The sequence below is a fragment of the Amborella trichopoda genome, chromosome 6 (genome assembly GCF_054954075.1).
Source record: "Amborella trichopoda isolate Santa Cruz 75 chromosome 6, AtrichopodaSantaCruz75HAP2 v2.0, whole genome shotgun sequence".
In the NCBI taxonomy this organism is placed as follows: domain Eukaryota; kingdom Viridiplantae; phylum Streptophyta; class Magnoliopsida; order Amborellales; family Amborellaceae; genus Amborella; species Amborella trichopoda.
Window position 1 is genome coordinate 15,666,453 of NC_142341.1, and position 72,089 is coordinate 15,738,541.

Here is a 72,089-nt window from a genome sequence, read left to right on the forward strand (position 1 = left end):
AAGCATTCGGAGAAAAATGAAAAAGATTGTCTTCGCCAACAACTCATCAAGCTTATACTAGAGTAATACTACAACTCAAGCTTGTTGGTATTGGAGGGTTTGCTTGAACCCAAATTTGCTAACAACTGCACTGAAAGCAATACAAAAGAGAACTAAGAGGATTTACTCTGTTCCACAAACTAATTCACCCCTAATAGAGAAAATATGCCTTCCATTTCATAGAACTTAAGTCATTAAGAACTCAAAATCTTCAATTATTCAAAAATAAAAAATAAAAAAAATCATTTGTTAAATCATAGATAAAAGCCTAAATGATGATGATGAAATCAAAGATATCGGGCAAAGATATGGTAGCATAAGCCCGTTGATGCATAAATATTTTCCAAAGTATTGTCCATATTATCATCACCATCATAGCCTTTTCTGAATTAATCAGGGTCCTTGATTATGGGGTCTTTGATTATATCTAGTATATAGTCCATAATTATCTAGCCCATACAGTACATGTACAAATGGCCATATATTATGGTATAAACTTAATAATTAGTATCCACAGGATGCATGAACACTAAACTAATACATCAATTAATGCCAAAAGGGCTTCATGACACTAAGCTAATCAGGTCTTTAGAAATATACACTCAAGCAACTGTAATGCAGGATAAGCTAAAACAAACAAGCCAACATAGATAAACAAATCCACATCGCACAACCCAATATGCTCTCTCTTGTCCGAAGTCACAATGATCTTCCCAGTAGCATGCCTATCCATCATCTTCACCCACTCCTCCTCTGCCTTAGCCAGTGGAGACTTAGAATCAATCACAGCCTTTATCTTCCCATCTCTCACCGAGCCCAACATACACTCCAAGTCCTCACCCTTGGGCAACACCAACAAAGGCACAAGCCTCTTCTTGGAAAACGTAAGTTTCTTCATAAAATAATTCAAGAAAGCCCGCAGACAAGATGTTTATATCGATCACCTTCCCATGCTCACTCAAGTTTGGCTCAAAAGTAGACCATGGGATATTAGTCGCACAGTGAATAACATCATACTTTCAGCCTGATGGGCTTTTCAGGGTAGCACCTTCAGGGGTCTTATAATCAATCACCTCATCAGCCCCCAAGCTCTTAACCAACTCTATGTTGCGAGCACCACATGAGGCGGTTACATGAATGTTGCCGACCTTTGCTTATTGAATAGCAAAGTGCCCAACCCCACCTGAAGCAGCAGTTATCAACACATTTGTCTCTTTATTGGTGCTATTCTTTTCAAGCTTAAGACCAACAGCCTTAGTAAGTGCTTGTAGCGTTGTACCCAACCATGGGTAGGGTGGCGCCCTTTAAGGCTGAAACCTCTGGTGGCCTCTCCACCATCAAGGTCTTACTCGCCACTGCACATTCAGCAAGCCCACCTCCTTTCTGCCTCTCAGAATCCCATACAACTCAGGAATCAGATTTGATAAACAATGGGATGAGAGAATATACTACAATCCAATTTTATCCCTGCTTTTATCCAAATGGGATTATGGGAAAACAACAGTTAATTAAGTGTGAATGATGGAAAGTATGGCGAGGGTGGGTTCATCCTTTAATCCACTTGTGACAGTGCTTTGATCTGCTTGACTATAGAAACGTTTTCGTCATAAATGTCATCAATGTCCAATCAAAAAGTGAAGGCAATGGATAGTGAGTGGGACCCACACTCTTCATCACTGTCAACCCATTGGTTGGATGGTGATGACTTATGACTTGTGTACTTTCTTTGTTTAATTGGCATTGATGATCCAATTAATTGCAGGTTTTCCATAGTCCATTGGATTATTGTAAAATATTCCACAAACATAGGAAAGGCACAATAGATGTAGTATTTTTCAACCAAAAATTAACAGAAAATGATATACTAGGATTACAGTGACATAATCTCAATCCTATACTTTAAACAAATTTTCCCTAGGATAACCAAATATATTCAGAGTAATAGGAAAGGCACAATAGAATATTTTTAATTAAAACATTAACCGAAAATAGTGTACTAGGCTTACAATGTCATAATCTCAATGCTGTACTTTAAATAGATTTTCTTAAGGATAACGAAATATATTCAATAATTAGCAAAGCCAGCAATCCAATATGTTTGTACAACGCCTATATCTTAAATAGGGCACAATATATGCATACCGGGTATCTAGCATATGTTCTCCAATTGGAAGTAGAAAGAACTGTAGTTTTGCATAAGTATCCAACATTGGAATTATGGTTCATCACATGGTCAGTTTTGATAACTGATGGTGGATGCTATGGATGCATATTACACATCACACTACAGGATGTGCATGGTGATATTTTCCTCAGTAATTGATGATAAGAAAAATAACAAATAAATAAAATTGAAATCGACAAACAATTTACTCAGATCTGTCCTTAAATCACACGAGGAACCTAAGGTTCCATACCAAATCCTATAAACTAAGCCATCCGGTGACAAATGACCTTGAGAGCCTTCTTTGGTGAATCTCATTCACCTCTTTTCTATCCTTCTCTCTGTCTTTTCTAGAGGGGTCAACCTCCTTTTATAGAGAACATATTTATTTAGTAACTCTCATATTCATGGTCTATAGGAGTTGAGATCCAAGTGTAACTCTTGCCTTAATTCCCTTAAGTGCAGCTAATTAGGATTACCAAGTTGTCACCAAACTGTTAATCCTATGTAATGAGCTAAACCTATAATTAGTCCACTAATGACTCATATAATAGGATGTCATCCAAACATTTCAACAATTTACAAGAAAATCCAAACACACCACTGGGTTTTCCCTCCAGTGATACTGGGTTTTTTATCCAGTGATACATCCTATTAAAGCTAAAAAATGGATCATTGTATATGGCATCGCCTCATGTTAACTACATGGGATTTCACATATACTTCAATATGGCTTTTGTACCATTATTGAAAAAATGAATTTTCGGGATAAAAAGGGCCTGATAGGCTACATTCCAACAACTCCCACTTGGCCTGAAGGCCCTTTAACATCTTGTACATGATATTGCCTCATGCTTTACACATGGGATTTTCATATACTCAGCCAGTGTAGTCACACATCACTTTTAGATTTCCTGGCCTCTACTGCCTTATATATGACATAGCCTCATGCTACTTATATGGGATTTCATATATACCTTACTAATGTGGTCATTCATCACACTCAAATTTCTTGGCCTCAACAACCTTGTACATGGCATTTCCTCATGCTTCCCATATGGGAATCCACATATACCTTACAAATGCGGTCAAACACCACACTTGGATTTCTTGACCTCAATGGTTTTATATATGGCATTGCCTCATGCTACCTGCATGGGATTTCTCATATACCTTACCAGAGTAGTCATACACCACACTTAGATTTTTTGGCCTCATTAACCTTGTATATGACATTGCCTCATGCTACTTGCATGAGATTTCACATATACCCTGCCAATATGGTCAAATACCAAACTTGGATTTTTTGGCCTCAATGGTTTTGTATATGGCATTGCTTCATGCTAATCGCATGAGATTTTTCATATATCTTACCAATGTGGTCATACACCGCACTTAGATTTCCTGACTTCAATAACCTTGTATATGGCATTGCCTCATGCTATTGACATGGTATTTCACATATACCCTGCCAATGTGGTCAAACACTACACTTGGATTTCTTGACCTCGATGGTTTTGTATATGGCATTACCTCATACTACTTGCATGGGATTTCTCATATACCTTACCACTTATTCACCAACACGTTGAATTTTATTTACATCTATCTTTTAGCCAGGAGAAAAAGCCTGTTGCTTTCGCTTGTTTCTTAAACATGTCGTCCAAAACTGGTTTTTAAGTTCAAAGCTCAGATTCGAATCATAAGTCAAAATAATAAAAAACAATAATAATTTGACAAAGTTGTAGGTATTGTTATATACATAAAGAAATCTTTAAGTGGTCTCAACTTTAACAATAATAAAAGAAAGAAATATAATATCATTTCTTTTTGACATGTTCAATAAGTTTCAAATCGATGATGTTATCAAACTATTCAATAATAGCTCCGACTATTCTCAATATGTGGTTGTCATCATAATAACAAAAATTAGTCCAATATAGTCTAGCATGCTAGATCAGTAATTGCTCTCACTTTCTTAATGTGCATGGATAATTATAGAGCTAACAAATTCACTTCTAATTTGGTAAATGATGATATACTCCCACTATCTAATGAACAATTATCACCAATATGATAATTCAATCTAACAAGATACATCATTAAATATTTTAATGTCATTTGGACATACACAAAACATGATAAGATGTCAATGATAATTACATCTCATTGAAAAATAATAGCTCAGCATCACATCCGATTGGTACAAATTTAGTTTTCGAAATAAACGAAAGAATACTAAGGAAAAAAAATACCGAAAAGTAAGTCACAACTTGGTTAAAAATAATAAACAACATTATCATTCTAAACAAAATATTCTTAATGTTTGTAGAAAGCAAAATTTTTTTTTAACACAAATATACATATATTATTGAACATGAAATATTTATAATCATTATCAACATGAAAATTTGCAAATCAAGTATCTCTTTAAATAAAATTGATAACCAATATATGTCTCATCATAATGTGTATAATTGCTAGAGACCCATGTTGGAAATAACTATGAATATCTTCCAACCTTTTTCTATAATTTAATTATTATTTAACTAATGAAGAGTGAGACATAGAACCTTGCGTATCTTTGGGAGAGAGAGAGAGAGAGAGAGAGAGAGAGAGAGAGAGAGAGAGAGTAACTTAAATTTCAAAATAGGACTGCACATTGATTTGCATTTATTTCATGTTATTAAGATAAAATAGAATGTCAACAAATTTCTAATTTAAGGCAATAAAAAAATTACCACAAAAACTTTGTAATTGAAACCTGCCAAATTCTAATTTAAGGCAATAAAGAACTTACCACAAATGATTTATAATTGAATCCTGCCAAATTCTAATTTAAGGCAATAAAGAATTTACCACAAATGCTTTATAATTAAACCTGCCAAATTCTAATTTAAGGCAATAAAGTACTTACCACAAAAGCCTTGTAATTGAAACCTGTCAAATTCTAATTTAAGGCAATAAAGAACTAACCACAAAAGCTTTATAATTGAAACCTGCCAAATTCTAATTTAAAGCAATAAAGAACTTACCACAAAAGCTTTCTCATTGAAACCTACCAAATTCTAATTTAAGGCAATAAAGAACTTTTCACAAAAACTTTATAATTGAAACCTACCAAATTCTAATTTAAGATAATAAAGAACTTACCACAAATGCTTTACAATTGAAACTTGCTAAATTCTAATTTAAGACAATAAAGAGCTTACCACAAATGCTTTGTAATAGAATTTGGGTAAATTAATCATCATAATATTCTTCAAAAATCCAAGTCATAAAATACTCTGAAGGCATGTAAAGATGATAGGCTAGAAAGATTGTTGTGCCTAACACTTGCTTTATATTATCAGCATCCTTCAGTACTCATACATGAGTGGAATAACCAAAGGACCCTATAGAAGAAATAATGTATTCCTTTTTTTTTTTCTAATCGGTAAGAGAGAAGGATTTGTCAATGTGAGTTGCACGCTTTATATATATATATATATATATGAACAATTGGATAACACTGAAGGTAAGAAATACAAGGTTTTAAAACTTGAATTACCAGGGCATATGGTCCTAAAAAATGTATTGACTGCAAGCATTGTTCCCTAGCATATATAACTACCTCTGTTTTATGGAAATGATCTTAAGATTGGTAGTTCAAAGTCCCACATAGCTATTAAACAGTCTGCATAATCATAAGTTCACACATAAGTCTATTTCTAATTTATACAAGAGTAAATATTGTATGATATCTCTAACAGTCCTTCAAATCATGGTTTTGTTAAGGTAAGTCAAAATAACATGAAAAACTACAGAAAATGCATTAGATAAGAATGCATCCAGTGGCTCGTATCCATGAAACATAATCTAACTGTTGTTAGGACACACCCCACATTATTGATGTAGACCTGTTTTCTACAAGGATATCCTCTTTTACAAACATAAATTTGCAAACCTTGCTCTTATACCATTGTTAGTCCCAATAAAAATAATAACAAATAAATAAAATTGAAATTGATAAACAACTTACTTGGATCTGTACTTAAATCACACGAGGGACCTAAGGTTCCATACCAAATCCTATAGACCAAGTCATTCGGTGACAAACGACCTTGAGAGCCCTCTTTGGTAAATCTCATTCACCTCTTTTCTATCGTTCTCTTTGTTTTTTCTAGAGAGGTTAACCTCCTTTTATAGAGAACACATTTATCTAGTAACTCTCACATTCATGGTTTATAGGAGTTGAGATCCAAGTGTAACTCCTGCCTTAAATCGCTTAAGTGCAGCTAATGAAGATTAACAAGTTGTCACCAAACTTTTAATCCTATACAATGAGCTAAACCTGTCATTAGTCCACTAATGACTCCTATAATAGGATGTCATCCAAGCATTCCCACAAATTACAAGGACATCCAAACACACCACTGGGTTTTCCCATACTGGGTTTTTCCCTTCAATAATATATCCTATTAAAGCTAAAAAATGGATCAATGTATATGACATTGCCACATGTTAACCATATGGGATTTCACATATACTTCGATATGGCTGTTGTACCATTATTGAAAAAATGAATTTCCAGGAGAAAAAGGGCCTGATAGGCCACATTTCCAACTTCATAATGGATTAAGGTTAATAGACTACTACTATGTATTAAAGCATGGCCATGCATTGTAGGTCATGTTCACTCATCATGAAGTTTAGCATGGTCACTACTTTGTCACCTACTTTGAAATTCTGGACTCCAGAACCAACTTCAACAACCTCACCAGCAACATCTGTAATAGTGGAGTATAAAAAGGAGGCATCAGATAGTTGTCTCAAACATTTAATACTAGTACTCTTTGAGATTTAAATATGTCAAATTATGAAATAGTCTACAGGGAGAAAATACATCTAAGAAGCTGTAATAATCATGAGAAAATGAAAAGAAGAGAAAACATTATATTAGATTGAAAAGCAGCGAGTACCTTCAACTGCATGCTAAAAGAAATATTGGTTTTAATCCAAGGCACTAGAAAGAGCCAAGTAATTCTACTTGGATGCTGGAATGTGCAACCAGTGCAGAGGATATACATGTGAGGATGACAAAGATAATAATTTGTGTTATTGTTGAACATACAACTAATTAAGCATCTAAAATATGACCATTAACTTTTGGGGCCTGTTTGATAACTAGAAGCACGTTCATTTGTAAATTGGAAGTTCTTAAGTTCTGTAAACTTCAAAAGTTCATGGTTTCTGTGTTTGATAACCTCTCTAAGAAGTTAAGAAGTTCATGTTTTCTGTGTTTGATAACCTCATGGGAAGTTAAGAAGTTTCTGGTTTATGTGTTTGATAACCTCCTGGGAAGTTAAAGAAGTACTCGGTATTTGTATTGGATTAGAGAAAAAACTAGTTTTCATCCCATTGGCAAGAGTTACATTTGTCATATAACGCCACATGATAAAAATGCATTTTGGTTTCCAAACCGGCTTATAGTTCTTACCAAAAGAAACATCATGGGGGTAGATATCATCTTGAACTGGGTATCTGCATTAGACTAGAGAAAAGACTGATTTTCATCCCATTAGCATGAGTTACATTTTTCATATGTCCACCACTAACACCACATGATAAAAATGCATTTTGGTTTCCAAACCGGCCTATTGTCCTTATCAAAAGAAACATAATGGGGGCATATATCGTCTTGAAGTTTCCCAAAATCAGTGGCAGTCATGTAATTTTTATAAAGTGTATATCTTGAAGTATCCTAAATCAATGGCAGTTATGTAAATTATATAGAATAAGTTTTGTTTTCTGTTTCTTTATTTGAAAAGAACAGGTGCACATAATTTCCATCTATAGACTTCAACAGCAATAACATATCATGCAACCAAAATTAAAGCAGTCTATAGACCATGTTCCATGATAAACTTCAACGCAAATGTTCCATTCTAAAGCATTCTATAGACAATGTCAAGCAGTAAGAAATCAGCCCATTCAACAATAACTTGAGCACTACTTATATTCAACACCGACACATCTGTATCAAGCAACATTCACAATTCATGCATCCATAAAGAAAACCATGTACAAAACCAGCCCATTCAATAATAACCTGTAATAGTTTAAACATACATAATTTAAAATGCAATAGAATGAATACAACATAAAAAGTTCATATGCAATGCAGAACAATGTTTAATTACAAGTGCTAGCGACTTAAATAGGCCTCCCACAACTGCGTCGCTATGACATCCATAGATTGACACCAACGTCATGATCAACGTGCCCTTGAGTCAATTGCAAAAAACCATCATCTCTGTCAACTACGAGTTACCCCTAAACCCTCCTTCGAAAACGCAGCTCTCTTCTGCTATCGGGTCCTCGAGTCATCATGATGTAGTTGTGCAATATTACACATGCAATAACTACATCAACCTGTGTTCGTAAAGGATACTGCATTTGATTCCTGAGTACAAGAAATCTAGCTTTTCAAAGTCCAAATGTCCTCTCCACCACATTTCTAAGTGTGGAGTGCCCACTTGTTGAATAACTCCTTGTGATTCTGAGGAGCTTGTGGGCCTGAAGTAAATTCGTTTAGATGGTAACAGACTCTTCGATATGGTCATATGAAACCACGTATAGTAGGATACTCACCATCTACAAGGTAATATTTTGCTGTACCATATTTGTGCAATGAGTATATTGTAAGGCCAAATACTGCACTAGAAATATTATACAAACTGAAGCAACAAAACATAGGAAGGAACAAAGTTACCCTCAGGCACTACAAGCCTATTGCCTTTATTACTAATTGCGTCATATAGGACTTTAGAAACTGATGCGGATCCTTCCCAACCTACAAGTACATAATGGAAGCACATATCAAAACCAATCGTAGCCATAACATTCTGGCTTAGAAAACATTTTATGTTTCGGAAACGATTATGCAACTGACTACAAACTCGAGCAGGTACATGAGTCCCATCAATAGCTCCGACACAATCCTATTAAGAGAAAAAAATAATAATATTATATTATATTCTCAATGGATGTGAGAACAACAATGTGAATTACTTGACACTTGCATGCTTTGAAATATAGGTAAAATCGTAGTGTATCACTAGCAATGTCGATCGGTGTTTCAATGCTTGCTGGTTGCAGGAACAAGGGTTCCAATGGACGATGGCTTGTAAAACTATATGGAAGTAGTAACTTATGGTCTGCCCTCAATGTTGGAACTGTTCCTGGACCACCCTATTCCGTTGATCATGTGACGGTGCTTAAAAATATGGCTACTTGTTCATCAACTGCCAAATATCTTGTATCTGTAACATTTGTCCTCTCCTTTAACAAATTACATAGACTGATAAAAGCACAACTTTCCATTCGTAATTAGTCGAAGCACTTACGAGGGTGCCCTGACAGCAAGTATTAGACATAATTAGCCCCAGTAAAAATTGAAATATGAACACGCTTTCTCTTCTTTTACATAGTGATATACCAACATACAATGCACCACATTATATATGCAACATATATTATTACCACCAACCGACGCTATTGGGGATCCATAATTAGAAAAAGAAGAAGGCACCCACAATAAATTAAAGTAATAATTTTAATCAAACCATAATATGAAAGAAGCCATCCACATCCATAAAGAAACCCATGAAGCAACATTTGACATTAAATTAAAAGAAACCATCCACATACAAATGAAAGAATTTATCTAATACATATTTATAAAATGCAAACCATAAAGTAATCTCTATCAAACCATAATATGAAAGAAGCCATCCACATCCATAATGAAAACCATGAAGCAATCTTTGATATTAAAATGAAAAAAGATATCGAATTACAAATGAAAGTGGTCATCCACAAACATATTTATAATATGGAAACCATAAAGTAAACATAGTCAATTTAGAGGTTTTTCATCTCAGCATCCAAGTAAGCCTTTCGTATCCTTTGATCCGGCATGTTTAATAACATCTCTGCCTTTGTAGAAATCTTGGAACATCCGGCAAGACATTATCACCAACTTCACCTACTCTCCACATGTCTTCAACAATCTTTAAGGCGTCTCTCTTAACCTTAGATGGACCATCTACCACAGGGGTACTGCTATTACCTGCGGTTTCACGTGTTAGCATCTTAATGCTCTCGGGAGTCATTGAATGTGGGTTGCTTTGATCAGCGTTGTGTTCCTATCGGAGTATGAGACCGTCGTCTTTTTGATCCAAATGATACAGGGTCATCAGATGAGGATGAACTAGATTGAACTTGTACTTCTACAGGGGGTCATTAGATAATGCAGTTTCAGGCCTTTTTGGCTCAATTGTAATACCACCCCCAGTCGATTTGTATGTCCCATCTGCTGTGCTGCCCTCATAAATCTTACTTAGCGGCGAATATTCGAGCAAAGTCTTATAATGATATTGATTTGCCCTTTCATTCTCCGGCATATAAAAGATCATACATTATTTTTAGCGTATTTAAACATATTCAAAAAATTTTAAGCCTATGCAAATGAGTAATTACATACTGCTAAGAAGTCAATCCAAACAGCACTCTCGGCGGTTACTATCCTCCTCCTTTCATCTCATCCAAACCAAGATACATTCATAAGTTTTTTTATATCACTGTACATGTTTTTGAAAAACTTATACTTGCTATTTAACCTACTTTTCGTGTTTATTGGCCCAAATTTAATTGTCATTGCATCTACCATCCGTTTCCAGAAACCTTTTTTAAAGCCCCCTCCCCCTTCCTTGCCTTGGATACAGCCCTACTCTCCTTTTCCATAAGTTCAATGAAATGATCCTCTTTTGCCTGTGTCCATTGCAAGTTCTTTTTGGATCCTATATTCTCATTCGCTATGCTTGATGACATGTTTGGATCCATCCTAAAATAGGGAGACAACAAATCTATTATATTATATATAATCATTGAACCCCACACATCCACTGCACACATCATTATGGACTATGAGCCAACATACATTATGCAATTATCGAATTTTATCATTCCTTACATCACCACTCATCTATCTCAAAAGAGAATTGTGAGAGAGAGTCATGAATTATGAGGACTTAGGGGTTTTACACTATCAATTTTGCACAAGAGAATGATTCTCATAATAATTTATACATTGTTTCTACTTTCATTTTTTATGAATTGGCTTTCTATGAATGGACTTGACTCACTTAGGAGCTTGTTTAAATAAACAAGTCAAGCCAACACAAGCTCAATTATCACCTTCCCTTAATCAATTGAAGCTCAAGTTGGGTGATTCAAGCTTGAATTAAGCCATGCCTAAGCCAGTCATCCAACCGTACGATAATATGCATAAACTCTGTTATAAAAACACCTGTCTCTACTATTTGAGCTTGTCTCTTCTCCTAGAGTCAAAGGGCTATTATGAAGAACGAACTCGGAATTCTACACAAGTTCAAACTCTTGAATATATCATTAGAAAAATCTAAAGTAATCGAATTTCTCAAACAATTCTCATAATGTCCCCTAAATAGTTTACATGGCATGATAAAATGTATAAATTCAGCAAATGCCTATTTTGTTGCATTCCTTTGATGCAAAAACAACATGTATCTATGTGTGGTGTTAATCTATTACATACAACATGTGATTATCTCTAAATTGATAAATTTGGTCAAGATATGATTCAATTACATCAAGAGAGATGATGATCAATTAAACTTAAGATGAACACCTCAAAATCAAATAAAAAAACTAAGAAAAAGTCCTTCATTGAATTAAACGATACTTTTCTTTTCAAATGTGCCTAAGAAGATATTATTTATGGTTAGTTCAGGCATTACAAATGACTTTAACTGTAAAAGAAATTGCTATATCATTTTGAGAAATGGAAAGGGAATCAAAATGAATCCCAAGTAAGAATAAAAGCTGGATTGGGAACTGGTTTTGCATTAAAATCTATCCAATAGAATAAAAAATCTAAGATGGGGAAGTGTCAGCGAAAGCTCTTGCGACGGATGCCTTTATCGCAAAAACTCGAGCATGTAGTTGAAAGAAAGGTAAAATTCAAAACCTTATATGCTTTCCAAATTAGACATGAAGTTTGTACCAAATTCTGATCCCAAAATCTCATCTACACTTGAAGATAGATCAAATAGCTTATGGAAATTAAAACAAAAAGCAAGTACAATCACTTTACTACATTTGCATGGACAGTTTCACAAAGGCCATACTGGAGTTTCCGTATTGATAGATTCATAGAACATTAAACATTCATAATTTACCAAGGATAATTCACATCCAATACACAGAAGCTGCAATGTTTAATTACAAGTGTTAGCGACTTAGGTAGGCCTCCCACAACTGCATCGCTATGGCATTATTATGAACTATGAGCCAATATACATCCATTGCACACATCATTATGGACTATGAACCAATACACATTATACAATTATCGAATTTTATAGTTCCTTACATCACCACTCATCTATCTCAAGTGAGAATTGTGAGAGAGAATCATGAATTATGAGGACTTAGGGGTTTTGCACTATCAATTTCGCACAAGAGAATGATTCCTATAATAATTTATACATGATCTGCATAAGAGACATAAAGAAATTGCACATATGTTGTGTGCTCTCTCTCTCTCTCTCTCTCGGCAAGATTATAATGGCACACAACATTTGAACATACATAGAATAACCTGTAATAGTTTAAACATACATAATTAAAAATGCAAGAGCTAATAAATCAGCCAATTCAAACACACATGCACAATGCAAGCAGTAAGAAATCAGCTCATTCAACAATAACCTATAATAACTTGAGCGCTACATATATTCAGCACCGATGCATCTGTATCAAGCAACATTCACAATTCATGCACCCATAAAGAAAACCATGTACAAAACCAACCCATTCAACAATAACCTGTAATAGTTTAAACATACATAATTAAAAATGTAAGATCTAATAAATCAGCCCATTCAAACACACATGCACAATGCAAGCAGTAAGAAATCAGTCCATTCAACAATAACCTGTAATAACTTGAGCACTAGTTCTGGGAACCGAATTGAACACCAATAACATGTACATAGTTATGATATCATTGCCCAATTATCATACAATCTCAGAGTAAATAAAAAACAATTACTATATACATCATCTAATATCTTCAGCATATTTGTACAGGCCAGTTGAAAAGGTCTAACATCGATTTTCCCCCCTCCCATTTAGGAGAAAAAAATAGTGGAGCATTGCCCACTACTATTCATGGCGAGCCTATTATGCAGCTCCACTTTTTCCAAAATGGGCCCCAACAGTGGAAAAAAAGACTTCTTTCCAGATCCCTTTAAATGGCCCCAACAGTAGGAAAAAATACTTCTTTCTAGATCTCTTTTAAACTACCTTTCTTACTGGAGTTGTTTGGCCATCCGAATGGGGCCTTGTTTTATTAAAGAACCAAGCTGATTGAACTCCAAAAAAGGTAATGAAATGAATCAATTCAACAAGGAATATGTAGTCACAAATTTGCTTGCTCAATCCCGTTATTCTTCTTCTTCTTCCCTTTTTTCTTTTTGTTTCGCAACTTTGTTTTTTCCCTATTTTGTTTGAGTTCAATCTAAAACTCATTTTAACACATTATAAAATAGAAGAAAAGGATAAATTAATCCATGGAATTGTGAATTATATTCCACTGGCAAATTTTGCCATAATCCAAACAGTAACACAAATCATATGCAGTTACATAAGATAGAGCAATTATCATGATATGAGACATAAATTAAATGAGAAATTATAATGCAATAATGAAGAGTCAGTGTAAAACCACTAGATTCATGGATTAAACATGAGTACAAGATACTAAGAACTAATATCACAACAAGGAGGGCTATTCCACCACAAAAATAGGGGAAAAAAAAAAAAAAAACCCAGAAATATAGCATAAGTTGAGAAACAAGCTTAAATTTCGCGTAATGACTCGAACAAACCCATAAAACCCTTGAGATTTCCAATATTTAAGCTCAAATAAAAACTTAAAAATCAATTAATTGATCAGAGAGAATCTTAGAAAGCTCAAGAAATGGTTAAGGAGAAGCCTTAGAAATAGTTTTTGTTTTTATGTTCAAATCTAAGAGATCCGAGCTCTTGTAAACTTGGGTCAAAGCTCAATGAAGTTTTTAATATATTCGTACTCTGATCAGAGCTTAATGAAGTTTTTAATGTATTCGTACTCTGATCAGAGCTCAAAGATCAAGCAACCCTAAACTCAAAGAAGAGATAGAGAGAAAAAGATTACAAAGAAAGATTATTGCGAAAATCAGAGTCAATATCATACCTCAAGATCAGCGAGTAAACTCGAAGAACAGAGGGTGCGAAGAGAGGGGTGCTCAGCAGCGAAGGGGTGCTCAGCGGCGTAGGCGTGCTCAGCGGAGAACACGTGCTCAACAGCGAAGGGGCGCTCAGTGGTGAAGGCGTGCAAAGAGCCTAGGGTTATCGCAAGATAGGAAGTAACGAACTTCCTATTTTGAGTTCCGACCTCTGAGTCGAAACGTTTTTTTAACGCGAGATGGGAAGATGGAAAGTTTTGATACGAAGTTCCTTTTTTTAATCAAATACAGAACTTGAACAATGCTGAGAACTTCTCAACTTCCAGGAAGTGTCTTCCTGTTATCAAACACGCCCTTAATACAAGGATGTCAGAATCACCATTGACCATTCAATTTGAAATTGGGTGGTTGAAAATGTATCATTATTTAGGTACAAAGTCTAAAATAAAATTTATCGAATGTTGTGACATATTTTCATCTATTGGATTTTACATCCAATGGTCAAAAGTGAGTGTGACCATCCAATGGCCAAAAGTGAGTATGACCTTGTACTAAACATAAATTGTCTCACAGCATACAATCTCTACAACTAAAATATCCAAGACAGATCAAATAGATACAGACTACTTATTTTTATATGAAAATCAGAATTGCAGCACCACATCATACAATCCATGGCCCGTGCTTTGCACTACATGGACACTAACATAACTGAGATAGGGACGCAGAAACATAAACACAGTTTACACAAAAACAAATAAACTTAATATCAGACTTTTCAGTAAGCGTGTTTGTGTGTGCATGTCAGTTGAGAGGAAGGAAGGGAGAGAGGGAGTGGTTGGGGTAAGAGACTTTTATTTGATGTATCCTTAACATATGTTTTAGTCTAATAGAGGAGATAATTTATCATGCTGTATACAATCGATATATTATGATCATACATCTAGGAATATGACTAATTTTATGATGTGCATGCCACAGTCGGTATTTGGACATTAGTGAAGAAGTTGCAAAAATAACAAACAAAGTGATTTCCGTAGAAGTATCATCACAAGAATAGAATCCATGTGAATGTTTATGTTGCAATAGACACAGGTCTCTGGCTAAAACCCAGAACAAGAGATGTCAGTTTGTTTAAAGTTAGGATATGGGTACATCGGCAACAATAAAACTTAAAGAATATTGGCACATAAGCTCATGGGAATCCATTTATAAAAAAAAAAAGATGTCTTATCAAGTATTTTCTTTGATGGAAGTTGAAATATTATGAGTACTTAAATACTCTCTTACTCATTCTACTACAATGACATCAAATGTCATTGGCTTGCAAACAACACGAAAAAAGTGCGCCATCTTAGCCACCTGCTGGTTAAGCAGCCTTTCAATCCTTGTGCAGTTAACATGCATATTCAGGTCCCACAGAAGCCACCAATTGTACATACATGGAAGTTTCATAAGATTTGGTGTGAGAATGTGGAGTTTGGCATATTAAAGGCATGACAATAGCTTTCAGAATGTGAGGGCAAAGAATGGGTAGTGCATCCGCTAATAGGATGTTCGCATCAGATCGTTGGATTTCATTGGGCTACAGGGGTGTTTCAAGGAGCAACAATAAGCAAAAAGTGGCAGCTTTATAATCCTAAAGCTATAGGGTTGCAACTGCAATTTGTTTTGCCACGATTTGGTTGATTTGGCTCAAAAATCATGAAAGCTTCATCTTCATGTCATAATATGTGTCTACGAACTACATATCATGTCTGAATATAACCTGGTCACATACATGATAAGATTCAGAATAATGCCACCAAAGTGTTAGTAAAGGTGTTGGAAGCTAAGGTCGATCTTATTCCAGCCCTAGTGGTGGGCAGGTGGAAAATGTGTTCACCAAGAGATTTGATGAAAGAAAATTTATTAGTTCAGAAAATGGTTTAGCAGGATGAAGGTGGACATGAGGTTGATTTGTTTGATAGTTGACAAACTCTGCACTCCCTAACATAACTCATCTTCATTTCATTCCTAGCTACAGCAAACCAAATGCATAGCATAAGTTACTTTCTCACTGGGGTTATAAAGGGGCCCATTAGCTTATGCGACAATACGGAGTGGTGACCTGTATCGTGGTAGACCCATCAAGCACTCCCCCACCCCCTTTGAACCACATAGGACACTATTAGTTGTATGCACCTCTACTCTCATGCATAAATCTTTTAAATGGGCTTGTGCTCGTACTATGGAGATCCAATAAGTGATCTTAATAATGCACAGGATGTATTTTTGTTGTGTCCACAAATATTAAGTCTAGAGCATTATGGTTATTCCTAAGCGTATACTATTCGTTCGATGCCATTTTAGTGGTTACAAATTTCATATTTTGAGCTTAACTAGATTTAGAGAAACTACGCAAATTTTTCACACCCCATAAAATCCTATGGGTTACATTAGAAAGGTGTTTGAACCGTCAAAATTACTTTAGCTGCCATTTTCTTTGTTCCATGGCTACAAAGCGAACAAGCACATTTTTGTCATTGACAAGGGTGTTGCTGATTATACATATAAATGCCCTTGTCTCAAAAATGTCCTACTTGAAACAAAACATACACCCATTGTCATTTAGTGAGCATATAAATAATTCCCTTCCTAATAACAAAAATACTGATGCAATATAAAATTACCAGCAAAAATAACCACTTTTTAGAGAGAGTCTTGATCTGCTTCTTGATCTGCATCAAATACCTTTATGTAACTAAAGTATCTTTTATAGTTCACACCATTTCTAAATGTAACCTCTAGGGTTTCATGGTGTCTGTGTGCATATATATATATATATATATAAGGTTATGTTATGTTAGGGAGCACACATAGTGTCACATACCTCCTGATGACCAAAAATACTCTTACTAAAAACATGCTCTATGTACAAAACAAGGCTATATACGTCTCCAAAATTTGTTGAGTACATTTGAGAGAATTTAGGTGTAGCACTAATAGGCTATATGATGAGATAAACTAGACTTAAGTGAGCTGGCCATATGCAGTGCAAACTCAATATATCACTTGTTAGTAGGTATGAGTTAGTTCAAGTAGAAGGCTAAAAAACGGAGAGGGGTAAGCCCAAAAGAACATGATTCGGAGTAGTAAAAAAAGATATAAAGACTTATGGCCTCTTTGAAAGTATGACCCTTAATAGGGTAGAATAGGAGACTGGGATTCGTATAGCGGCCCAATTAGTTGGGAAAAGGCTATGATAATTATAATGATAATGATGATGATAATGATGATGATGATGATGATGATGATGAAATAAGTACCTCCTCAAAAAATATTATCAAAAATGCCCAAAGTGCTCTTATTCAAGGTTAGGAACCCTAAACAATGATTTAGTTTGAGAAGTGAGAAAATGCTATGAATATAGGCTGTCCACTTAAGAAAAACAAAACGGTACTAAGTTGACACCTTTGGGGAATTTGATCGACACCAAAATTTGTTGATGTCTCATCATATCACCAAATGAACAATTTAGGGGGAAAAAAAAAGTATTTTGAGTTCTTAAGGTCTAAATCTAAAATGGATGGTCGACGGTCACAAAAATTTACCGCCTAAAGGAAACCATTTTCTAGTTTATTTTCTTTTGAGATTGTTCGATGTGTTCAAGAAAGTGAATTTACAAAAATTTGGGGTCAGACAAATCTCCCAAGATAGGTCTCTATGGGAGTATGCAAGTATACCCCTCCACACATACATAATAGGCAAAACCAGTGTTTCAAAAATCGCCGATCCTATCCAGAATCGGGCGATCCGGATCGGGTATCAGTGATAACCGATCCAGATGCAGTATCGGTAAAACCTAGTGATTCCTACTTTTTCATTTTTCAATCCGGTTTTTTTTTTATACACCCACCCTGGTTTTTTTGAAATGTGAATAACACATTTTTATGCCAACTGGCTCTCCACCTTTTTCTCCCCACGAGATTGCTAATCATGGCACTCCACCTTACGTGGCCTTACTCCCCCCACCTTTTTTTCCTCACGTAATTGCCAATCATGGCACTCCACCTTACGTGGCCTTACTCCCCCCACGCGATTGCACTCCACCTTACGTGGCCTTACTCCACCCTTAAAAAGTCTCAATGTACAATACGCTGCTAAGACAACATTCAACACACACACATCGTTGGGTTTTTTTATAATATCAATTCTTCTCACATCGCTTCGATATGGGATATATTTGTGAGTTGAAAAAACGTTGGCAAATATTATTAGCTTGGGATAAATTGTAGTGAGATAGTGTACGCGCGGTGGTGTACGCAAGACGGTGTACGCCCATCATGAATAAGAAAGTTGTATGTCCGATTGTAGCAATGAAATTTGATGATAAAGAAAGAAAAAAAATATTAAAAATAATAACTAGGTGCCCATCACCCCTATCTTTCACCAAAAAAATTTAAGCTATTATATCATGGTAATATTTCATTATATGAGTAATAATTAATTAATTAGTTAATTAGGATTAAAAAATTAGTACTAGCTCATAGGATAAAAAAAATAAAAAGTAATACAACAAGCAAAAAAAAATGTAGTACAACATCTTCTTCTTTTGTCAAAAAAAGAAGAAGATAATCAACAAGTATCATATTTTTCTTGTTAAAAAGAAATAAAAGATAACACAATAAGTATTTCTTTCCAAAAAAATGAAAGGTCTTTCTTAATACAACCTAAGAATAAATGGTCTAATTATATTTTTTATTTTTATAACATGATGGTCTTTAACATAAATTTAGTAATATTAATTTAAAGATAGGATTCATACAATGAGGCCATTTGAAATCTCTCTCTTTCTACTAACAATCTTTTCCACTAATTTAGTATAGAAACCTAAAAAATTAAAGAAAATTGGTATGCATTCTAATAATTTCTACATTGATAACCAAATCTTTTATTTTATTTATTAATTTTTGTATTATAAATCATGTAGTGTACTATTTTTCTTATAGTTGTCAATAATACATTTTAAATTAGATGATATTATAAAATATTTTGGATTTGTTATTATTTATATATAAAATAATTATAAAATATTGTTAGTATATAATATTATATTTAGTTAGGTTGTAATAATTTGGGTTTTTTTAGTAGATTAGGGTTTTCCGCCGATTCGAGATTTTAGTGGCCAATTTTTCATCGATTTAGTCAACTCTTTATTGTAGTCCATATATGATTATATACTTAATCCATGATAATTCTATGATTTATTTTGTTTGATGTAAATTTAATGGTCAACATAAGTTCATATATGGAAAGAACATCTCATTATTCATAAATTGATCAAAACAATGAAAGTTAATAATGTAGTACCCTCATTTCTTATTGGATTCCTAAAAAACAACATTTATAATGAATTTTAATAATTTTTTTGGATTTTTTCGAAGCTTTAATCCGACCGATTCAACAGATTCTCGATTCGGGTCACCGATCCGTTTTTTAAACCATTGGGTAAAACAATCATCATCATCATTCAAGCCTTATTCCAACTATATGGGATTGGTTACATGAATGTTATTATGCCATTCCGCTCTGTCAAGGCCTATACCCTCAGTCTGACCATAAGTCACTATATTTTTTCTTACGTCTATCGATGTCCTTTAGGACTTTCTCCTTGCCTTTTAGAGTCTTATACTTGAACTAAATCACACATTCTAACCGGTGTTGTTCTAGGTCAATGATGCACATGACCAACCACCTAAGTCTACTTTTCCTCATGTTATCACCTATGAGAGCTACCCCTAAGTTCTATTAAATGTTTTCATTGCAAGTTCTATCCTTCCTTATCTTGCCCCTCATCCATCTCAACATCCTCATCTCAGCTACGCTCGTTCTATGGATATGTTGTTTCTTCACCGTCCAACATTCCATCCCATAAAGGCTGGCTGGTCTTATAGCTGTTCTATAGAATTTCCCCTTCAATTTCAATGGTATGTGACGATCACAAAATAGACACAACAGTGACCTTAATTAACACAAAATACACATAAAACTAAAGATGCATGACTATGCACATATTCGAACATGGGAGGCAGATCTAAATAGACTTAAGCCCTCCCATACACCTCATGAGTTGATGAAAAATGGGTGGGGGAAAGGCTGTGAAAAAGCAACCCACATGATAGTAGCACACCTCTTGGCCACAACCTTGCATGAGATGGTCCTAAAGGGGGATACAGACTTCTATCATAGTGCCATTCATAGGGCCCAAATGTCATCTTGTAATTTCCTTTTTAGTAGGCCTGTGGGAAGGTCTCAGAAGCACCAAGCCTGATATTTTACTTGTCCTCTATCTTTTCTCACTGATAATATAACCTACAATGAGCTTCTTTAAGGTTAATTTTCTATGACCTGAGAAAAAGAGGTTGACAGTTTTCTTACTTGGACTTTAAAGAAGCATCCCATTTCTTGTACATCACTCTGGTTGGATTTGAGAAGTTGAATAACTTGTTTGATTGGATTAGAGGAGCTCACATATGGTAGTCGCAATTTTCTAATATGGCAGCTTCGTAAATATGTATTTTATTTTCTTAATGCTGTAAAAAATAGATCAGATTTTTTTAATATTTAGGGTAAAAGAACTGGAGGTTCGCATGTTCTTGCAAGTAAAAAAAATTAGAAATATGTGAAACATATAATTATGTTTAAAATCCATAATTTACAGCACATTGATTCAAAGGTATCAGTCCTTGTGATCCACTCCAAGGCTGATGCTAATTTAAGAGTGTGGATGATTTCGATCTATAGGAAGAGGAACTCAAATCTGTTCTTGTCATGTTACCGAGAATTTTCTGTGCCAGTATATTGAGATTCACTTGGTATTTTTGGTATGCTCTCTCTTCCTCAACACTTAAAATATTTAGAGGAGCAAGATCTTATTAATCTGTTTGAAATATACAATTGAATTTCCACCAACAAATCCCTATTATCCATTCTGTCATGAGCAAGTTCTTATTAATCTGTTTAAAATCTATAATTGAATTTCCACCAACACATCCCTATTATCCATTCTATCATTTTAGCATATGTCTCGCATTGAAGCCGAATGCAGTGACCAATGTAACATAAATTTGGATAAACAGTAAAGCCAAATTGAAAATACCACCCTAGTTTTTGTTAAATGCCGTAACAGTCTAAAAATCAAGCTAAGAAATAGTACATTAATACCGCAAATAATACCATGAAATAGCAGGAGGCTTAAAGATTTGATCCCTCACCTGGAACAAATAGGAGCTTGCGAGGCAAAAATGGCCGTGCCATGCCTTTCTGAATTTTGCAATCAGCTGGATTGAGGCTTGCTGCCTCCAACTTGAATAAGACATCATCCTTCTTTGGACTGGGGATTGGAATCTCTACATGCTGCAAGGAAAGAAAGGGTGAAATGCAGTAACTTGGGATTTGATGATATTTTTAGTAGTCAAATGGGTTGCAAATCAAAACGTTAACCACTTTTGATTCCTGTATCATTGAAATAAATATTTTTGCACATAAATTACCATAAAGTTATACCTGAAACCTTTACATGGAATCACATAACCAGAGTCTACATTTGTGAGCCAGGTTAAGGATTATCTTCAAATGCGATCATATCAGAGGTAAGGGTGCGGTATGTATAGAGCCGAGGCTCTAAACAATCAAATTAGAGCACACCTTAAAATACTGTGAGAGAGATATGATTTCAATATCGGAAATCTTTGAGTAGTCTTCAAATATATTTCCATCTTTAATTATAAAATTATGCAGATCAAAGAGATCCATGAAAGCTTGAATAATTAAAAAACTGATAGCTCAAAAATTCGTTACAAGATGCACTATTTTCAAAATTCGAAATCTATTTTTTTTTCTCAAGTCCATACATCATGATTTTGATGATCAATTTGAAGATATTTAAGCATCAAAACCTTTAGAAATTTTTGAGGTGGGCTCTAATTTGATTGTTTAGAGCTTAGGCTCTATATAAACTTTTCCCATTAAGATTATATGTATGAAACCAATTGAGCAGTTTAGTGGACAATGAAACGCCAGGTTGTGCTTCCATTATGCTTAATCATCTTCGTTCCTTTGCATTTGTTTACTACATCTAGTTGTTGGCCAGTTATTCAATGAGGCAGCAAGTAAAGATCGATGCTCAGTCATTGAAATGGGCCTACTAGTTTTTACTTGCTGAGTTACTCGAGCCCTTGCCAAGCCCGAGTTTTTTTGAGTTGGTGAATTTAAAAAATAAAAAAAAAATTTAATAATAAAAAAATTATTTAGAAAATATTATTTATGTTTTTTATCATTTTGACAAAGATTGAAAAGTGTTTTTGGCATAAATACTTATTTTCACATTTTTTCTTTTTTGGATTATTTCAAAAATACTCGTAATCATAAGTTAGATGTTTTAAAATCTTTTATTACTACTTTTTTTAAGTGTTTTGCTTAGTCTTACTTTAAATATATATTTCCTAATTTTTTTGTTTTTATTATATTTTTTATACTTTTTATACTTTTTTTGTTGTTACAATACTTAACACTAATTGGTCGAGTCACTCGAACTCGGTCCAAGTAATCGGCTTCAACCACGATTGATTACTCGGACGAGTCGCACCATCTAACATTGGGTTTAGCAACGAGGTAAGATGATCTCTGTCAATTATTGGAAAATGAGGCTGAACAACAAAACAAACTAGCCAATGGAAACAAGATTATTAAAGAGAAACATAAAAATTAACGCCTATATAAAGCCCTTCTCTCTCTCTCACTAACACACACATGGGTCCATATGCTCTCTACAGATAAGAAGAAGGCATCCAAGTGTTCGAGGCATCTTTCTCTCTTTGGTACATATGCACACAAAGACACCCATGGACCCATATACTCTCTGTGCACGTAAGAAGAAAAAGAAAATAACCTCGAAGTGCTCATGTGAGATCTCTCTCTCTTAGAAAAATAAACAAAAAAATATACTCCAATTATTCAAAATCTCTTTCACAAACTCCGGTCCATATGCTCTCTCTCTTACTCTACATATAAGATAATAAAAAAAGAAGATAATATTTAAGTATTTTATGAGAAGCCTCACATGTGCGCTGTGTGTACACACATACACTATATGTAACATGCACACAAAAAAAAAAAAGAGGGCCACTCAGGTATCTGCCTAGATGGTAGGGTTCCCAGCCGCCTCCACCTTTTTTTAACAATTGTGTAACACATTTAGGCATATCAAAAGCTGCTTGCTTGCAAAAGACAATAGATAACATTAGGGCTAAATAAATGGCAATCTTTGATGTAAAAAATGACGACCATTAAAAGGGAAGCTCATGTGTATTCTTTGCCGGTTAGCAGAAGCAGTACTAACTTTCTAAATATATATATATATATATATAATGAGATTATTTACTTTTGGTACAAGATGGTCACAATTAATGTTAACCATCGGATGTGAAATTGGGTGGCTACATTTATTCTATTGACCAAGCTCAAACTTTAAATTTTTTTATTTTCGAACTTCGTAACACGTAAACCATCAAATTTTATATCAGAATTGTGATCTTCATGTATCAAAAGTAAATGGTCTCATTGTATACAATCCCAAAAAGAAAACATTGACTAGGGGCTTTGAAATCACCAATAATTTATAGTAAATTCTTGGAAACACACTAGACTTTCAAGGATAAGATATTTAAGAAATAGCTGTTCGATACGCATGATTGACTATTAACCACTGTGACCAAGTCGACTTAGTCTCGACTGAGTTTCTCGACCTCGGCAGGTGCCAAGCTGAGTTTAGTTGTACATTGCTGCCAGGTGGTTAATCTATTGAGCTACTTTTACATCTTTATGTTTTAAATTTTTAGTGCTTTTGATCAATAATTTGATAAAAAAAATCGTTTGGGCTATATTAAGCCTTACTGGTGTTGAATGCAATCCATCTTTGATAGGTTTGATCGATCCATTGACATTTTACTTTTTTCTCCCTCATTTTTTGTGAGAAGATCATTGTTTTGTTTATTTGTTAAATCCTACTCCAATTAGACAATGCTTAGATTTCACCCTCATTTTTATCTAAATAGGTTGAAATTTGGATCTAGTTGAATATGATTCTGAAAGTTGGATAGGGTGAATTAGCACAGTACGGGTAGCTTTTAATTTTTTACTTTTTACTGGTTAGAATACTTACAAAGGTCCAACTACAATAAAATAAAGTCAAAATAAATAACAAAATGATATTCTTACTTGTTGCCACTAATAAAAACTCTTTTTATTCATTATACAAAAATACATAAGACTTTTTGAACAAAAAATACAAGAATGCTAAGCATAAAGTAAATTGCCAGAAGACTACCTTAACTGGACTTTACACTCTCCACTCTGGGTCTCCTCCCCCAATGGTGCATGTGATCAATGGTTTATTTCAAATTTTCAAAATATGGGAAACCCTAGGCTACCCTTAATCAAATCAAACAACAATAGTGGAATAATGCACAAAACTAGAAGAACTCAATGCTTTGTATGGGGCATGCCTATCCTTATGCTATGGTTAGGGCGTGCTCCCTATTTTCTCTTTCACAAATTATTTTTCTTAGTAGGGGAGGCTTAGAGAGGCTGAGAGATATCAAAGAGAGATAGAGTGAGGGTGGCATGCCAACTTGTGAGAGAGAACTCAATGGTGTAGAGAATGAGACCCCCCATAGAGGCTATTTATAATTTTTCTCTAGAATTAGGGTTTCTAGGGGTTAGCCATCTTTATGGATAATAGATCCAGAACATTGATCATAGGAGACAATATGATGTATATGGGGGGCAACTCTCGCACATGTACACGTATCACCCATCCAATGAGGGAAGGACACCAATGGATATATCCCAAAATATAGGGATATATGATATTGACAATATTATATGACTTGTTCAATGAACTTGTTGGATAGAGATAAACTCACATGAGATCTTAATAAGAGACATCTTCATGTGGTCCCCACATGAGATGAGATAAGGTAAAAATATTGACTTCTTCATAAAAGATATTCACATGTGGTCTCAACATGAGCTGAGATAAAGTTAAATAAGGTGATCAAAGATTTCACTCTTATTTAACTTAGAGAGAGAAGGAATACAATATAAAAAGGTGCCACGTGAGGGGTTGTGTTTGCTCTTGAGGTTTTAACCAATGTCACCTCTTTGGGGCAATTTTCGGGCGTGCATTGCTGTTGGGCTATTTTTGGACATGTAACTCTTTTGGGTGGATTCTTCTTGGTGTACAGGAAGCATTCTTTTGTAAAGAAGAAGCAGAAGAGAGAGAGAGAGAGAGAGAGAGAGAGAGGGAGTTATCTTTTTCTGATAGAGAAGAAGAGATTGAAAGTTATCATTATTTGAAAGAGAGAAGAAGAAAGAGAGTTATCATTTTTCGTAGATAAAAGAAGAACATGAAATAGAGCCAATGATCATCTTCTTAAACCTTTTGTCTGTTGAGAGAGAGAAAAGAAGAAAAATGAGAGAAAGATGTAATATTTTCTTTTAGAGAGAGAAAGTCTCTAAAAAGAAAGAAGTCTACTAAAAAGGAAAGAAGTCTCTGAAAGAGAGAAAAACCTTAAAGAGGAAAAACCTAGAGAGAGAAAATCTCCAAAAGAAATTAGTGATTCCATGAAGGTTGGTTTTTTGAAGACTATTCTAACCATTGAGTTAATAGTGGATTTGTTTTTTTCTCCCGTAGATATAGCCTGAAAATGTGAATTATGTAAAATCTTGGTGTCAATAAATTATTTGTTTTTTTGAATATTTTCCCACTCATATACACAGATCGACTTTAACAAATTTTTGTGTCCTGTATATTCGCATTCCGTTATGGGCATCTACATTCGTATGAGAAGGCTCTAATTGGGTGAGCCCAACATCACCCTCAATGGTGATTTACTTTCTCGATATAGTTATAATATGTACATGTTATGTGATGGTTCAAGATGAGGTTTTAGCCCTTATCACTATAGGCTTACCATCGCACATAAGAGTCACACAGACCCTAGCTCTTTACCTTTGAAAAACTTAGATCACATCAAGGGATACTCTTTCTAATCATCATCAGTTGTGCTCTATGCCTATGTATTTATTATTTTGTAACTCGACTGACCTAGCTTATTAATCATTTTGCAATCTCAATCGTACTGGACCATATTGGAATTTTTTGTTTTCACTACTTCAAAATATTGATAACAATCTCACAAAAGATCTTTAATGGCCACAAATACCTAAGAGGTTTAACCCTCTAGAAAATACTGAAACTAATTTGTTAGATCAAAGCCTAGAAATGGAGAGATTTGACCATCTTCATTTTTTACTTTTTGTTTTTGTTGTTGGTGGTTGTAGTTGTTTATTTCTCTTTCTTTTCTTTTTGGGTGTGGGATCAAAGTGATTTGCTCCAAAAGTTGTCAGTTATTTGGGCAAAAAAAATGTAGGTCTTTCCAGTGTTTGAAAAGTCGGATGAGTCATTTCGACTAGGCTGAGTTACTCGGGCTCGGGCCCTTGTTGAGCTTGAGTTGTCCCAAGTTGGAGGTCCAACTCAGGGATCTTAAATTTTTTTAAAATTTTTTATAAAAATTCCCCATATATATATATATATATATATATATATATATATATATATATATATATATATATATATATATATATATGTGTGTGTGTGTAACATCTTTATTTATTTATTTTTATTATTTTAGCAAAAAATAGAATGTATTTTGGCCATGAATACTTATTTTTACATTTTTACAGTTTTTTTGAAAAATTTTGGATGTGCCCCGAGTCACAAACTCTTTTTTTTAAAATCTATTGTTTTGCTACTTTTTTAACCACAATTAATTGTATTTTGTTTAAATTTTACTTTTGAATATATTTTTCCCATTTTTTTGGGAGTTTTTTTGTATTTTTTAATTTTTTATTAGTTTTCAGCTACTACAATACTCAGGCGAGTACTCGGCTGGAACATGGGCCGAGTGGTTAGTCCGAGTCAACTTTTCGAGCATCCGTTTTTTCGTGTTAAACCCTACCCCAATCTACCAATGCTTAGATTTCTCCCCCATTTTTTATCTAAATTAATTTGTACTCTTGATTATGTTTTTTCATGTAATTGCATTTTTCTTATTTTGGGATGCTCCTTTTTTCTCAATCTTTTTCCCCAAGCTCTAAGCTCTGTGTGGACTACGGTAGAAATCTGGAGACTCCACTAGGACTGGCGTGAGTTGGTCGGCTTGGGCACGGGCCACTCCAAGCCAGAGTCGAGTTTTCAAACCTAGCTAACAATCACATTACGTAAGGGCTCGTTAGGTGCCCTGGAAATGGATCTCTAAGAGATCTAGCGTGGAGATCGATTTCCACATTTTAATCGTTTTTTGTAAAAATACAGATGGAATTAAGTCATAGTTATATAATGCGTTGAGGTCCGCCCAAAAAAAAGCTCCTCAAACCCGAGAGTAGTAATAATTTAATAATTAATATATTGTAATAATATTGTAATATTATATAATATCATATTATAAAAAAAATTATGGATACCTCTAAAATACATTTTATATACATCCCAATATTTTAGTATCACACCCATAACCCAGTTACTATTTGTTTTAGCTTTTACCCCCTAGTTAAGAAATTACCGTTTTAAAAACTAAACTATCCTTCCCTTCGTGATTAAAACTCTCTCTCTCTCTACCTACTGGATATCAATCTCTCTCTACTCACCCAATATCAGTCACTCTCCACCTAATTTCAGTTTCTCTCTCTTACTCTCTCTCCACCCAATATCAATTCTCTCTCTCTATGCAATATTATTCTCTATCTCTTTGCCCAATATAAGTCTCCCTCTCTCTTTTTCTCTCGGGTTGAAAAAATATAGTCTAGCACAAAAGTGTCCCGAACTGGCTTCTAGAAATTTAGAAGCCTCGTGACCGATTCGACACACTTTTGTACCGAACCAAAGCAAAAAAACAAGCGGCCCGATACAAAAGTGTATTGGACTAACTTCTGGAATTCTAAAAGCTTTGGGACCGGTCCGAACAACATTTTCTCAATGTGTGAGAGAGAGAGAGAAAGAGAGAGAGAGTTTTAATAAGTAGGGTAAGGGAGGGGAATGGTAGTTCAGTTTTTAAAGTATTAACTTTTTGATCAAGGATAAAAATAAATGAGTTATGTGTATGATACTAAAAGTATTGAGGGTGAAATTTATGTCTGTCATTCATTTACTATTTTCTAAAAAAATACAATAGTTCGTGCCATTCCTAATGAGCATTAATATGTAGCATACACCCATTACAAGTGAGATTAAATACTAAAAAGAAGATTGGCATGGCCCCTGCGCAAGGATGACACACACAAATAAAAAAATGGTCCTAATTTTTAATTGTTCAAAAGCCGAAAGGCACAATGAAATTTTTTTTTTAAAATCTTTATATTAAAAGATAAACACTAAAAAGAAGGCAATCGAATGAAAAAAATGATAATATACTAGAAAAACTAATAGGCCGTTTGGATCCATGGAAAAAAAATTACGTGGAAAAATCTATATCTTTTGAAATGTATCTTTTGAGAAAGTATTTCATATAAAATAGATTTTTGTTGACTGGATGGTATATTCATGCATAATATTTTTATGATCTTGTTTTTTTAGGTTCTTTTGTTTTTTTTGTTAGCGTTTGATTGTATTATTAATTATAATGTCATTTTTCATTAAATTTGAGGTAGTTTCTCTCTTTAAAAATTTTGAAATAATTTATCTTTCTACAAATTTCAAGTAGTTTCTCTCACGAAAATTTGATAAGGTTTCTATTTCTAAAATTTTAACATACTTTTTCTCTCTAAAACTTAACATTTGAAGTAATTTCTCTCTCTAAAAATTTTGAGATAATTTCCCTCACTAGAAGTTTCCAATACTTTCTCTCTTTAAAATTTGAAGAAACTTTTCTATCAAAACTTAAAGGGTATGGTTTCTATAAGGTTGCAACCTTAGACAATCCAATTAAGGCGCACCTCCAAATTTTATCATAACATGTAATTTTGGCATAAAAAATTCTTGAGATTATCTTAAAATCTATTTTCATCTCTAATTATAAAATTTTAAACTCCAAAAATGGTTGAAATCAAGAAGATCTATAAACATATGAATATTTTGAAGATGGATGGTCTAGATAATATATTGCAATATGCACTATTTTTGGGACTCGAAAACTTTTTTTTTTCTATATTCATACATTTCGATGTTGAGATGATCAATTAGAGGATTTTTCAACGTTGAAACAAGCTTTTTCGATGGATTTTTTAAGTGCATCTTTAATTCTACATTTTAAGAGGTTGCAACCTTATATAAACTTTTTTCAAACTTAAAATATAAGATAGTTTCTCTCTAAAATTTCTGAGATAGTTTCTTTCTCTAAAATTTTTTAAGTAGTTTATCTCTCTAAAATTTGATATAATTTATCTCTCTAAAATTTTAAAAAACTTTCTTGATCTAAAAAGTAAAATTTGAGATAATTTCTCTCTAAAAATTTAGAGAGTTTCTTTCTCTGAAAATTTTCAAGTACTATCGCTCTAAAACTTAAAACTTGAGATACTTTCTATCTCTAAAATTTTTGCGATATTTTTTTTCTAAAATTTTTTAGGCCCTTGCTCTCTCAAAATCTTAAACTTTGATAGTTTCTCTATCCAAAATTTGATATATCTTCTCTTTCTAAAATTTTAGTATACTTTATCTCTCTAAAACTTAAAATTTGATATAGTTTTTGTCTAAATTTTTTGAGATAGCTTCTCTCCCTAAATTTTTTTAGGTTCTTTCTCTCTCTAAAACTTACAATTTGAGATCGTTTGTCTCTAAAAGTTTTCAGATAGTTTATTTCTCTAAAATTTTTGAGGTAGTTTCTATTTAAAATTTTTGAGATAGTTTTTCTATTCACATGTTTTTTGGTACTTTCTTTCTCTAAAATTTAAAATTTGAGATAGTCTCTTTCTCTATTTAAATTTTCGGGCACTTTCTCTCTATAAAATTTAAAATTTGAGATAGTTTCTTTATCTAAAAGTGTTAATATAGTTTCTTTCACGAAGAATTTTTAGATACTTTCTCTTAGAAAAACTTAAAATATGAGATAGTTTCTCTCTATAAATTTTGAGATAATTTCTCTCACTAAAACTTAAAATTTGAGATAGTTTTTCTTTCTAAAATTTTTTAAGTACTTTCTCTATGCAAGACTTAAAATTTGAGATAGTTTCTTTTTCTAAAGATTTTGAGATAGTTTCTTTCTTTAAAACTTTTTAATTTCTCTCTTTAAAACTTTTTTAAGCTTTCTCTCTCTAAAATTTGATATAGATTTTCTCTATAAAACTTTAATATATTTTATTTCTCTTAAACTTTATTTGAAATAGTTTCTCCGTATAAAAATTTAAAGTTAGTTTCTCTTTAAAAAGTTTTAAGTAGTTCATCTGTCTCTAAAATTTTAAGATATTGATAGTTTGTCTTTAATTTATGAGGATATTTTGGTGGAATTAATTGTGTTTTGTGAAAGTCGGCACCTCCGTAACAGGAAAATCTAGCTGGAAATCACTTTTGGGCTAATAAAAATACCTTTTAGTCCCAATAGTTCTAGCTGGAAGTCAATTTTGGGCTAACAAAAATACCTAAATACCTTTTAGTCCGAATAGTTTGATCCACGTCAGAAATGTGCCATCTCCACAAAAACATTTATGAAAATGCATTGCCAAGTATCCAAACTACCCCCTAAAGTGAAACACCAAAGGAGGCAGTGAACATATGAGGATCCCCATATAATGTAAAACACAAAATTGAATGTTCAAGAAACAAACCCAACTAAAAGGAGAAAAATCAGGTAAAAACAATAAAATATTTAGGGGTTGATTCAAGAAAAAAAAAAAAAAAAAAAAGAAAAAAAAAAGAAAAAAAGAAAAAGAAAAAAGAGAGAGATAGAGACCTTCAAGCCCTCAACGCCTCCACCATAGCGGCCGTAGCGAAGGGCCTTCATAAGCTTGGCGGCCATGGTGTTCAAACAACCTGGTGTATCCCAGTGATATCTGCATATCAGCCAGCTTTCTTATATCGCATTAATTTCCCTTAATCAGGCTGATCACTGTTTCCTATTGTGGACGCTTCAATATAGAATGTTATCATGTACAATTCTATATATCTGTACAAGGGAGCCATAGAAAGGTCATAATAATATAGATTAATTCTCCTTTCGTGGATGTAGGCCCAATCGGCCGAACCACGTAAATTCTTGTGTACTCATTTTCTGTCTCATACTCTTAACATGGTCTCAGAGCAGAAATCTTAAGACCTAAGAAAATCACTACAGTCGATATACTCCGGTTTTTCAAGGATCGATCTTCTATAGGCTCAAAAGATGGGCTCAACGGATTCTTTGATTTCATTCTTCGTCGAAAACTAGCAAATTCCATCGATCTTTTACAAACCAACAAGTTACCGTCAAGCTGTTGCACTCTCTTTTTGCAAATCTATTACAAGCTTCTTGCGTAGTAGTTGCCTAGTTGGCTTTCTAAAGGAATTTGGATCCTTGATTTCGTGGCATTCTTCATGAAGGCGAAAGGATTCGGTTTGTGATTGATGGCCTCTTTGCTATATGAAAAGCGAAGTTTCAGGGTTAGAACAAGAAAACCAGTTTACTCATAGTTGTCTCTTGATGTTCAAGAAATTGGACTAGCCGCTTTTGCTTGCCTCCACAAAATTTATAGCCAATCTAGTGAACAAGCATGAGATTATTGCTTTGGAACTTCTTACGATTATCATCCAGAGAATCTCAAATCGACTGTACTGACAGTCATGGGTCCATCAAGAATTCCACCACCTGCCCATTACAAATGCACCAGAACATTGTCCCCGAGTTGAGATAATCTAAAATGAATGCCCTTCCATGCATGAGAACAACCCCTCTTAGTTACAGACTCCCAAATGGAACATCTGAAATATATGTGCTTTAAAAAACAAGTAACTAAAGAAGATGAATTTACTAAAACCTCTGGATAAGCTTAATTATACCTACAATATTGAAGTCACCAACTTTATCCTTAGCCCACCCTCCTCCTAAAGAAGGTATGCTGTACTCCATTTAACAAGATGGATGCCCCTATTTTTTGCAACTCCTATCCATAGAAAATTCTGCGAAAGCCTATCTATCGTATTACAAGTTTTCCTTGGCAGCATAAACAACAATATCAAGAAAATAGCAGAAATGCTTAGAATTGACTTAATGCATAAGATAAGCATAGGCATTGCCATGTAGCTATCTTACCAATCACCTTTCTAACCAAGCTCTGACAGTAATTGTGTTGTAGAATAGTGGTAACCCCAGATAGCACACCAGCAAGTAACCTTCATTGGGCGAAGAAGACTCGAAGAAGACCTGAATCATATCCGAAGCACACCCGAAGTAGCCCAAAGTGGCTTGAATCTGACCCAAGCAACAGCACCCGGCTTCGCTTCTTTTTGGTTTATGCCCAAAATCCGAAGGCTTCGGCCTCTTTGGCTAAAGAAAAGCGAATTTGATGACATTGGTTCTATCATAATAAGTAATGCATCACCTAATAACTCATCAAAAATTGTAGTTCAAGCATTGGAAAACCTTTGTATCGATCATCTCAACTTGAACATTATAGTTGTGAAAAAAATTAAGATCCAAACTCCAAAAAATAGTGTATATTCTAACAAATTATTTAGACCGTCCATTTCGCCCTACAAATAAGTGTTCAAAGATCCACAAGATCTGTATATTTTTTTATTTTCAAAATTTATTATCGGTGTTGAAAATTGATTTTAGAGCCACCGAAAGTGCTTTCCAAATAAGGATTTGAGGTGAGGCTTTATTTAGTTAAAAATATTTAAAATGTATAATATTTGTGAGTTATACTACTGGTCGGTTGAATAACTTACGTAGTTCAAAGCTATAAGCTACCACAAAACTTGATGGACTTTGTAGTATGTATTTCAAGTAAAGGTCCAAATCGAAAGATATCTCCATAGTATGCAAATATTATACGGTTGCCAATTGTTTTTCATATTATTTTCAAATAGTAGAAGAAATGTTAATATTTTAGTGTAGTAAAAATACTATAGCACATTTCAAAATAATGTACCTACTTGTGTAGTTTTCTTAAGTTTTAAATTAATTGAGAAAGAAAAAGAGTGGGTTTTGGTTCCACATTGCATAGTGGAGTGTGAAAAGCGTGGTATAAACATAGAAACACTATCAGGCCTTAAGTTCACGAAACAAAAGAAAGAATATGGGCACTAATAGAAACAAAATAAAAAATACTAAAATACTATGCAGAGCACATGAAGCTTGCGACATGCACATGCTCGCACGCAAAAGCGTTAGATGACATACTTTCCACTTCGTATGCTCGCACTGTCACCTTTAACCTGTGCAAGAGTTCGGGTCTGGCTCACCCCATTTTTACAAGACGCGACCCACATCCGTAGGCCTGCATTGGATGATTGCCGATTGATCCAACAACTATGCCACTGCATCAAGGGATGCGTGTGCAACCGTGCATGGTACCCCTTTGGTGATTCCAGTGGTTAATTATTGGATTGTAACGGTTGGAACCTACCAGTCGTACTGTAACGGTTGGAACCTACCAGTCACATGGCATTGTAAACAGTTACAATAACCACTTTTTAGTGTGTGGGCTTTTTTATTTTTTTTATTTTTTTAATTACAAAAAACACTTTAAAATGGACTATTTATGCAACTTACCCCCACCGCAATCTTTTCTCTCATTTTTTTCACCAAAACAACTTTTCCTCGTAAAAACCCTCAAGGTAAAAAGTTGTTATTTTTTGATGGAAATGCCCTTTCTATACAAACCAAATCAATTCACGGGTCCCAAGTAGCGTACTGTCGGAATGCGTCTTTACACTGCCGGAGTGCGTTCTCATAATGCCGGAGCGTTGTGGCTCAAACCTGCATTGCCGGAGTGCACATTCAGAATGCCGGAGTGCTTGTTTATATTGCCGGAGCGCAGTCCTCCATTGCCGAAGCATTGTGGCTCTAGAGACTTCATTGCCGGAGCGGAATTCCGCTTTCGGAGCGAGTTCTCATAATGCCAAAGCGCTGAGGCTCAGCCTTGCATTGTTGGAGCGCGCATTCAAAATGCCGGAGCGCGTGTTTTTACTGCCGGAACGCATGTGAAAATAGGAGAGAGAAGGCCTTGTGAAAACAAACAAAGGTAGTTTAAGCTTATTTCATTGTACTTTTGAGTTGGGGGGTTATTTGCAAGGAAAGGAAATATTGTAGGGAAAAAAAAGTGAGAGAAGAGATTGGGGTGGAGTTAAGTTGTCTATTTTAAGGTGTTTTTTTGTATTTTTCCCTTTTTTTTTTTTACTAACTTGATTTTATCTCTCAACAATTAATATTGTTCTCTCTAAAATCAAAATCATCCCCACACTCTCTCTAAAATTCTAAATACTTATTCATCGTGTAAAATTAAACCATTATTACAGATATCCTGAGAACTGATTTACCCGAGTAAGCTTACCATTATTACAGATATCCTGGGAACTGATTTACCCGGGTAACCTTTTGCACGCTGTTATTTTACAGAGGGCAAACCACTATCTTAAGAAAGTGCATAGCATCCTGGGCTGTAGACAGCAAAAACCATCTTCATTAATTGTTAATTTGATCATTTTACTCATTACGTATTCCAGTCCTGTTTCCCCCACCTTATCACCTTATTTCCTACAGGACTTAGCGAGAAACTGGGCCTGGAATAAATTGGGTTTTGATTCTAGAGCGAGGTTTCTTTGCAATTTTTAGGATTTATAGTTGTTGCTTATTTTCTCTTCGTAGAATATTCTATTATTCTTCTATTGATTATTTAGGTGATCGTTTATCGCATAACAATATATTGTTATGTTACATAGCCAGTGAATCATTTACATTAATGCTTATTGCATATCTACATATACACTCCATTGCATATTACGATATTATTTATGTCATTGCTTATTTCATTTCTACGATATTATTTGTTATCGGTCATTTCATTTCTTCGTGCGTTGCACGTAATCCAACTAGTTATAATACAAACTTAATAATTTCATATCCACAGGATGCATGTACAGTACCAGGTCTATCCACAGGATGCATGTACAGTACCAGGTCTCAAAGCATATAACTCGAACAACTATGACACAGGATAAGCTAAAACATACAAGCCATAACACACCCTCAATACACGAGAAACCATCCTACATAGCAGTACCTTCCAATATGCCCTCTCTACTCCGAAGTCACAATGATTTTCCCAGTAGCATGCCCATCCATGATCTTCGCCCATGCCTCCTCCGCCTTGGCTAATGGAAACTTAGAGTCGATCACAACCTTTATCTTCCCATCTCTCACTAAGCCCAACATATACTCCAAGTTCCCACTCTTGGACGCCACAAACAAAGGCACCAGCATCTTCTTGGAAAACGTCAGTTTCTTCGTAAAAGATGTCAAGAAAGCCCTCGGACCAGGTGTCATATCGATCACCTTCCCATTCTCACTCAAGTTTGGCTCAAAAGTAGACCATGGAATACTAGTAGCACAGTGAATAACGGCATCATATTTTCGGCCTGATGGGCTTTTGAGGGCAGCACCTTCAGGGGTCTTATAATCAATCACCTCATCAGCCCCCAAGCTCTTAACAAGCTCTATGTTGCGGGCCCCACATGTGGCGGTCACGTGAATATTGCCGAGCTTTGCTAATTGAACAGCGAAGTGCCCAACCCCTCCTGAGGCAGCGGTTATCAACACATTTGTCTGTTTATCGGTGCTGCTCTTTTCGAGCTTAAGACCAGCACCCTCAGTAATTGCTTGTAGTGCTGTGAGGCCAGCTATGGGCAGGGTCGAGCTTTCAGAGGCTGACACCTCTGGAGGCCTCTTCACTGTCAAGGTTTTATTCGCTACTGCATATTCAGCAAGCCCGCCTCCATTCTGCCTCTCAGTAATCCCACACAAATTGGGAATCAGATTTGATGAACAATGCAATGAGAAAATATCTATGATCAAATTTTATCTCTGCTATTATCCAATGGGCTTATGCGAAAACAACGGTCAATTAAGTCACCCCATCCAGTAAGTAATGGAAAGTATGACGAGAGTGGGTTCATCCTTTAATTTATAATGCTTTGACCTACTTGATCATAGAAAATTTTTGGTCATAAATGTCAGCAATGTCCAATCAAAGGATGATGGTTATGGACAGTGAGTAGGACCCACCAGAGCATGATATGATCCGAGTGGTGAGTCCCACTCTCTTTTACACTGTCCACCCATTGGTTAGATGCTGATTGCACTTATGATTACTGTACTTTCTTTGTATAATTGGCATTGGTGATCCAATTGATTAAGGGTTTTCCATGGTCCAATGGATTATGGTAAAAAAACCTGCAAATATCACTGAAAAACGCATGCGGCAATAAAAGACAGTTACAACAGATTTATTTTCAACAACAAAAAATAACACAAGAATGCTATACTAAGATTGCATTGTCATAATCTCAATGCTATATTTTAAACCGACTTTCTTTAGGATAACCAAATATGTTCAGAATAATAGAATAATCAGCAAAGGCAGCAATCAAATATGTTTGAAAGAAAGGAAAGCACAATACATACATCTTGCGTAGGGCATAATACATGCATACAGGGCATCCAACATCTGTTCTCCAGTTGGAAGTGGAAATGAACTGTAGTTTTGGGTGACTATCAAACATCGGAACTATGGTTTATCCTCATGGTTGGTCTTGAGAACTGGTTGTGGATGCTATGCATACATATTACACATCACACTAGGGGATGTATACGGTGATAGTTTCCTAAGTAATTGCTTCATAATGGATTAAGGCTAACATAGTATTACTACTAAAGCATGGCCTTGCAGTGGAGGTCAGTTCACTCACCCTGAAGCTCAGCATGCTCACTACTTTGTCGCCTGCTTTGAAATTCTGGACTCCTGGACCAACTTCAACAACCTCACCAGCAACATCTGTCACTGTTGCGTGTAAAAAGGAGGCATCAGGTAATTGCCTCAAACATTTAATACAACTATTCTTTGAGATTCAAATATATGTCAAATTATGAAATAGTCTAGATGAAGGAAATATATCTAAGAAGCTGTAATAATCTTGAGAAAATGGAAAGAAAAAAAAAAAAAAAAATCTGGAGGGCAACGACTACATTCAACTGCCAGCCTAGAGAAGTGCAGTTCTAATTTCAAGCTCTAGACAGAGAATTAATTCTACTCGGATGCTGGAATGTGCAACCAGTGCAGAGGTATATATATGAGGATGACACAGATGAACATCTTGTTAGTATCGAACATACAACTAAAATACCCAAGAAAGATAAAAACGATGCAGGCTACTTATTGTTATATGAAAATCAGAATGCAGCACCACATCGTTTACAGTCCATGGCACGTGCTTTGCACTACATGCATCCTAACAAAACTAGAGTGAGAAGTGAGGGCGTCTATGTGTGCATGTCTGGAGGCTTAACTTTTTATTTGATATATCCTTGACTTTTTATGTTTTAATCTAATAGACAAGTTAATTTATCAAGCTGTATAGGGGTATTCATGTCAATCAATATATGAAGATCATATATCAGAACTATGACTAACTTCATGGGGCGCATGCCACAGTTCAGTATTTGGATATTAGTGGAGAAGTTGCAGAAACAACAAAGAAAGTGATTTCTGCAGAATTATCATCACAGGAAAAGAGTCCATGTGAATATTTAAGTTGGAACTAGACACAGATCTCTGGCTAAAACCCCTACCCACATAAGAGATGTCAGTTTCTACAAAGACAGGATATGGGCAGATGGGCAACATATAAAACTGAAAGATCGGCACATAAGCTCATGGGAGTCCAATTATAAAATTAAAAAAATTTCTTATCAAGGATTTTCTTTGGGGAAGTTGAACATTTGTGAGTAGTTAATTACTCTCTGAGTCATTCAACTATAACGACATCAATGTCATATGCTTGCAAACAACAAGAAAAAAGTACCCCATCTTAACCACCTGATGCTTAAGCAGCCTTTCATTTCTTCTGCAGTGAGAGTAGACTTTCAGTTTGCACATAAGCCACAAAGCGCATACATGGAAATTTCACAAGATTTGATGTGAGAATGTGGAGAGTGGGATATTAAAGGTAGGGTAATAAATTTCAGGATGTGAGGGCAAGGCACTGCATGGGAACCTTGCCAACATTCGGATAATAGGATGTTTGCATCAGGTCGTTGCATTTCATTGGGCTGCAGGTGTTTCGTGGAGCAGCAATAAACCAAAAGTAGTAGCTTTATCATCCACTAAGGTTATTGGATTGCAACTGCAACTTGTTCTGTCATGAATTGGTTGATTTAGTTCACAAATTTGGTGAATGGTTGAAAATCATGAAAGCTTTATGGGATAATATGAGGCTATGAACTATATATTATGTCTGAATATAAGCTGGTCATATTGTAGATATACATGATAAGATCCAGAAGAGTGCCACCAAATTGTTAGTAAAGGTGTTGGAAGGTGAGGTGGGTCTTAATTCCAACCCTTGTAGTGGGCAGGTGGAAAATGTGTTCACCAAGAGGTTGGATGATGGAAAATTTGATTAGTTCAGAAAATGGTTTAGCATGGTAAATGTGGACACGAGGTTGAGGAGTTTGTTTTATAATTGACAAACTCTGCACTCCCTAACAACCCATCTTCATTTTCATTCCCACCTGCAGCAAACCAAATGCATAGCATAAGTTACTTTCTCACTGGGGTTAGTCATCATCAACTCATAGGGCCCCATTTGTTTATGGGATGATACAGAGTGCTGAATTGTATTGTGGTGAGACCCATCGAGCACTCCTCAACCCCCATTGAACCATGTAGGAAACTTTAGCAGTATGCACTCTACTTTCACACATAAATCTTTTAAATGGGTTTATACAACTACTATGGGGATTCTATAAGCAAACTTAATCATGTACAAGGTGTATTTTTGTTGTGTCCACAAATATTACGTCTAAGGCATTATGGATATCCCTAAGCGAATACTCCTTGTTAGATGCCATTTTAGTGATTACAAATTTCATATGCTGAGCTTAACTAGATTCAAAGAAACTATGCCAAAATTCCCACACCCCATGAAATCATATATGCAAATCGTCAAAATTACTTTAGTTGCCTTTGTCTTTGTGCCATGGTTACAAAATGAGTAAGGTAAATTTTTAGTTATTAAAAGGGCATTGTTGATATTTCACTAAAAGACATGGGTAATTATGGAGTGATACTCCAAGCAATTTATTCATGTAGATGCCCTTGTCTTTGAGTGAAAATTTCAAAAATGTCCTACTTGAGATGACAAAAACACCTTTTGCTCTTAAGTGAGAATATAAAAAATGCTCTCCCTAATGGCAAAAGTACCTTTACTCGCCTTATAATCATGGAAAGCTAAAGTAACTTTGATAGTTCATACCCCTTTTAAATATAAGCTATAGGATTTCATCGGGTCCTATAAAATCATTAACGGGGTCAAAACATCCCAATTAATGACACAACATTTTTTAATTTGCATTTCAAACAGGTAACTCAAAAATTATTCTAAATAATGCCCAAAGTGCCCCTATTATGTGTCAGCAACCTTAAACAGAGGTTTAATTTGAGGAGTGAGAAAATGCAGTGAATATAGGCTGCACATTTAAGAATAGAGAAAATGGTTTTCGGTTGAGACCTTAAGGGGATTTGTTCGACCCCAAATTCATTGTATATCCTCATCCTATCACCAAATGAACAATTTAGAACAATTTGAGTTCTGAAGGGCCTAGATCTATAATGGATGGTTGACATTTAGAAAACGTTTATATCTCCTAAAGAAAACCATTTTCTAGTGGTTTCCTTCCCCCCCTTCCCCCCCCTTCCCTTTTGTTCAATGGGTTCAAGGCAGTCCATATACAAAAATTTGAGTCAAACAAATCTCCCTAAATAGGTTTCTGCGGGAGTATGAAATTATGCCCCCACACACACATAATAGGTACAACAATATGACACATAAATACGCCTGCACAATTAGCATCCCGAATACCGTTACAATAAACACAATATAGAGAAACCTAAAGATGCTTGACTCTGCACATAGTAATACATGGGAGATATGCCTAAATAGACTTAAGCCCTTCATGAATTGGGGGAAAATGGGTGGAAGAAAGGCTGTCAAAGCAAGCCACATTATAGTAGCACACCTCTTGGCCACAACCTTGCATTGGATGGTCCTAAAGGGCGATACAGATTTCTATCATAGGGGCACAAATGTTATCTTGTAATTTCTTTTTTAGTAGGCCTGCAGGTAGGTGTCAGAAGCACCGTAGTGTGTGATATTTTTACTCAATTCCTCTATCTTTTCTCACTGATAATATAGCCTACAATGAGCTTCTTTAAGGTTAATTTTCTGTAACCTGAGAAAAAGAGGTTCACAGTTGTTTTTAGTTGGATCTTAAAGGAGCATCCCATTTCGTGTACATCACTCCAGCAGGATTCAAGAAATTGGATAACTTGTTTGATGGGATTAAAGGAACTCACATATGGTAGTTGCAAATTCTAGTCTGGCAGATTCAGAAATATCTTTTATTTTTTTAGTTTTGTAATAAAATGATCTTAAGACTCAGATTTTTTATTAACATTTGAGGTAAAATAATTGGATTTTTTCTTGCAACTGAAAATTTAGAATCATGTAAAACCTATAATTATGTTTCAAATTTATAATCTACAACACATTGATTCAAAAAGATCAGTCCTTGTGATCCATTCTAAGGCCGATGCTAATTTAAGAGTTTGGAGGATAATCAGTCATTGTGATCCACTTTAAGGCTGATGCCAATTTAAGAGTTTGGAGGATTTCGTTCTATGGGAAGAGGATCTCAAATGTGTTATTTTCATGTCACTGTGAACTTTCTGTACCCGTACATCGAGATTAATTTGAAGTACTTTGGTATGTTTTCTCTTCCTCAACACTCAAAATGTTTAGAGGAGCAAGATCGTAGTAATCTGTTTAAAATATTGAATTTCCAACAACACATCACTCTTATCCATTCTACCTTTTTAGAATAACATATGTCTCACATCCAAGCCTTATGCCATGATAATGTAACATAAATTTGGATAAAGAGTAAAATCAAATTGCAAACCCTATTTCTCATCAAATGCTGTATCAAACTTAAAAATCAAGGTAAGAAATCAGACATCTAGCAAATAAAACCATGAAAGTTTTGATCCCTCACCTGGTACAAATGGGAACTTGCCAGGCATAAATGGCCGCAACATGCCTTTCTGAATTTTCCAATCAACTGGATTGACACTTGCTGACTCCAATTTGAGTAAGACCTCATCCTTCTTTGGAGTGGGGATTGGAATCTCTACATGCTGCAAAGGCAAAAAAGGTGAAGTACAGTAACTTGGGATCTGAAGATCTTTTTAGTAGTGACATTGGCAGCAAATCAAAATGTTATCCACTTCAATTCCTGTAGAATAACAATAAATATTTTGGCACATAAATCACCAGAAAGTTATTCCTGAAGCCTTTACATCATTAATAATATAATCAGAGTCTTCATTCGTCTGCAAGGTTATGAAGGATATTGAAATGCGAAAAACCACTATGAATATTTTAGTGGACTATAAAACTCCAGGAGCTGGTATCTGTTCGAGCTTCCATTCTAATTAATCATCTTGGTTTCTTTGTATTTGTTTACGAATTCTAGTTGTTGGACAGTGACTTCAGTGAAGAAGCAGTAAGATTGACAATCTCACACCTTGACAATGATATCTGTCAATTACTGGAAAGTGAGGCTGGACAGTAAGACAAACTAGCCAATAGACAGAAGAATAAATTGCTTGTATGTAACAGACTGAGACAGATCAAAACTGCCTGCTTGCAAAAGACAAATGGATTACATTAGGACTAAATAAGAGGCATTTTGTGATAAAAACAACCACCATTAAAAGGGCAGCTCACATATACTCTTTGGCTGTTAGCAATATGCATAGGAAGCAGTAGCAGCTTTCTAGAAAGAAAACAATGACCGGTGGCTTTGAAATCACCGATAATTTGCAGTAAATTCTTGGAAACACGTAACACCTCACACATTACACCTCATGTAAAAGATATTTCAGAAATACCAATTCCACGTGCATAAATGACAATTAACCAGCATGATCTAGTCAACTCAGTCTTGGCCGTTATTCGGCCTTGGCAGGCGCCAAGCCGAGTTTAGCTGCATGCATCTGCCAGGTGATTAACCTGTTTTGCTGAGCTACTTTTAAAGCTTTTTGCTGTAACTTTTAGCTGTTTTAATCAATAATTGATCTAAAAAATTTATTGTTTGGCCTATATTAAGCCTTATTGTTGCTCAAAATCAATCGAACTTTGACCAGTTTTGATCAATCCATTGAGATTTTATCTTTTCCTCCCTCATTTCTTTGTGAAAGATCAGTTTTGTTGTTAAACCCTATTTCAATACACCAATGCTTAGATTTCATCCTCATTTTTATCCAAATTCATTGAAATTTGGTTATAGTTGAATATGATTCAACCCTCATACAAAATCCCCACAGTAATTTGTTTGATCAAATCCTAGAAATGGCGAGATTTTGCCCAAAAAATCTAGGTTTCTTTTGTTTTTTTTTTGGGTTGGGGGGGTGAGGGGGATGCAATTTTTCAGTTAAATCCTACAAATCTGCCAATGCTTTGATTTCTTTCGCATTTTTTATCCAAATCTGTTGAGATTTGGTTCTAGTTGAATTACAAGATCTATATGTCAATTTGTGGGAAGCCTAGAAATTGAGAGAATTGCCCCAAAAGTTCTGTCATTGGGGGAAAAAATGCAGTTAAGTTTTTTCATTTAATTGCATTTTTCTTATTTTAGATTCTCCATTTTTCTTGATCTTTTCCCCAAGCCCTTTGTGGACCATGGTAGAACTCTTGCCTGAGTTACTCGACTGCCAAGTCCCAAGCCCCAAGCCCCAAGCCCCAATCGACCAAACTGATGTAATGGAAGATGCGTCCACAAGTCCCCCAGCCTATAGCACAGTATAGGCTGGAGAGCCCAGATTGAACGAGAACAAACGCAGACTGAAGGAGAAGAAATGATTCAAACAACTGAGAATTGCATGCACGTTTTACTGACATTTTTCAGGTGTATCCAATTTATCCGTACGTCTGGATGAGACCTCCACGCGCACAAAGTTCAGAGTTCATCAAACCCCTACTTAGTCAGAAAAGAATTTATTAAGATGCAAATTGGGTTGTGCATCACTCTCAAATATGGGCCGTTTCTGTCATTGTTTTCTTATTTTTCAAAAAATTCAACCGTTCATTAAATTCCCAATGAGGATTAACATATAGTATACAACCCATCAACTCAGATCAGGTCCACTACAAGTAGGATTAAACAATAAAAAAGAAGGCAATCGAAACAATAACAAAATAGATGAGGAAATGATAATCCACTAGAAAAAGTAAAAGTGAAACAGGGGAAAGTGAAGCAGATAACATCTGAGGATCCACCATGTAAAACACAAAATTGAATAATCAATAAGAAACCCAATTAAAAGGAGGAGGAGAATTAGGTCAAATGACAAAAGGGTTCAGGGTTTAATACAGAAAAAAATCATAAGAGAAAGAAAGAGACCTTCAAGCCCTCAGCACCTCCACCATAGCGGTCGTAGCAAAGGGCCTTCATAAGATTGGCGGCCATGGCTAATGAAGCGAGAAAAAAGAAGAGTATAGCAGAAGAAAACGCTTTTAATGTTTGAGAGTAGTGCTATTACTATACAGGTTTCACTCACTTGTCGGTGTTAGAGAGAGAGAGGGATATAATCCATTGAATCTGGACATCAGAAAGAGAAGAGGGAAAGAGAGTTGCAGCGTGCTGATAAATGGGCAACCATGCCTCATTTCACGTGCGCACCAAACTCCACCACGAAAAATAAATATATAAACACACCAAAAAAAAAAAAAGGGAAAGTTTATATAGTGCCGAGGCTCTAAACAATTAAATTTGGGCCTACCTCAAAACTTTCACCATAAGATGTTGTTTTGATGCTCAAATATCCTCAAATGGATCATCTCGACATCAAGATGCATGGGCATGAGAAAAAAAAAAAATTTCAAGTTTGAGAAATAGTGTATTTTGTAAAGCATTTTTGGACCGTCAATTTTCAAGATTTTTAAGTTTTCATAGATATGTTGATGTATACTATTTTTGAAGCTTTAAACCTTATGAATAAAGATATTGAAGGCTATCACATAGATTTCTAATATTAAAACTGCATTTTTCGATACTATTTAGAGGTAGGATCTAATTTGATTGTTTAGAGCCTAGGTTCTATACAAACGGCACCCAAAAAAGAAAAGCTGAGGTTTTTATATAAGGTTCAAACATGCACCTTATTTTTTGATCGAGTAATGATCCTATAAGATCACCTTCCATCGATGTGTAGGACTTTAAAGGATCACTATTAAAGTTGACACAGATAGAAAGTTATCATATGAGTGTAGGATTTGATTTTTTTATAGATTCGTGTCAAATTTAATGGTGGTCTTTTGAGATCTTACTCACACGAGTGGAAGAAGGTCTTATAGGATCATTTCTCTTTTTGTTTTCATATATCAATTCAAAAATATATCTCCTAACCTTGATTGATATTACTTATTTTTAATTGTTTTTTCAGTACTAACAAATATAAAAAGACATGCTCTTATTGACAGCCATGCTTTCAGTCCAAGGCCTCAAAATTACCCAAAAGTTGTTCGATTCCATGCTTGAACGCACAATGGTTTCATGGACAGCCATGCTTTTGAGCCTCTGCAAAATGAGGTCAATTGAGCTTGGCTCGAGACCGCTTCTTTGATAAGATGCCAAATTGTACAGTAGTTTCATGGAATAGAATGCTCTCTGGTTATGCGCAAAAAGTGTTTGTCCATGAAGCAATAGAGCTCTTTCGGGATATGGTTATGAAGAGAGAGGTTCTATTTGATGAGACCACTTTGGTCACTGTGGAATCTGCGTGCTCGAAGCTTGGTCACCCCGAGCTTGCTGAATGGATCATTGGGTTCATTGATCGATGTGGGGTGAAGCCTAATTGCCTTGTGAAGACAGCCATGGTTGACATGTACTGCAAGTGTGGGACCTTGGAGAAGGCGAGATAGCTCTTTGATGCCATGAATCATACTAATTCCTTCACCTGGAACGTCATGATTTCAGGGTATGCAGATATTTTTTTATTGGAGTAAGGTATACTTCAAAACTATGTCGAAAATATACTTTTTATATATAGTTTGATCTTATTTTTTAGAGTATATATAGTCTTTAACATGGAGATCATGAATATAAACAATAACAATAATTTAAAACTAGAAATAATAATTATATTAAAAATATATTTAGATCATTCGGTACACTTGTTTTTAGATGGACCACCTATTTGCATCCATCTGTAAAATGAATGCTTGATATATGTGGACCACAAATTGTAGAAATGCAGTCCAACGGACATAAAACAATTGTTCTCATCTTTTTTAAGATAGCTGTGAACATTCTTTTGCACGAGTTCCGGGATGTACATGTCCAAAACATGACCGGTGTCTGTCATATATTGTCCTACATGCATGGTAATTCGTCTGCTTATATGTCGAGAAAATGAGAACTAGCATATCATTATATTATCGTGTAATATTATGTTATAATAATAATATATTATATTGTTATTAACTGATCTCAATTATTTTGGAAAAGGTTAAAATAATGATGGTGATTATATTATTATTATTATTATCTCAAAAAATAGATTATTACATATTGATTATTTTATATATCATATATATATATTACATACTATATAATATATATTATCTTATATTATTAAAAAAGAAGATAAAAATCGTAATATAATATAATGAAATGAAAAAATTCTAAAAAAATAAAAATTCAAAAAAATAAAAAAATTATAATTTTTTATATTATTATATGACCTATTCAGAAATTATATAATATATAACTCTATAAAACTATGTTATATAATACTAGTTGGATTACCTGAGTTGCATGTATGAATAAAATAAATGATAGCATAAATAATCATGCAGTAAATAGTACATAGAAACACAATCAACATTTATGTAAACATTCAAATAGAAGGCACAAACCCGTTAAACATAAGCACATCTCTCTCTCTATGTGTATATACACATACATTTTAAACATAAGCACCACAATGAAATCCAACAAATATAAACTCATCTCTCTCTCTCAATAGAATCAATAGAAGTACCATGAACCACCTGTACCACTCAACTAAACAATACTACATCCTTTTGTATCCCACAAATCCAACAAACAAATATTTTGCTACATTGAAACATTTTAATTTTTTTTAATTAAAATACAAAAACAATAAATATGAGAGAGCATCCATACATAAAGAAAGTTATTTAAAAATCAAAAGCTTGTTATAAAAAAAGTACCTGTAAAAATTAACTAAAGTAACTAAATGAAAGCCATTATTAACAAAATAAAAATAATAATGTAAAATAACATAATTATGTAACATAAAAATCAGGACCCTCATTTCTCATCCTCATAAAGCAATGCTTTCCTAAGTAATGTCTTTCTCTCTAATCACCATGTATTCCCAAGAATCCTCTCTCTTTCTAAAGTGCAAATAATATTTATAAAATATCCTAAATTCATCATGCTAAAGCAAAAAAACCAGCGCTGAAATACCTTAAAACGACAGAACAATTATTTCTTGGTGTCATTTGAAGTAAAGACGGGAAATTAATGTAACTCATGGTTATTATTCCCAAAATTTCAATCATGTCCATGTCACATTTAAAAAATACAATTAGGAAGATCGATAAATAAGCAATTGAATAGAGCTCAAACTTAGGGTTTGCAAATAAATGAAACCTTATAAAAAAACCTCCTTGTACCGATAACCTCAAGCATCTAAAAACGTAGTAACATTGTCGCCTAATTGTTATGCTTAAATAACTCCTTTTTCCTAAGTGCTTAACCTATGAGTCTTCGATGCAGGCAGTTTCCAAAAGGCTCCATAGAATGCTTCATGAAAAAGTCGGTGGCCAAGTCCTGTCTTCATCTTGTTGTGTTTCAAGAGAGAAATTTGATTTGTTTGTTAAAGTAATGGTGATCTTTTTTTTGGGATTGACAAAGTAGTATGGGTGATGGTGATCATGTAGCCACCACATAATAGCAGATGTGCAAAGGGCACTTCATGCTAGTACCAACATCCATTTGAATGGCTACATAATCACCACACCCATGTATAAGTGGGACCATTGTTCAGGGTGGGTCTCTTTCTCTCTCTATTCTCAACTCTTATCAAGCCCTCTCAACATCCATTTGAATGGGATTTTTATTTACTCTTTCTCTCTCATGGCCATTGTTGCTATCAAAAAAAAAAAAAAAAAAAAAAAAAAAAAAAAAAAAAAAAAAAGAAAAACGCAAAAAACCTCTATGATATCTTGGTAACTTCCCTAAAACTCTTGAACTACAACATGAGTCAACATATGGTATACCTATGATACAATCCCTATGTCAATTTCCAATTAGTCTAAACTGAATACCTATTTAAATTGTGTTAGGTGAATGTGGCCATTAAAGGCCTTATTAGTGCTTGTAATGAAACATTTTGATATAATAAAACATGAACTTAGTGGGAGTGTAGTCCCTCGTGGACCATACCAAGTAAATAACATTTGTTGACACCAAACCATTCTTGATGGTCAAGGCCAGTCGATTGGGAAAAACCTATGTTATTTGGATATAGAAAACTATTCGATAAGGGTTCTAATAGGTCATCCCTTGATGAGATCGGAGTATGTCCAGATAAGTGAGCTGAGAGACTGTATAACCCCTGTGTGTGATAGTTGCCTTCAAAAACGGGGGTCAAAGCTTCATCTATATACCATCACATGGCATGCATAATGATAGCCGTTTTGGAAAAGCGAACCACATTTTAAGATGAAGCTTATGCATGTACCAAAGATACCCCTATGCGCCATAGGAGCTGTAGTTGCATCAGGTCTAGGTGACCTTGGCACGTCTCTAGAAGAGAAACTGAAATCTACAAACTGGGAATGCGACGCTTTGGCTCATCAACCAGACTTTGGTGACCCACTAATGAGCCCCTGCATAGATTGTAGGTCATGGGAAACATTGGATTGGTTGATAATGCAAGTGTGGACCGTAGTCTGTGGTTGAAGGCAGAGTGCCCCATAACGTTTATTCCTAGACCATGTGGATCCTTATCCCATCTAATGAATTTAATTGTGTTTATTTTATGATGATAAGATTTTAGAATTATTATTTGAATTTTTCTAGATCTCTGGATATTTTATTTATAAAATTTGGATTTATAAAAATAGATGTACTGATTTTTCAATGTTTTAAATATTCAAATTAATTCTAAAATCTTTTATTAATTTTTAAATATTTAAAAATAGCATTAGAGTCCCATTGTGTACATAGGCCCACTATGACCTAAATTGGTGGGGGCCAACAAAGCCACAACATGAGTAGCATGCCCTAATTTTTAGGGGCTTCGAGCTTCCTATCCCCATGGCTGGCACGCCCTACTTTTAGGGCTTGTTTGATAACCTGAAGTGTCTTCCTGGAAGTTGAGAACTTCCAAGTTTTGTGTTTGATAAAAAAATTGAACTTCAAAGAGAACTTCAAGGAATTGTTCCATGTTCCAATATTGCTTTAAAACAAAAGTTCCAACCCCAGGGTTGGAACTCAAACTTGGAACTTTGATTTGTTAACCCCCGCCCAATAAACCTAGCTCCATTTCGCAGACTAGAGAAGCAAGTCCTCCGCCGCCATCTCTTTACAAAGGTTCGAGCTCTCTTCCGCCAGTTCTCAGAGCTCCCGGTTCGCAGATAGCCCTTCGTCCGGCATCTCTCACACGGGTTCAAGCTCTCTCTCCGCTGCGGTTCGCAAATAGCCCTCCGTTTGCCATCTCTCACAAGGTTTGGGCCCTCTCTTCATAATCTCTCAGAGCTCGTGGTTTGTAGATAGCCCTCCGTCTGCCATCTCTCACACAGGTTCTTTATGCAATGGTTTTGGTTTCCATTGATTATTGAAAATGGGGTTTTTCTTTGATTTTGAGATAGATTGTTTTGGCCTAGAGAAAGAGAGAGAGAATCGTTTGGCTTAGAGAGAGAGAATCGTTTGGGCTAGAGAGAGTTTTGTCCTTAAGAGAGAGAGATTGTTTTGGCCTTGAGAGAGAGAGAGATTCTTTTGGCCAAAGCCATGACGAGAGACTCTCTCTACAATCAATTAAGAGCACGTCCTTTATCAGGGTTTCTCTCTCTGAATTAACATCTTTCTTAGCTTTGAAGCCAAAGTCTCCTCTTTCAATGGTCTAGATTTATTTAGATGTTAAAGAGCATGCCTTTAAGGGGTTTTCTCTCATCTATTTATTTAGATGTTAAAAAAGGACCTGGTTTTTCTTGAAAAATTTGAACAGAGCACAAATTTGGGCTCTCCATTTTCTTGTTTTTGATGATTACCTTTATTTTTGTTGGATTTCTTTCGTTTCTTCAGAGAGCTCTCTCTCTGCCATTAAACAGGTCCAGAAAGAGCTCGAAAAATCCATTATTCCTGCCCTTTTTCGAGTCACCACCCTTCCACCTTCCATTAGCAGGTATGATTTTTTTTGTGTTTTTTTGTTTTTCTATATACCTATTTTTCTTGCTCAAAAAATTAGGGTTTATCTGTGCGAAGATCTTTTAAGATCTTGTAATATTGGTTGTTTTCGCGTTTTTTAGTGCTAAAAATGCTTGATTTGGTTTATCATATGTGGGAGAAATTCTAGGTTCCCCATATTATGGAATTATAGGATTTCCTTATTTTTTTGCATTATTCTATTTTTCTATGTTTATTTGTGATTCATTTGATTATGTGGTTCCTTCTCGATGAATTTTGGCAAAAGCCCTAAATTTCATTGGACTGGTGTTTGTTTGTATATATGGTTTCACTTCTGCTGGTGTTGATCTCTATATGATTTCCATGCGGTGTTCTTTACTCTGAGCTCTGATCTATGTTTACAGTTATTTTTAGATGAACCATATATTTTTTATTGAGCTCTAAATTTATTGATCTATGTGTTTGTTCTTCCTTTTTTCACTCTGAGCTCTTATCTCTGTTTACAATTATTTTTAGATGGAACATATATTTTTTATTGAGCTCAGTTTAAATCTATTGATCTCTGTGTTTGTTCTTGGTTTTTTTACTCTGAGCTCTGATATCTGTTTACAGTTATTTCTAGATGGAACATACTTTTTTTATGAGCTCTATTTAAATATATTAATTTCTGTGTTGTTCTTGTTTTTTTTTACTCTGAGCTATGATCTTTGTGTGTTTTATGTGACTTTGACTAGGCAAGCTGTCTAGATGCCCGTCGTTCTACTACTGGATATCTTCTCATATTAGGTAGCTCTCCATTATCCTAGAAGACGAAGAAACAACACATGGTCTCTCGCTCTTCTACTGCGGAAAAATATTGTGCCATGGCATGTGCAAGTTCTGAAATTACATGACTCTATTTTCTTCTTCGTAACTTAGCGGTCCATCATCTTCGACAAACCATCTCGTTTTGTGATAATCAAGCTGCTCTTTACATTTCCATGAACCCCGTATTTCATAAATGCACGAAGCACATTGAAATAGATCGTCATTTTATCAGAGACAAGATTCAATCTGGCATAATACGAACATCTTATGTTCCAACCATAGTTAGCAAATCGCCATTTAAAACGCGATTTATTCAAAAAATTGGCATTTTGTTTAAAGTTGTGTTGTTTTGAAAACTTCGGCAAAAAATATGTCTTTTTTCTAAAAATGTATAAAACACGACTTTAACAAAAATGACTTATTATGGACCAAAAAAAACGTATCCCTTTCTTACCTGTAAATTGTTTCTTTGAAAGATATTTTTTTTTCTTGTTTTGTGTAGTGTTATTTTCATACTTACTAAAAAACATATTATTTTCTAAAAAAAAAATCTTAAAATAGAAGCTTAGAAAGAAACCATCCAGATTATTTGTTTGTAATTTGAAACTTGAAAGATGCAGTCTCATGATAATTTCACCTCACAAATTTAGAATAAAAATGCATGAAAGCCATTCAATCAAAAGTCCCCAATTTTTGGCTTGACAAAATTCCACCAAAAAATGGCAATATATATTAGGGCTCAAAGACATTACCCAATTAATACAAAAGCTTTTTTTTTAAAAAAAAAAAGAAAAAAAGAAAAAAGATTCAGGCTCAATCTCCAAACCTAATCATTCATCTTCTTTGAGATTTTGTGTCTTTGCTTGCTGCTTCTCTCTCTCATCCAATCCCCATACCTAATCCTGTTGTAAAGAGATTTTTCTACAACCAACTCTGTGAATGCTGACGGTTTCTGTGGCTCTGGGTGCCTCAAAATGAAGAGATTCTTCTAGGTTAGAAGCTAACGTTGAGCAGAAGCTTTGATAGATAAATAATTTGGGGTTTTATTCTTCTTGCTTTGGCAAATTATAGAGGAAAAGTTCGGACCGTCTTCCTTTTCTCTGTCTAAAACCAGAGTACCAAGTTCATTTTCTCTCTAAAACAAAGTAAAGAAGCAAACCGTTGAGTCTGAGATGGGCGTATTTTTATGCCACTGGAGAGAGAAAGAGTTAGAGGTAGAGAGAGAGAGTTCACACAGAGATAGAGGATAAGGGATGGATGTTATACCACGAGCAAGTTAGAGAGAGAGTGAGATTAGGATTATAGAAAGAAGATTTTAAAGAGAGAGAAAAAAATACGATCGAATTGACACTTAGTGTCGTTAGAGCAGATTTATGGAGAGCATATTTTAAAATGAAAATATTTAAAACATATTTTTTGGTTAGAAAGGGTTTGGTTTGACACTTGGTGTCTTTAATAATCATACTGTTCACACCTCATCAATTCATATAGTGGTGTTTTGGGTCACCCATCAACCCAAAGAAATCAATAGTTTGGCATGAAATTGTGCTTTGAATCATAGTTATTGAGGGAGGGTCAGCAGACCATATTTAAAACACTTAATGAGAAAACATTTGTGTATTTTTTTTGTGTACTTAAGCAGGTGTGATATTAAACTATCTGATTTTTTACTCTGATTTTTTTAGCCTAGTTCGATATATTCGTGATATCTTTACATGAAGTATTTTTGCCGATCTGTACTTTTTATTTGATTTTTCCATCCGACTTTTTAAAATAAAAGTGATTTGTTTTCAATTTTTTGTTGAGCCGATTTATTGATAGTCATCGACTTGCTAACTTTGGTTCCAACTTGCTGACACCCACCAACTTGCTGACATTATCACCAAAACCTTGGGCAAAGAACAATTTCTATCACTGGTAAGTTAAGGCTTCCCTACTCCAACTTGAGGGGGAGTGTTAGCTGGCTTCCCAACTCATGTTTGTCCTTTTAAAAGGTTTTCTTGTTCTAAGATGTGTATAACCATATCTTGCTAGCACTTGTGTACAATCCTCAAAATCAAGGGATTATGATAGTGTATTCCATGTATATATCCACCCTCTCGGAATAATGAAAATACATAGTTATCCCAAATCTTAACAAAAGTGGGGACATGTGGGTTAGAGATTATTATGAGAAAGGCAGAATAAAAACTAGATCTGGAGGCAAACTTCGTTGCCCGGCAAAGCTAGCTTATGGGAACCTGTCTGGGTTTGCAGTTCCTAGATTGTAAATGTATTATCCCAATGACGCATCTATCCGTTGATCCTTATCCCAAACGGGTGGAGGTTGCATTTGTTAGATAGTAAATGTATTATCCAGATGCCACGCCTGCTCGACCCATACCCGTATCCGAGTTAGTATATGTGGATCCGGATACCCATACACATACCCGTAATGCTGAACCGGGACCCGGACATGTACTATCTAGGGGGTTTGGAAATGGTTTTTCAATGAGGGGTTTTATACTTTTGCTTTTATAGATCTCAACCCAATGATTTTTTTCTATTTCCATCAATGTGAGACTAACCAATCTTTTTAAGATAAAAAATTCAAAAACTCTCTCTCTCTCTAGATTTTTTTAGGTGCTTTCAAAATCTTTCGCTCTCGTTAGGCTTTATCTTGGGCTTTATGCCTTAATCGTGGGAAACTTTGGGTTGTGTGAAGGGAGGACGGATTGGTCGGTGTTTCCTAGAGAGAGGGACTGAGAGAGATAAAGAGGGAGAGCTAGGATATGGGGCCGGACATTAGAGAATGCAGGGAGAGAAGAGAGAGAGAGGAGAGTGACTTTATACGTTATGTCCCCAGGTTTTAATGCTTTATGGCTTTATGAAACTTTGGGTCAACTGCAGAGATGGTGGCTTGATAGGTTTTTTTTAGAAAAAAAGATTGAGAGAGTGCAAGAGAGAGAGAATATAGTAGGGCCGGATGTCAGGGGGAGAAAAGTGAGAGAGAGTAGAGTGGGTTAAACATGTATAAAGTAGAGAGAGAGGGGTGAATTATTTGGTTTTAATAGACTGAGAAAAAAAAAATAGAGGAGATGAAGAAAAAGATGAGAGAGAAGTTAAATTGAAGAAGAAAGGATAAATGATTAATCTCACATCGAAGGGGTGCATAAAATTGTCGGGGTGAAAGCTCTATAAAAGTGGTGGGAGAACTTAGAGTTAGTTAAAAAAATTAAATTAATAAAATAATAAAATTAAAGTTAACTATATGTAATAAATATGAGTCTGGATACCCGTTGGCTCGGGTATAACCGTACCAATACCTGAAAATTTTCGAGTATCCATTTTTGGACCCGGACACTACCAACAGGTCCAAATTTGGACCCACACCCAGACCCCTTTCGGGTATACCTGCCAGGTCTCGGGTCGTGTACGGGTCCATTGCCAGCCTTGCCAGCCCTATGATCGGGTGCCCAAAAAAACAAAAAAATAATCCTCTTCTAGTGTTAGTAGTACCGCACAGGTTGGGTATTTCTAGAAAAAGAAAATTTAAGTTGGCTCGGGGTAGTCTGTATAATATTTGAAAACATACTCCCCGTCTTGTAATAAACCAGACGAAAAGTTGTCTGTACATAATTTCCTCAAAATATTCACTAACTTATGGGCGACTTGTCTTTCTAGAACAACAACTATTTCACGCTGTCTTTACAAAATTAACATGTACTGTTTCACGCTCTCTCTCTAAAATTAACACAGACTTTATACGAGGATGCAACATTAAACCATGAAACTAAGGTGCACCTCAAAAATATATATATGTCAAGGCAAAATTTGGTGACTTATATATTTGGAAATAATACTCCTAGTTGGCTTTCACCCACGGGAGTAAACAGACAATATGCTTCCTCAAGAGCATAAAATCTTTTGCCTTTTGTTATTGGGTGTGGTACGTATAGAGGCTCTAAACAATCAAATTTGAACTTATGTAGTTTCAAAAATAGTGTGGATCGACAGATCTATGAAAACTTGAAAATCTTGAAAAATGGACAGTCCAAAAATGCATTACAAACTATATTATTTCTAAAACTTGAAATCCATTTTTTTTTCTGATATCCATACATCTTGATGTCGAGATGATCAATTTGAGGAAATTTGAAGATCAAAACAACCTCTTCTAGTGAAATTTTTGTGGTAGGCTTCAATTTGATTATTTAGAGCCTTGGTTCTATATAAACGTTTTCCTTAGTTATTTGGACTAATCAGCTTACAACGTCTTTATAAATTCCGGGGTCCATAGGGAAAAATGCTTAACATGCAAATACAGGAATTCAGGCAGGCCGGCGGAGCAGTTGCAGTTGACTTAATTACCTTAATTGAGCATGCAATTCACGATGAACTTATCTTAAACTTTTGTTCACTTCAACTTCTCACTTCAAGAATAAACCAATGGTTATTAGGAGAGAGAGAGCTAATATTTGATAGGCCCCTAGAGGAAATAAGTTTATATTTTGCTCCTATGTTGATGCCCTCAGTCATAAGATCCTGATGGGATTGTTGCATATGTATGTTACAGGTTGAATTTTAATATTTTTTCCACAAATCGATTTGAGATGTAATTTTGAGAGTGTACACTAGGGGACATAAAAAAAAGAATATAAAACAAATATTTTCTAAAATTTTAAATGATCAAACTACCCTAAAAATGATGGGGTAATATCACCATTTTAATTTTTGAAAAATGTTTTTTTTAGAAAATTTTTATGGTTGTGTGATGATGTGAATTATATATGCCTAGAAATTTTATCATAAAATGATGTGTAGAAAAAATTATTAAATTTAAGGGAAAATATCGTACAGATCCCTAATTCTCCATCTTACTTCACGGTAGATCATCCTTCTATTTTTCTTTCAAGCAGCATAAACCTCAAGTATTTCACCGTATCTCCTCATCTCTTCTCTCTCATGTTTATTCACTTTTGGCCACAAAAACTAGCCCCAACAAATTGTTTTATTTCATCTCAATCCAAAAGTCTTTTTAACCCTATTTTGCACTTTTTAAAAAAGCTTTTGGATTGAGATGGAATAAAATAATTTGTTACGGCCAGTTTTTGTAGCCAAAAGTGAATAAACGTGGGAGAGAAGAGATGAAGGGGTATGGTGAAATACTTGATGGTTTTTTTATGCTGCTTGAAAAAAAATAGAAAGATGGTCTACTATGAAATAAGATGGGGAATTAGAGATATGTACGAAATTTTCCCTAAATTTAATCCAAAATGTGATAGTCGTGGGAATAAGCTAAATTGGTATTTATTTTACTATTTTAGGTAACCATCCGTTCAAGATATGATAGTTGGGAGCATAAGCTAAATTGGTATCTATTTTACAATTTTAGGTACAACCTATTTGAACTTTTATCCTATCAATAACTCTAGCCCTCCTTTCAAACTTTTATCCTATCAATAACTATAGCCCTCCTTTCAGTAGTAGTTTTTGTCAATCTCCCTCTCGTATTCTCCATGCTGATAGGATAATTGAGAGTGTGTTATTGTTTAAAGGAAAAAGTTTATATATGGTCGCAACCTTAAAATGTAGAATTACAGATGTACCTCAAAAATCCATCGAAAAATGTTGTTTTAATGTTAAAAATCCTCTAATTAATCATCTCAACATCGAGATGCATGAATATAAAAGAAAAAAGATTTTGAGTGTCAAAAAAAATACATTTTACAACACATTATCTAGACCGTCCATTTTCAAGATTTTTATATGTTTATAGATCTACTTGATTCGAACCATTTTTGAAGTTTAAAATTTTCTAATTAGATATGAAAATAGATTTTGATAATCCTAAAAATTTTTTACACCCAAATTATATGTCATGATAAAATTTATAGGTGCACCTGATTTGGATTGTTTAAGGTTGCAACCTTATAGAAACCACACTTTTGTTTAAATGAATTGCTTTTTACAAATCAAATTGGTGTGTAATTTGATGCAGGTGCCTCTTCTCATTCTCATATTCTTGAAGAAAATAATTCAAAAAATAAAATGATTCGAATACCCGAGCATGTTTTTAAGGTGTTTTGGTCATTTTATTGTTTAAATTAGTTTTTCTTATCCTTTTTAGGTCTACCCAAAAGAGCCAGATGCACTTTCAAATTTTCAGCCTTCATTGATTTGTAAAAAATAATCAAATTAATTAATTAGTAAGCAATCTCAACTATCCGATAAAGATTCAATGGCTTGGAGATATACCTAACAAACTGTAGAGAAGAGGTATTGTCGGTTTCCAAGAACTGCATTTTATCACACATTTATTCTTTAGAGTTATGTACTATACATTTACTCCCTCTGGTGACTAACTTGGGAAGTTTTTTATGAGAAATTTTGTGAAACACCCAACAAATTATATAATTATATTTTACAAGGAAAGATTTTGAAACTCACATTTTTCTCACACTGATCGCACCCTTCCAAAATTGGATAGTTACTATTCAATTTTGAAGCATTATTTTCTTCAAGCCCATAGAAAATGTGATTTGAAAATATTTTTATTGAGTTTAACATAAGGAATGAAGAGGTTATATCTCCATGATTTAGGGCCTTAAAAATGCTCCTAGATTGGATTCCACTAGGAGTAAATGAACAGGAGCTCACTTTCTAATCAGCCTGTTCGAGCAGTTACAGTTCACTTTTTTACCTTATTTGAGCATGCAATTCCCGAATAACTTATCAGAAACTTTTATGCACTTCAATTTCTCACTACACCTTAATCCGTAGCAGAACACCTGAATCTGTAAGAACGAAAGAACAAAACCATGGTTATTTGGAGAGAGAGACGCTTCCTTGGGTGCCTGAAAATGAGTCATTTGTATCAATTGGGCTCGAATGGTTTAAACTTGTTTTCAGGTACTTTCTCCGTGGACTGGGTTTCTTTCATGGATGATTCAGAGTTGCAAGACCAAAATTCATCGTAAATCTATCGAACTAAACACAATAGACATAGAATTCTAAATGTGTTGGCGTGATATTAATTAATTTTGTTTCTTTTCATGGATTTCAAGTATTAACAACAATTAAGCATTGTTTGGAGTACTATTCAATACTATAGAAATTTCATCTATGATTCACTTGAGTGTGAGTATGGGTCACCCCATTCATCTCTGTGTTATTCATCTATCTGATTTGATAAGATAGGTACTTCTTAAAGAGTAATTTGATTTTAGAAAACCTCTTTTGAAGTGTATTTGAAAGGGAAAATTATGGATACCCGCAAATAAACACTGTAGACATTCTACTCTTGATACTTTTAATTTCATACTCTTAACCCTGTCATTGTTTTTTCCTGCTTTTACCCCAAGTTAGAAAGTAGTACCTTTAAAGCCTAAACTACCATTCTCTTCTCTTTTTTTTTCTCTACTTGCCCTCTCTCTCTTTCTCTCTCTATCTGCCCTCTCTCTATTCAACCCCTCTCTTTACCTGCCCTTTTTTTCTCTCTCCATTCGCCCTCTTTATCTCTTTAGGAGAGATAGAAGGCCGTAGAGAGAGAGGGCAGGTAGAGAGAGAAAGTGAGTAGAGAAAGAGTGTGTATACATAGAGAGAGAGGAAATAGCTATAGAAAATGGTATCTTCATTCCAAAAATTGACTTTTTGACGGTGGTAAAAACAAAAAAAAATATTGTTTAGGTTAAGAGTGTGATACTAAAAATATTGGGAGTAGAATGTTTACAAATTTTATTTTGAGTTATCCATAATTGTCCCTATTTGAAATTTTATCAAAATAATGATACATTGTTTGTATTTAACTATAGAAAATTGATAAGATTTACATAATTTAAATCTTGGATATATTTAGACAAATTTGGCTTGATCGTTTTAGCAAAAATACCTCTTATTGGTTCACCAAGTATGTTTCAATCTATCTATGTATGTTCGTGAAATTTTGACTGACACAACCAAGAAATAAACAACAAGAAATACCTTGACTTATGCACACCTCAATTGTATTAATTATAAGACTGGAATTGAAAAAAAAAATGAAAATTTAGGACTTGAGCCTAATATCACTGGAATTATAGACCATATGGTATTAGTTACATAAAACGTCCTCCTTTTTTGGATACAATACTTCCCATAGAATATTGTCCACTATGTCTGCACCGTCCATTCTTTATGATGAAAGGTAGAGATGAAACACTCCTACGTTTGATTGGAACGTTTCATTTCAATAACCAATCTCAAGATGGAGGACGAATATGTAGTTCCCCTATGGTCATACGTGCCCATACTGTACCCTTGACAATCACAAATCATAAACATGCGGTACATGCAAGATCCGTTCCAAAATAGTGCGTACTCCAATTGATAAAAAAGACCCATTCACCTAAGAATAAAAATTAGGTATGTAGCCCAAAAGAAAAATCTATTAGCCCACGCCCAAATCCTATTGTAAAACTTTCAATTTTACTTTCTATTAAATTTCATTTTTTAAATAAATAAATTGGGATATCGTTTCCAATATTCCGTTTTGGAAAAAGTTTATATAAGGTTGCAACCTTAAAATGTAGAATTAAAGATGGACCTCAAAAATCCATTGGAAAATGTTGTTTTAGAGTTGAAAAACCATCTAATTGATCATCTCGACATCGAGATATATGAATATGAAAAGAAAAAAGATTTTGAATCCCAAAAATAGTACATCTTGCAACACATTATTTAGATTGTCCATTTTCAACATTTTTGTATTTTTATAGATCTACTTGATTTTAACTATTTTTGAAGTTTAAAATTTTATAATTAAATATGAAAATAGATTTTTAGATAATATTAATAATATTTTATACCAAAATTACATGATATGATAAAATTTGGGGGTGCACGTTAATTGGATTGTTTAAAATTGCAACCTTATGGAAACCACACCCCTCCGTTTGGGCTAGATCAGCTTGGTTGCCTTCCAATAGGCTATAAGCGTGAACCTTATACTTCGTCCCCATTTAGTGCTCATGAATTTGAAGGAGTCCAAAATTCAAGCACGGCTTAAAAAAAAAAAAAAAAAATTATTGACTTGGATCGCCCATCTGGAAAACGGATGCAAATTGGTGGACCTATGATCTGGTAGAATAAATTGGCTGGGAACTGATTCCACCGATCCTTTTCCGGATCTACCTTTTAAAACCCATAAATCCAGTTTGACGTATCTATCGGCGAATAAATGCAACTGAAGATTACAGTTCCTTAGAGTTCCTTGGCTTTCAATTACAAATAATTATGTACAGTACAACCATTGCTATCCAAAGTATAGAAACTTTCATCTAAACTGAGAGATAGAGTGTGATTAATCCAAAGTCCAAACCTGTTATGATTCCTGAACTTTCTCCATGACATAGCCAACTGCCTCCACATAGTTGTTCCAAATGCTCTCAACAACGCTCCCCACCATTTCGGAGATCGCCGCCACGACCTCCTGCCCTTGTTCAACCAGAAAATCGAACCCGCCCTTCATCTGATCGGCCATGTCTGTCGCACCCGAGGTTGCGAGGCTTATGGTCCCACTTATGCCCTCTTTCACAATGTCGAAGCATGTGCTCAGGAGAGAGGATACTGCCTCTTTGGCCATGTCGGTGAAGTACCCGGTTACAGTAGGGATGAAGTCGTTGAGTTGGTCAAGTATGAATCCTACGGCTTGGCCCGGGCCTTTGAGAACTTGAATTGCGGCCACCACAACAAAAGCTGCACCTTGGAAGATGGCCTTGGTGAGGAGATCTACTATGGTGGTGATGACCCATGTCAACATTTGGAGGAGCAAGGCCATGTCCTTTTTGATCTGTTTATGTGATAGGATGTTCAGCAACATAATACTATTCTTCCCTCCCTTTCCATCTCTAGGACAGCGGGATCTTCCTGATCAAAACTCTCTCCGAATTCCCTTAATTATCTCATAATTATTATAGTCTTTATCCAACTATTTAAAGTATATCTCTAATGCAATTTCCTCGCGGTTTTCATTTGCCAAAAAAGAAATGCTTGTGCAAGCAGTGACAAATTAGCATCCAGAACCATGGAAACCGGTACAAACCAGGGTAGTTCATTTGAACAGGCATTCAACTGTGTGTGAATGGGTAAACAAATTATTAATGTGACCCACCAGCAAATGGAATCCGAGTCTTAAGACAGGTCAAACCACTGGAGATTATAGTATTATTTTTACAACTTCCATGCTGGTACAAAATTTGAATTAATAACTTCATATAGAGACAACTATTCATATAAAGACAACACATCGATTTCGAACTAGGGAAAATTACTTCCATATCGGCCTTTTTTAAACCGTTACAACGAAAAGGATCCAAAATAGGCTCTTATTACTTGAAGGATGCCTTTCTCGAAACTTTTTATTTATTTTTTTGATAAATAAGCCCCGTCCGATTTTTTAATCATCGGGCCGCTTGGTAACATCAATTTCCATTTAGATTTCATTTTTTGAAGGTTTAAAGCAGTTCGATGTTTTTAGCATCCGACTGCATTTAGTTATTATTTTTGAAGGTTCACGGCGATCCGATGTTTTTAACATTAGATTGCATTTAGTTCTCATTTTTTGAAAGTTTAAGACGGTCCGATATTTCTAACGCCAGACCGCATTTAGACTTCATTTTTTAAAATGTTTAAGTCGGCCTCAAATTTTGAAGGTTTCAGTGGTCATAAAATAAAAAACATAATTTAATATGCCGTCCAATGTTTAAAGCATCATACCAAAGGTAAACTTAAAAAAAAAAAAAAAAAATTAGGCACCAAATAGCTCCACATATCACATTTTTTTACCATCACGTAATAAGGGTATTGACGTAATTTTCCCTTGCAATTAATATACTTCCATGCTCGTACAAAATTTGAAAATAATAACTTCATATAGAGACAAGTATTCATATAGAAACAATACATTGATTTGTCAACAGTTGATACCGGAAACTAGTTAAGCCACCTAACTTAAACCTAAATTTCATTAATCTAAACCACTTGAGAACACCACACAATGCATTGAGAGAGAGAGAGCTAATATCTTCATTAGAAGAATAGGTTTTAACTGACTTCGCCTTCTGAGGTATTATATTTAAGACAATATATTATGAGCGCATATAACATGCTCTCATGGAGAATACTGTGCATTTACTCTCTTGCTCAAACCACCTCTTCAAGAGGATTCTTTTAGTCTAAACTTTTGGGAACCGCATCACAATTACTAAATGATTATTTTTTAAAAAAGAATTTTGAGTTATGTGACATTTAGATCTAGTTTGTTGGATAGTTACTATCCAGTCTTGAGGCATTAGTATTTTTTAAGTACAGAGAGAGTTTGTTTCAAAAATTGTTTTTGCTAAGATTATTCTATGTGTGATACAGATTACATCCCCAAAACTTGAGATCTAAAAGGTATCCGTAAAATAAGTTTGGTCCAAGGGAATAAATAGATAGTATACTCGTGAGGGAGTTAAACAAATTTTTGACACAAATTATTAGAAGTCTAACTAAGAATATTTATTTATGGAGAGCTTTCTATGTTCCCCCTACACCATGGAAGTTCTCTGTTCCCCTTGACCCAACCGTCCATTTTTGAATAGAAGGCTAAGATTGTCCCAATCACAATGTCACGCTTTACACTGTTTTATTTTTATTTTTATTTTTTATAAACTATTTTGACACCAAATTTTGGACGTCCATTCCTCTACTAAAAAAAATATTTTCGATAAAATAAAATGACCAAAATACCCCTGAAAGTTTCAAGGGGTATTTTGGTCATTATGTTTTATCAAAAAATTATTGTTAATATTTTTTATTGGTGCGCCCCCATGAGAAGATGGCACGTACCAAATTTCATATTAAAAAAAAGTATACTAAAAAAACTACAAATAAAATAGTTTGAAACGTCGGATCTAAGATCAAACGGTGAGTGGCTCTCTTGATAAAAATGACTGGCTAGATGGTAGGGGGAATATAGAACTTCTATGGTATAGGGGGAACATAGAAAGCTTTCCCATTTATTTAACCTTGACTCCATGACCGAGTCCATGTTTTGTGATATCTTGGTATTATAATACTAAATATTTCACATGCCTTCGTGGCGAAAGTAACATCTTCCTTAAAATAATGTCATTTTCAATTTAAATACCTTGTCCTCATTTTGCTCTATTTGTATTATTCGCAATATATACAAAACAATTAGATTCCATGTTGTAATCTATACAAAATAATTAGATTCCACGTTGTAAGCGAAGGTATAATGTATTATTATATATGGGACTGTATGCTATGAGATCATTTATCTTTGTTAAAAAGAGGTCACAATTACTACGTACCATTAAATACCAAATTGGATTGTTTGGGTGTGTTACAAATTTTGAGAATTTTTTTTTTAAGTTCGAGTCAAGTCAATGACACACTAACAACCACCTAATTTGAAATCTAATGGATCTCCATATATGAGTAAATGGTCTCTTTATATACTTTCCCTTATTATAGACATCATGAGTACCATGAGATACCTTACCACTAAATCACTATATATTCTGATCAATGGATGGTACATATGAAGACAACAAGCATCTGCCCCATCCATTGATGACTTTAGATGCCGGCTAGCACCTTCTCGCACCGCATCCCACTCATTCGAAAAGAATGAGTAAATCCCTGAAATTTACAAATCCCGGGATTTTCATTTAAGCAAATTTAAAATCTAACTAGAACTAGAATATAATCAGAAGTTTTTCTGCATGAAATTCGACAGGATTAATCACTAAAACAGTTGAAAGCTGTATTGCTGAATTAACATTGGCTTTTTTAACTTAACTCATTTTATTTGATGAGGCATGTTTGAAAGATCCAAAAAAAGGCATAATGGTTCACTGAGAGAGAAAAAATAAATTGGTCATACAAGGAAACACTGCTCGGCAGTGTAAAGATACGCCATAAGCAGCCTAGCTAACTAACATGCCATTTCATGAGGAGGTTGTATAATATATATTATTCATTTTTGTCCTTATTCTTATTTTTTTAACGGGCTGGATTCACGCGAGTTACGTGGATTCCTCCAAGTAACTCGGTCAGCTTAGAGTCGACTACCTTGGCTGAGTCGTTTTTTGTACACTAATGGGCAAAGAAGTAGCCTCTAAAGGCTTTGAGAGCTTTTAATAATGGGCATGGCTTCTATAAGGTTGCAACCGTAAACGATCCAATCAATGAGCACCTCCAAATTTTATCATAACATGTATTTTTGGCATAAAAAATTCTTAAGATTATTTGAAAATATATTTTCATATCTAATTATCAAGTTTTAAACTCCAAGAATGGTTAAAATCAAGTAGATCTTATAAAAATCTTGAAAATGGATGGTCTAGATAATGTGTTGCAAGATGCGCTATTTTTGATACTCAAAATCTTTTTCTTTTTCATATTCATACATCTCAATGTCGAGATGATCAATTAGAAGGTTTTTCAACATTAAAATAACTTTTTTCGATGGATTTTTGAGATGCATCTGTATTTTTCTTTAATAATTGATATCTATACTATTTATTAAGCTAGTTAAATGGTGGATACATGTTGCGAAATAAGAAGGGGTCCTAATTCTATAGACATTTCCACCTTTAAGGGAAAAGAAAGAGAGATATTTGAATTTGACAAGTAGGAAAAGATAAATATCCAAACTTATTTTAGAATAGAAAGAGATAGAGATTGTAATCTCATACTTTTTTATTTAGAAAAAGTAGGATTTGGAAAGCAGTAAGATATAAATATTAGAATGTTCAATAACTAGCAAAATTAAAAAAGATGCTTACCATATCAATTCCTACCTTAAAGGGAAAGGGAAGAGAGAGAGAGAGATAGAGAGAGGGAGAGAGAACGTGGCATTCCTCCTGCAAAATGTATTCTCTATGGATAATGCTTATTGTCTCCTAAAATTAGTGTGGGGTACTTTCCTTTTAAAATGATCCTATTTTTTGCTTCCATGTATTTGATGAGGATTCCAATCTTCTCCTAAACATGATGCCTTCTCACATCCACGAGGACCACCTAAAATCTCTTAAAACTTCTTGCTACTTCTCTCTACTTCCTAAAGCTTCTTAGATAAACCTCTTATATGAGTGTCATCTTCCATGAGTTCATATCTAGGACATCCTCTTTGTCGTTTCATGATCTAACTTTGAGCTTTTGGTATACTTTTGCCTTTTAGTATTTACTTTTATTTTTGCTTTAATTTTTTGGTTGCCATTGCTATTGATTTTTTCTCTTTGCAGAATCGTCTCTATCTTTATGTAAGTTTTCTCTTTGCTGAATAGTATCTTTACATAAGAGGTTTCTTTTCTAGTCATTCTCATAACGATGTACGTGTTGCATAGAGGTTTCCTTTAATTTTTTCTAGAACCAATTATGTGAACGTGTTACATAGAGGTTTCCTTTAATTTTTTTTAGAACAAAGTATGTGATGTAGTAGAGGTTTTCTCTTTGTTGAATAGTCTCTTTGCTGATTTTTTTTCCTAATCTTTCTCAAAAATTTTGCAGTAGAGGTTGCCTCTAATATTTCCATGAATCATGCCAGTGTTGCATTAGTCGTTGTCTTTAATCTTCTCTAGACATAGGTATGTGGTTGATCTTTGCCTAACTTGGTTGAATTGTGCAGAGTATGGATTCCATGTATGAGTTCAAATGAATTAATCTTAGAATGAAATATCTACCATTCTTTTCTGAAATTGATGGGTATAAAAGTATTCACATGAGCCTAGGAAAATATTTTCAGTGACAAGTAATATAGATTGTAAGCTATCCACTTTAGAAAAGAAAATAATGGCATTTGATCTAGGCCCAAAAGTGATTTTCTCGACTTCAAGTACTGTAGAAATTTTTTCTTCTTTTAAGACTATAGTATTGAAAGAACTGCTATTTGCTTTGCTCTATGGAGAGTAAATGTTCATGACTTTTTTCAGTCTTTTTTTTTTTTTTTTTTTCATTTTTGTACCTAAAAATTGTACCTTTTATTTGATAGTCGATGCTCTTTAATCATGTGCAAAGCATGTGCTTCTTACTAGTTATAGTGATATTACACTCCATCGGAAGTGTGGTCCATTTGGTACTCGTGAGCCATGATTCACAGTGCTTGATTGACTCGTCCAAGTTTAGTGGTCTAGGCCTAAGCATTTAGTAAAAAGAATCATTTAGTCCTCAGCATGTGATGCATGTGAGCGAGCACTCCAAGAAGTGTTCTCAGGGTTATTCCTCCTTGTTGAGTTTCGAGCCATGCCCTGTGGTGGTCAACTAAGAGGAGGATCCTGCAAGTAGGGTGGAGAGGCTTATTGGAACGAGACTTAAATCCTTGGCATAACCATTTCACAAAATGTAACTAATGGGATCAAACTATATATGTGACCCCTTGCACCACAACACTATTGTTGGGTTTCTGTGGTCATTAAAGGATTGATAAGAGTTTGTATTCAGATATATTGGAACATAAATTCAGTGGAAGTATGGTCCTTTGTGGATCGAAATAGGCAAATGTTATTTGGCAATACTCAGGCTTGGTTTGACGGCTAGGCTAGTCGAGTTGGGAAACCCTTATTGCCTGCGCATAGAATAAAACTGATGAGGGTTTACATGGTCATCCCTTGATGAGGTTGGAGTTGCCATTGAGAATGAGCCAACAGATTATGTGACCCTTGTGTGTGATGGTAGGCTTCTAGAGATGATGGTCAAAACCTCATCGTTGATCACATATAAATATGACTGCCATATCAACAAAATGAATCACCATTGAGGGTGAAGCATATACAAGTGCGAGAGATTACCCATATGCACCAGAAAGTTGTGGTTGCATCAAGTCTGTGTGACTTTGGACTCGTTTCTAGAGGAAAACCTACATTCCATATACTGGGATTGTGTCCACTTGCCTGGTAGCTGACTTTGGTAGCCTAATCATGAACCACTGCAGTGCTATATGGGTCATTGGAACTACTGGGGCAATTTGAGAAAACAAGTGTGGATTATAATCCATAGTAGAAGATGGATTGCGTCAGCGATATTATAATTTCTAAACCTAATTAGATCTGATTCCCATCAAAATTATTTATAATTAATTATTTTGATGTTAAATGATTTTGATATTGTTTATTTGAATTTTTATAAATCTCTGAATGTTTTATTTTTGTAAAATGTATTTATAACTTAGGCTCTGTTTGATAGGCCCACAACATTAAGAGATTTTATAATATTGCAAGATCTTGAAGTTTCCTAATTTGATTTGGTCAAATAGGTGTTTGATAACACCAAAATATATAATATTTGAATATCATCCCAAAAAAAAAAAAAAGTTGACTTGAATTTTAGAAAATTTGGAAAAACGCTAACTTGCGGGTTAGTGTTTCTCCGTCAAAATATTGATGTGGGAAGGTTACCTCTATCTCACGTCAAAAATTTAGCCTTCCTCCTCTTATGCTCCGTCAAAATATTGGCGAGGGAAGGTTACCTCTCTCTCACGTCAAAAATTTAGCCTCCCTCATCTTGTGGAAAATTTAGCTTTCCTCATCTGGTGGAAGGTGTGACGCCCCCATGTTGGTGCGGGAAGGTTTAAAAATTTATCCTCCCTCTTCTAGTGGAAGATGGGACGCACCCATGGTGGAAGCATGATACTTCTATTTAACAGGATTCTTTCTCTCTATCTTTAAACCTTTTTTCTATTGTTTCTATATTTTATTATATTATGGATATACATCGTCGCTACCTCATCCAAGAACGATTCAACAACTCAAGACTTAGTCTCCTTCTTTATTACTGTAACCACATGGTCTTCCTTATCATTAGGAATTAGTTTCTATTAATGTTATTATTCTTGTGTATATATTCTGTACACAAACCATTATTGAATACAAATATACGAAGCAACTCTTCAATCATTGATTTATTTGTTAACATGGTATTAGAGCAGAACAAAATCACTCCAACAAATGGGACACCACCAACTAACAGTAGCTCTCCTATCACAGACACATCATCTTACTTTTATCTGCATCCATCTAACAATCCAGGTAACATTCTCATCTCACAACCTCTTGCTAGCACTTGGAAATGTGGCATGAAAGTGGCTCTTCGAGCCAAAAATAAACTATGTTTCGTTGACGGTACCCTTTCCAAACCATCTGCTTTCATCTCTAAAGTTAGAGCATGGGATAGAAGCAATCTCATGATTGTACAATGGTCTTATGTGAGACCTTACTGGTAGTGTGGTCTATGCACAGGCTGCACATGATCTTTGGTTGGACCTTGAGGACCGTTTTTTTCAAAGAAAAGGACTACAGATTTATGAAATCAAGAGTTTGATTGCTACCTTACAACAAGAACGTCTAATTGCAGCTACATATTTTTCCTCTCTCAAAGTCTTATGGGATGAGCTAAGCTCATATTCTTAAGTATCCAACTGCACATGTGGTTCTTTCAAGGAGTTACAAGAGCACCAGCAACCTGAAAGAGTTTATCAGTTTCTCATGGGCTCAAATGAATCATTTTGGACCATTAGAACTTATATTCTAGTTATGGAACCTCTACCCAACATAGGGAAGTTCTACTTTCTTGTTCTTCTAGAAGAAAAACACAAAGGCTTACAGATAAGCCAGTCAACTCCTTCAAACACAGTTACTCTTGTTATCAACGGACTTAATAGCGGACAGATTCAAGGCAAAGGACCTACTCGATCAAAAGGGAGGCCTTATTGTGATCACTGCAAAATGTTTGGTCACACCAGAGGTACCTGCTACGAGATTCATGGCTACCCCAAGGTCATCCAAAACGTTTTTCCAATGGGCAATATAACCATCAACAAAAGGGAAAAGGTCATACTTACAACGTGAGTTCTCACCCTGCTTCCAACTCTTTCCAAGAGGCTTCACAACATGGAGGAACGTCATCTCTTTCACCTCTCACCACGAGCCAATATCAATAGCTTCTTTCCATACTCAACATTGATTTTCAGCCTTCCAATGCAAATTTTGCAGGTATAAACTCTTGTCTTTCTATCTCTCAACAATGTCATACTTCATGGGTCATAGATTTAGGTGCATCTCATCATTTCATACCTCCTGTCATCTTTAATGTCACCCACTACTCACCATTAAAATAAACTAGTTTGTTTACCAGATGGCAGTAGCACAGAGGTTACACATGTCTGTAAAAGTATTATATCCTTTTCTATTATACTTAAAGATGTTCTTCATGTACCCAATTTCTCCTTTAATCTTCTATCTGTTAGTAAACTTACTAACTCTTTTAATTGTGTCAATACTTTCTTTCTCAACTTCTATGTTTTTCAGTACTTGACCACGAAGAGGTAGATTGGAGTGGGGAAAAATGTGTGATGGATTGTGTCATTTTCCAAACCAACCTGTTGTTGTTGCTGTAACTAAATCATCCACTGCTTCTTCATAAATCTGGTATAAAAAACTCGACCACCCTTCTAAAAATAGGTTGTCCAGTTTACCAAGTTATCTGCCCAACATGTTCCTTGTATTTTTCACCATGCCTTTGAGGGTCATCTATTGTGGCTTGGGCTTTGAGAGAAATGGGTCTATGCGATCATGACCTGCAATACTGGCCCTCCTAGATAAGCCATAAACAATTTCCTCAACGTCCGGTGCCTCTGGATACATATTGCTAGCAACCCCTCCATACATATTCGAGTTGGGCCCATCATCATGCTCGAGTTGAGCCCGCCATACATGCTCGAACTAAGCCCGCCATGCATGCTCGAGCTAAGCCCACCATACATGCTTGGGTTGAGCCCATCATGCATGCCCATGCCATAACCACCAGGAATTTCGAACCCCCTTTCCCTCTGGTATGTTTCGTACAAGCACATTCTTGTGACCATCTCCAAGTCATGATTATATTGCTCTTCTGGATCCATCCCGCTCGATGGCGTATATAAGCCAGCTATCTCCTTATTTATCTTATACTTTGCGACGTTTTTTACCCTTGATTGCCTTGAGAATGATCGTCATATGCTTTCTTACATTGCTAGGGATACTATTGCATGCAAAAACATCTCCCTTAACCCCTACCAAGTATTGCTTGAACCTATATACCATACGACTAATCACTTTTTTACAGTAATTACAAATAATTTTTATCTTTTTTGTTGGGATCAAGTCTAACCCCATGTTGTCATGCAGGGTCTTCCCTAGAATTTGTCATGTAAAAATGAACCTGACAATTCAACATGAAAAATAATCACCATATGTAGTGATAATGTGTAAGGGTAGGTCATGAAATTATCTTTATTGTTTATGCATAATACTTCTACTGACAAAAATATTTTATTTATGCAACATTATAGATCAAAATAGTATGTATCATTCATAATTCCACTACATGTAGACTCGCCAGATATCTTCATCTTGGCGATAAAATTAAAAAATACAAGTTTTAATGCATGATAATTATACATTCATGACATACAATTATTAAAAAATTAAAAAATACAAGTTTTTATTGCATGATAAAAATATATTTGATGTATGATAAAATACATTCATGATATAGAATTGGACCATTTGATTATAATTACAAGAAAATAGAAAAGAAAACTTATTCTTATATTGAGAGAAATAAGAACATACATACATTTGATGCATTAAGAAAATTTAATTATGATTATAATTATAAGAAAATAGAAAAAAATCTATTCTTATACTGAGAGAAATAAGTACATGAATTTGATATATCAAGGAAATTAATTATGTACCTAGATTCAAGAAAATTCATACACAGAGCATTTTCAACAAGGAAATCTATTTTTACATAAAGCATTTTCAACAAGGAAATCTATTTTTACACAGAGCATTTTCAACAAGGAAATCTATTTTTACACAGAGCATTTTCAATAAGGAAATTCATATAAAAAAAATACCAAACGATAAATCATGATACTAATAAATATACGCATTGAAATAATAGGGATCATAATAAATACCTCAATTCGATCTTAATTGACTTATATTGATTGAAATTTTCTATTCGAAATTTAGAGTTCTTCGGGTACACGTGATCAGTCATGATGTTTTCAAAAATTGATGAACAAAACTTTGTTAATATAGTAAATAATTCATACAATAATTTGAAGAACATCATGAGCTTAAAAACACCTCTAATATCATCTAAAATGGTGCCCAATTTTTGTTGAAATCAATACTTCGGCGGATAAAATTTTTTAGAAAATTTTGCCGGAGCTTAATTTCTTAAAAAACGGAGCAAAATAGACGCTTAATCCCAAAATATAACTACAATACTCTGAATAACACTTTAAACTTCAAAACCCCTCTGATTTTGATTACAAAAACTGGATATTTCGCCTAAAATAAATCAAATGGCGTAAATTATATGAAAATTAGGGTTTTCAATGAATAAGTCACAATTTCTTCATAAATTAATGAACAAAAATTTGTTAATAACATGACATGAAGAAAATCATGAGCTTTAAAAACCTTAGATATCAAGCAATATGATGCCCACTTTCAGCAGAAATCATCACTTTGGCGGATCGTACTCAGAAATATGGTCGGAGCTTGATTTTTTCACAAGTCGAGCAAAATAATTGTTGAATCAGAAAAAATACGACTATAATCCTCTTAATAACACTTTAAACTTCAAACCCCTCTTATTTTGATTACAAAAACTAGTTATTTCGCCTAAAATTAATCAAATGGCGGAAATTATATGAAAATTAGGGTTCTTCATGACTCAGTCACAATTTCTTCATAAATTGATGAACAAAAATTTGTTAATAACAAAAATAACTTACACAATGAACTGAAGAATATCAAGAGCTTCAAAAACCCTCAAATATTATGCTATCTGATACCCAATTTCAGCATAAATCTTTACTTTGGCGGATCGTACTCAAAAACATTGTTGAAGCTCGATTTCTTAAAAAATAGAACAAAATAATTATTGAATAAGAAA

General features: G+C 34.6%; 1 protein-coding gene, 1 long non-coding RNA gene, 1 other non-coding gene and 1 pseudogene across 4 annotated transcripts; 1 reads left to right on the forward strand and 3 right to left on the reverse strand.

The window, feature by feature from the left end:
* Nucleotides 1-619: 619 nt before the first annotated feature.
* Nucleotides 620-31,568, reverse strand: LOC18438258 (chloroplast envelope quinone oxidoreductase homolog; annotated as a pseudogene).
* On the forward strand, nt 28,822-28,925 carry LOC148781626 (U6 spliceosomal RNA). Its single transcript, XR_016058723.1, has one exon. It is a non-coding gene; the product is annotated as a U6 spliceosomal RNA (small nuclear RNA).
* Nucleotides 31,569-31,661: 93 nt separating the features above from the next.
* LOC148781627 (uncharacterized) lies at nt 31,662-34,106 on the reverse strand. Its single transcript, XR_016058081.1, has 4 exons — nt 33,930-34,106; nt 32,838-33,071; nt 32,585-32,704; nt 31,662-32,393 (listed from the first exon to the last, which is right to left on the reverse strand). It is a non-coding gene; the product is annotated as an uncharacterized LOC148781627 (long non-coding RNA).
* Nucleotides 34,107-35,627: 1,521 nt separating this feature from the next.
* On the reverse strand, nt 35,628-44,474 carry LOC18438259 (chloroplast envelope quinone oxidoreductase homolog). 2 transcript variants are annotated; one of them, XM_006848446.4, is made up of 4 exons: nt 44,268-44,474; nt 41,859-42,000; nt 37,496-37,587; nt 35,628-36,527 (listed from the first exon to the last, which is right to left on the reverse strand). In XM_006848446.4, the coding sequence occupies exons 1-4, from the start codon at nt 44,331-44,333 to the stop codon at nt 35,829-35,831; spliced, it is 999 nt and encodes a 332-aa protein (XP_006848509.1). In that variant the 5' UTR covers nt 44,334-44,474; the 3' UTR covers nt 35,628-35,828. The 2 variants fall into 2 exon arrangements, with proteins under 2 accessions (XP_006848509.1, XP_020525500.1); XM_020669841.2 differs by having other exon boundaries at nt 41,859-42,098.
* Between the last annotated feature and the right edge of the window lie 27,615 nt (nt 44,475-72,089).

What these genes read in the sequence shown, in the direction of transcription:
- LOC18438259 (XM_006848446.4), bottom strand. Translation starts at nt 44,333, where the DNA reads ATGGCCGCCAATCTTATGAAGGCCCTTTGCTACGACCGCTATGGTGGA. An exon ending in GAGGTGCTGAGGGCTTGAAG is followed by an intron (nt 42,001 to 44,267) that starts GTCTCTTTCTTT and finishes TTGCCTTTGCAG; the next exon opens with CATGTAGAGATTCCAATCCC. An exon ending in CAAGTTCCCATTTGTACCAG is followed by an intron (nt 37,588 to 41,858) that starts GTGAGGGATCAA and finishes TACACGCAACAG; the next exon opens with TGACAGATGTTGCTGGTGAG.